The following is a 70152-nucleotide window of genomic DNA, read 5'->3' as shown; positions in this document are numbered from 1 at the left end:
ATTTTGGCTAAAAAGTCAAAATATCCTTCTCTCTCTTCAAGTTATTATTTCTTTTTTTATCAACCTAACTAACATAACTGCCTTTATTTCTATTTTTCCTTTTAAAAATTAAATTTGCAATATAAATGTCAAAGTACACCCAATAAAGTATTATTCTATAATACATCATATTATCACTTTTCCTAGAAAAGTTCGTTACTCTTAATTTATGATCTCATGCTTTTAATTACAAAAGCTATATAAAATTTTAGAAATTTCTAATTATAACGACTCATGAACACACAATTAACTGTCTATTTTTTATAAAATGTTCGAGAGAAACTTTATTGCAAGGTTGAAATTTAAAATCCAATATAATTGTCAAGCAGATTTTGATCTTGTGGTAATTTTTAAATATACTTGTAGGTTTCTCAAGTCACAAATCGTTTATTTCTGCTTTTTGTTTTTAGCTTTTCACATTTTAATATGAATTGCAAAATGAGATTGAAAATTTGTTTACACATTCTACACTTTTAAACTCTCGTAAGTTGATCCACTTGCTATGAGATTGAATTTACAATCGATATTAATTCATTTCTTTATATTAAGTATTGCACAGCACGAAATTTCATGTTTTTTCCTTCATGTGTTTATCCTTTGTTAATACATATCTAAATGCATATATGTTCGACATTTTATTATGCTTTTAAAACATTAATCTTTTTCATTTTGTGATCAATTTTACTTTTAATAAAGATAGATTTGTGGATTAGAATGATGAAAAAAAAAATTTAATTGAAGAAAGAGGACGGTATTTTAGTAAGTTAACTAGCAAAAAGGAGTGTCTTAGTCAAAATGAGAGTGGAGATAGCGCTGCCCTTAATAACTACCTCCCAAAATCGATTCTTGCCTTCCCAAAATAATCTAGACGTTTCAATTTTTTTTTTCAATATTATGAATTTCCATTTTTTATTTGGATTATTAAAATCTACCACTCAATAGAATTTTATCTTTGAAATTTGCTAGACCCGAACCTTTGAATTACTGCGGATTCTTTGTTTCGTATCTTTCTCAAGTCCCAAATCACTTCTCTTCCGATGTGATCTTGTCATTGCACCCTTCACATAAGGAGTGATGAGATGATCACTGCTTGTCTCTTCACTCAACATCAATAATAAGATGCTTGTCGTAAGTTGTATTTGGATTGAATTGTAGCAGCCTAAAATGACCTGATTAGCACTTGGAACATATTTTCGCGCCATAGATGATGACGCGTGAAAAACACCGAAAATCGTAGCAAAACTCAAGTTGGAATGGCGTAACTTCACAAAGAATTGTGGATATCTATAAGAACAAAGTCACTTAAGGCTATACTTTACTGGTATTAGCTTTTGGCCCAGACCCCTAAGTTTTTGGTATAGTTGGTATGTGGTCAGATTGGTTTGAGGCTTTGTCCTTCTCTTGAAAGACTAGCCGTGGCAAATCCCTTTTTCTCGTGGGGAAGGTTTTTTTTTTTGGGTCGAAATCTCGTGGGGAAGTTAGAATGCGACAATTGTGGTGTGGAATAAGCGAGGACAAACATGAAGGATGACACTGACGGTCATGATTTAGTCTTGAAATACCCAAAACAAAATTTATCAAGATCATATATTCTTCGGTTGTTGAAGCGCATCTATTGATCTTCACAATTTTTGTATCATCATACTAGAGTCGGCTAAAAGAAAGCCCGACAATTAAGAAGTCAAAATTTTGATTATTAATTTCTAGATTTTCAAAGGAAAACAAAACAAATGAAAGAATAAAGCGATGACTAATAGTTAAACAAGGTCATGGCCCAGTTAACGACCGTGGGACCCAATCTCATCATGCTCGTCCTATTTACTTTGCACACGTTGTCCAATATTGCTTCGCCACGTGCCGAAGGAATCTCCACCCCACACGGCAAAGTGTAAACGCGGCCCCACTCAAAGATGCTTTTGCTCTCATCTGTGATTTTACCCCGCCAAACACGATATCTTCTTACCCCTTCCGTGGTTGCCTTTGGAAAAAGGACAAGTAAAGATAAAAGGGAAAATGAAATTTGAACCGAAGGATATTCCAAATGATTGCAATAGGAAATTAAAATAGTAAAAGATTATGTACATACCGTGTCCGCTACGGGATCGTTTAATGGGCAAATGGTCACTACCAGTGCCCATGACAACAATTTCATTTTCCCTTTTTTTTTTTTTTTTATTTTATGGAACAGATTTGAAAATTGAAATTCTTTTGATAAAATAATTTCATTTTTCTTATTTTTAAAATAAAATTTTGGCTCAGAAATGAGAAATAAAAATTTTCTACCTTTCTTTTTGTTGACCACAAATATAAATAAGAATTTTTCTCACCGCTCACTCCCTTTCTCTCGCATCCTTAAGCCGATCGCCTCTCTCGAGTCCCCAGCAGCTGGTCCCCCATCGGCAATCCCCAATTGTCGTCCCCCGGTTCTTGCTCACCGATCACCATTCGACGGTTGCCAATCGCCGATCCATTGTTTGACGTTCGCCCATACGCCATTCCACCATTCGACTTCACCCGTCCATCGGTCGCCTCTCTTGCGTTCCCACTTGCCAGTTATCACCCATTACCAATTGGCAGTCATAGACCGTCATTCGCCATTCGCCTATCGTTGTTCGTGCTGGTCCATCGATCGCCATTCACCATTCGCCAATTGCCGTTCACCAGCAATCATTCGCCGATCTTCAACCCGCGAGTCACCAATCGAGGCACAATGATCAAGAATTGTAGAATTTTATATCGTCATCAAACAAATTTATGTTATGGGAACATAAATATTGTATCATTTTAGAACACGTCTCTGCTCGAAAACTCATTCAAGAAATAAAAATAGAGTCCATAGAGAGGATGATTGTCATTCACACCCTAAATATTAGTTATCCAGCAACCATCTAGGGTTGGACAACAAGCCATGAGGTGTTATTTGGCTATTTCAAGAGTTCGGGACGGCCCCAGGGTTGTCCCATAATATTATTGCCTTTATCCCTAAGTCGGTCTTGCATGTTTATGTCATATCGTTGGTAAATTTGCACTATCTTTGTTAGTTTATTATTCCTTTGGCATGTTTAACATAACACAAGTGTTAGGCTTGAAAAATCCAACGTATGATTTACACCGTATTGACGAATTTCTTATATAAATGTGCCACATGTATATTGATTTAGGATTTTTAGTGATGGAAGAATCAATTTGTGATAAATTTATCACAAGTATTAATTTGAGGTTTTTATGTGATTATAGTTAAATATTCTAAAAATTTAAGTTATTATATAAATACATAATTCAATGTTTAATTACTCTTATAACTATCTTGGTAAGATAGCGTGATAATGCTGCCTCGAGATAAATGTTAAAGTTCCATACGTCATCTATTGTGAAAAATTAGGGCTTTGCTTCGCCACGCCAACACGTTTTCTGGTCTCCTTTTGCAAAAACGTAAAAAGTAAGGAATGCAAGAAAAGGGAAAAGATGGCATGGGAAACGAAAACACGATAATATGGTCACCCGTGTGTAGTGGATTTCATGCTCTATGCTTTTGCAGGCATGGGAATAGCTAAGTGCTTGTCCTGACAAATTGTTAAACTTTCTTTTTTTCTTTTTGTTTAGTCTAAGCAGACCGTGCACTCATCTTTACATTTTCTGGCTTGTAACACGTGAAATGTTGGGCATTCACCGGAAAAAGAAGAAGAAGGAAACTTTGTTCTTTAGCCGCCAATTGGAGAAATTATTAAGTAAGTACTTGAAGCGAATCTTGTTTTAAAGAAGAATTTGACAAAAGACATTTTTATCATTTGATTTTTTATTTTAAAATTTTTCCTTTTTTATTTTCTTACACATATATATGTGTGTGTGTTTTCCCATTTCTTTTTTTCTTGCCGGCAGCATGTGAGGCAACCCTTGCCCAGGCCCTCGGCAACTGCGGTGAGGTGACCATTGCCTGTGGCCAGAGAGGGAAGCCACACAGGCGAGGATGGCCTCGCATGGGCAAGGCAACCCTCACCTAGACTGCCACCTGTTGGCCCTCGTTGGCCGCAAAAAGGTGTCTTGTGAAGCAAAGATGTGTCAAAATCATAGTCAATCATAGCCGCGAAGAAGAAAAAAAAGATGATGACATAATGATCTGGTAGGCAAGGCGATCCTCGCTTGGGCAGGGTGAGGCCACCCTAGCCATTAGTCAACCATAGCCTAAGACCAGTCATCTATGAAAAAGAAGGAGATAAAACAAAGGAAAAGAGAAAGACAAAATACAAAAAGAAAATAAATGAAAAAAAAATAAAAAATGACGAAAATACCTTTAGTTGAGCCTATTTTGAAAAAAAAAAGTCACTTTAATGCGAACTGGCTTATTTGAAATTTTTTCAAACTTTAATTGGCACTTTCTAAACCATGGGGACGGACTGGCTATTGCTTGCCACTACCTAACATCAACAGGGTTGCGAGTAATTTCATTTTTAATGCGAACGTTTAATAAACCCATGAATGAGTTACTAATCTCATAGTAAATTCTTGGTCTTTTATATTAAAACTTGCTATTACATTGTAGAAATAATTTGTCATTTTCAATTTTTTTAGTTTATGGGACGATAAGAATCAACATAGAAAAGTTATTGTTTTTCATACGAAACATTACTAGAAATGTGAAAAAAAAATTAGTAATTATTTGGAAATTGAAAGTAAAATTTCTTATAGAAAGTTATTGATCCCATGTAAAATTACTAGTTACATACATACTTGCTTACAAGTCACATATAGGAAGCGGGTTAGCAAGAAATGGAATCGCATGTAATAAAATTGGCATCCATAGAAATGTTGAACTTGCAACTTATGTGGAAGGGGCAGTTATCGGATCCAGTAGCTAATCGTGGTCTAAACACCAAACATTGTGCAGCCCTTGGGGAATTCCTATGATGCTGCCGTTGTCTAAGCTGCAACGAGATGGTTGTATCAGCCCGGTGAGGTCATCGACATAGTTGTTATTTTATTAGACTTTACAATTTTGGTTTGTTTTTCCCTTCAATCTAATAAAATATATCTAGAACAATATAGGTGTACTATTTTGGAATTTTTCACCTATTTATTTTTACCATGCACTTATATTTGTCTTTAAAATTTATGAAATGAGTGAGGTGACTTGATGAAGACAATTAATAAGTCAGCATTTCTAGATTTTCAAAAGCGCGTGATCTCTCTTTAGACCACAGAGGATGAGGGATAAGACAGATGTGACACAAAAGGAAAAATTTAATTAAATTTTTTTTACAATATTAAACCTATTTATTATTACCACGCCTGTCTTTAAATTTTATGAAATGAATGAGGTGACTGGCCATTGATGAGGACAATTAATAAGTCAGCATTTCTAGATTTTCAAAAGCGCGTGATCTCTCTTTAGACCGAGGAGGACGAGGAATAAGACAGACGTGACACAAAAGAAAAAAAAGGGACAGAAAAAGAAACAAAAGAATGACATGATGTTTAATAAGTAATCATGATATGAATATATTAATTTGGAATTTTTTATGATATTAAATTTATTTATTATTCCCATGCACTTATATTTGTCTTTAAATTTTATAAAATGAATGAGGTGACTGGCCATTGACGAGGATAATTAATAAGTCAGTATTTCTAGATCTACAAAAGAGCGAGATCTCTCTCTAGATCGCGGAGGAGGAGGAATAAGACAAACATGACACAAAAAAAAAAGACAAAAAAAAGAAACAAAAGAGTGCCATGATGTTTAATAATTAATTATGATATAGATGTATAAATTTGAAATTTTTTGTGATATTAAATCTATCTATTATTACCACGCACATATATTTGTCAAAATGAATGAAGTGATTAGCCATTGATGAGAACGATTAATGAGTCAGCAATTTTAGATTTTCAAAAGCAAGTGATCACTCTCTAGACTACGGAGGAGAGAGAAGACAGACGTGATACAAACGGGAAAAGAAAGAGGACAAGAAACAGAAACAAAAGAACCACGTGATGGTTAATAATTAACTATGATCGAGTTAAGTTGCTTTCTTTTTTTTTTAATCTTTTTTGTCAGAAGTGTTGCTTTCTGGCCACGTCTTCTCTTTTGCCAACCTCAGTGCAAATTTGAATAGCCGTGGGACCCAACTCCAGCGTTGTCCAATAGAGACTGGCCACGTACCAACGGAGTCTCCACGTTCCACCCCACAGTGCGATCGCGGCCCCACCTGAAAGATGCTTTTCACTCGGTTTTTTTTTTTGCTTTGCTTCACCGAACGCGTTATCTCGCCTTTGGGAAAAAGAGGAAAAAAAAAGAAAAGGACAAAGGGAAAATAATAATAATATCCTAGGACAATGATATGATACTGCCTGTAGTGAATTTCGAGCTTTGTGTTCTCACAAAACTCAACAAAAAAAAATATATATATATATATATATATATAAAATCTATGAACAAGTTTTTACATTTATTTTTCATAAATCATATGAAATTTTCAAAACACTTGGATATCAATATTTAATTTATGCATAACTTTCAAAATCCTTTAATATTTGTATAACGTTTTAAAATTTAGTTTTTGCATTATAAAAAGCATAAATAAACAAGTTCTAAGAAAATTAAGCTAAGTCCAATGATTATGATTACGTCCTTTCGTTCAATAAGTGCCGGACTTGATAGATGAGATAGATGACTTGTCTTATAGTAATCATTCAAAAGAACTAAGAATTTGAATTAGAGGGTATTCCAAACTAATCGATATGATTATAATAGGAAACTGAAATAGTAAAGATTTTGTACTAATTATATATGCTAGAAAAACCATGAGTATGTCGGTATCTTTTGAGATTTATAAAAAAGGAGTTACATGCGTTAAATGCCTAAATATATTGCTTTGCATTACATAAAAGTGCAAGTTTTGGTATTGCCTATTATTGGAAGAGAGATCCTTAAGGCAGTTTTCTTTATTTATCTAGAGAAAACGAATAAAAAGAACAAAGGAAGAAAGAAATAATGCAAAAGCATTTCATTCATACGAAGCAAATAGTTATGAGAGATCGCCGAGAGGAGCGAACTTCCTTAATTGAAAACTGTAGAGATAAAATCAATCGCCAAAATAAATGTCTCTGTCTCTTTAACACAAGCATTTTCACCGCCCCGACAAGCGTGCTAGATCATTAAGCACTAGAAGTGTGAAAAGTCTTTATACAAACCAATCGTGGTTATCTGATCCAATCTCGAGAGGTCCCATGTGCATTGTCGACTTAGGGTTCAGCTTCCATTATGCGTGGCCGAGAAGAATTCCAATCTTGTGTGTGTATATATATACATGTGCTGTACATTATATTCTATGTTTTCATATTTCTTTTTCTCCTTATGATGCGATGCGCAGTTGACATTTCGGTTTGGTTAATCATCAAGAAAATAGTTTAGAAAAAAAACAATTTTAAGTCATCAAGAAAGTAGTATAATTGATTTGGCATCGCCCATATTAAGATGAAATGCGATATTGATGCATGAGATATATTACCGTGACTAGGGACACATCGCTTAATACGTATAGTGGACCATTTATTTGCTTTGCCTGATTAAATTATCTCAAGGCCGACGAGCCAATGGTTGGTAAAGCTTGGAACATTGCTATATAATGTCATTTATGCCCCCCCAAAAAGAAGGGATAGTAACATTGACCATTTGAATTAGATTAGAGTATATCTGTTGATACACATTGGAGAGTATAGTGGTTGATACACAGCATCAAACTCCTGAGTTTTAGTTGTACTTAAAAAAAAAAACTTCAGTAATGATTATTTGATAAGAGCTTGGTATCAAATAAGGGCATTTTCGTCATTTATTATTATATTTTTCTTTTTTTTTATTTTCTTTTTATCTTGAAGCAAAAACCTCTTTTTCAAGTGAAATGAAAATATTACTTCCAACAAAAAAGCAAGTAACTTTACAAAAAAAAATTAGAGAGAAATAAAACGGATAATCCTCAAAGGAAAAAGTAGTTTAGGCAACACAAGTCCAAGATAGACAATTTGCTTTACCAAAAAAATTTCTTGTTATCAGAAAGTTCAAGATATGGGTTGGACGTATTAGATAAGAAGATGCGTGGGGAAAAAGAAGTCATTTGGAACAATCATGAAAATCCAACTAAATGACATGCCCACCATAGCGCATTCAGTGGGTACTGTTCATCCAGGTTGCTCTCGACTCCTTGCTGCACGGGTGCTGTTTACCCGTCGGGCAAAAGCAGATCCCGGCCATTTGCGACGGCGGTTGGGCCCGATACTTGGTGTCCGACTTCGCCCTCCCCCCTTCTACCACTCATCCGGTGGCTGGTGGCTCAAGACATTGTAATGGATCCGTGAAAACGTAAGATGGATGTTGGTGCTGTCCAAGGGATGGAGTCGATCAGGTTAAAGCCTCCCAAAGATAAAAAGAGAGGTAAACATGCTGCGGTAATCCAACAGCAAGAACATTGTGCTGGGTCTTCCGAAGTTAGTCTTCACCCGGCCATTGAAGCCACACCGAATAGCCGCACGCCGTGTGTTCGATCCAGGGCACCTGCCCTATCTTTACCCGTGGGTACTTGTGAGCTGAAGGATGGACATGTCGAGGCACCTTTACCTCGATATCCTCCTACTGGAAATGATCCATTGGATGCTGGAGGTGGATCCTCGATCAATAGGGGTGATGATGTGACAGGTTGTTCCTCGGAACTAATTGGTATGGTCCCTCAACAACGTCATGTGCAAGGTCGGGGAAGAAGTAGAAGCAGGGGAAGATAGCAACCTATTGCAGCTATTCCCTCTTCCGCTAAGAATACTGGGAATTCTCATGGTGACCGAAGTCGCAGCAGGATTAGGCCCGGCTCCAAAGTTCAATCGGTCAACAATGTAGGGCAGCAAGCTCCTACCCGAACCCGGGCAGCGGTGGCAAGGTCGGCTGAAAAAGGTTATAACCTTTCCTATGTTCCACCTATGATATTTAACGGTAGGCCTCTTGTAGAGATTTCGGATGCAATCACCGAAGATGCAAATCCTTGGTGGAATGATTGTGTGGTTGGCTATTTTGTCGGGAGAAAACCGCCTTTTAAACCGACCGAGGAGGCTGTCAAAAAAGCATGGGGGATCCAACTTGCTGAGGTGAGAGCTAATGAGGATGGATTTTTCTTCTTCCGTATACCCGATGACGGCTTTCGACGCAAGGTGGTTGATGGAGGACCAATTACGGTTCTTAGGGTTCCCATGATACTTCAACAATGGCACCCGGACTTAGAACTTAAGAAAGGGCAACATGATGTCTTGCCGATTTGGGTCAAACTTAGATCGATTCCATATGTAATGTGGTCGGCTTCGGGGATCAGCTCTATAGCTAGTGCACTTGGCGGACCGTTATTTGTAGACATGCGGACCGAGCAACTGCAGAGAATCTCATATGCTCGGGTATGTATTGAACACTCGGCTACCCAGCCACTATTTGACTCAATCGACTTTCGTTGGAAAGGTGTTATTCGCACTATTGATGTGGAATATGAATGGAAACCAATATCCTGTGAAGGGTGCAACCTTTATGGCCATAAGAGAGGAGCCACCGGATACCCATGTGCCACGCTCTCTATCACACCCGCGACCGATATGTCGGTCCCCGTTAATGGATCGGTAGCTGCCCCTATCCAAGCCGAAGGAGATTGGGAACAGGTTAGGAGACGACATGGTCGTCCTAAAGATAAGACACAAGTTGTAATTCCTCCTTCTGATGGACTCTCCCCTGCTCCAAATATAAACCGCCCATCATCTCATAATGAGCAACTTCCCGGCGACTCTGATAGCTCCGCCCGGGCCTCCGCGGTAAGATCCTCCTCGGAATGTGACGTTGCTGAATCTGCTAGTGACATTGGCGGTGACTTGGAGGATGATCCCCACTCTCCAGTCCCCCCGGGTGTTGATATTCGACCGACGGTGATGGCCCTTCCAACGACACCGCCGGTACCAACCTTGCACGATCCTCCCGTGGCTGCGGTCTTGCCCGATATTGTTGCGGACAGCAGCCCCTCTTCCTCTAAGACAACTACTACTTAGTCTAAGAAGAGGCGGGGCAAGAAAAAATGGTGGTAATCTCCCTGCCCATCTTTTGTAAATATGTTTTTTGGAGTATGGAATATTAGGGGCCTAGTTAACCCCATTAAACAAGCCGAGATTAGATCGCTGGTTCGGATTAGAAAGCTTTCATGTGTTGGCATTTTGGAAACAAAAGTCATGGAGTCTATCTTTTTGGATGTTTCGGCTACCTTACTCCCGGGTTGGCAATGGATTTCCAATTATGAATTCTCCCCTAGGGGTAGAATATGGATTGGTCGGGATCCTCGGGCTGTGGAATTAGAGCCTTGTTCTATAGCTGCTCGGGTTATTCATACTCGATTGCGGTTGCTTGGTATTAATAAAACTTGTATGTTCTCGGTAGTGTATGGCGAACATACTTTTGTTGCTCGACGTTCCTTATGGGCTGACCTTGTTCAAAGGAGTATTGATTTTGGTGAGGAACCGTGGTTAGTGGCTGGAGACTTTAATGCTATACGGGATATTTCGGATAGAATTGGTAGCTCCAACAATTGGATCCCGGCATTTGATGAATTCGGTGAATGTCTCGGACAGGCGGGACTTGAGGATCTTCGTTATGTAGGGCACAGATTCTCTTGGTCTACTTCCTCCGGGGCTACACGCAAACAACGGAAAATTGATCGGGTCCTAACTAATGAATGTTGGACTCGGATTTTCTCCTATTCGGAAGCTACTTTCTTGGCGCCCGGTGTCTCGGATCACACGCCAATGGTGATTAGAATTCAGCCACCGCCGATGTCTAGGAAACCATTCAAGTTCTTTAACTTCCGGATGGAACACCCCTCCTACGCCGACATTGTCTCCCGTGTATGGAATACCCCGATATCCGGCTCACATATGTTTGTTCTTTGTCGCAAGCTCGGACTCTTGAAGGAGCGCCTTAAGCAGCTTAATTATGAAGCTTTCTCCGACATCTCGGCTCGCACAAATCAAGCCGGGCGAGATCTCACCTCTACACATGATGCTCTTGCTCTTGACCCCTTCAACCCGACGCCGGCGACTTCCGAGAAGGATCAGCTCCAAAGCTTTACCACTCTCGGGATTCGGGAGGAATTATTCTACAAACAAAAGTCCAGGATCCAATGGCTCAAAGAAGGTGACCTTAATACTAGGTACTTTCACCATCATGTCAACAAACGACACTTATGCAATCGCATCCTCTCGGTCACGGATTCTGCGGGGACTTTCTTGGATGACCCGGCACTAGTCCAGCAACATATTGTTGGCTACTTCCGGTCTCTTCTATCGGCCAACCCGACTCCAGCTCGACCCAGTATCACTCAAATACGGGAATTGTTACCTTCGGTCCTAGCCGAAGATCAAATTCAAATTTATCTCGGCCGGTGCTTGATGCAGAGATCCGTAGCACTCTATTCTCCCTAGCCCGAGGTAAGGCCCCCGGCCCCGATGGCTTCAATGTGGATTTTTTTATATCTTCTTGGGATATAGTTGGACCTTTGGTGATTTCGGCAATCAAAGACTTCTTTGCCACCGGGAATTTGCTCAAGGAACTCAATACTACCATCCTCACCCTGGTTCCAAAGATCCCCAATGCATCGTCTATGGGGGATTTCCGTCCCATTGCGTGTTGCAACACCATCTATAAATGCATCACTAAACTATTGGCCAATCGGATAGCTAGTGTTTTGCCGACTATCACTAGCTTGAATCAAAATGCTTTTGTTAAGGGGCGCAGGATCGGTGACAACATCCTCCTTGCCCAAGAGCTCTTTGCTGGCTTTCACATTGAGCCATACCTTCCGAAATGCTCTATCAAGGTGGATTTTCGGAAGGCATATGATACTATCGATTGGGGGTTCATTGAATATACACTACGAGCCTTTGGCTTCCCGCAGTCTTTTACTAAGCTCGTTATGGCCCGTGTGTCCTCCCCCATGTTCTCGGTGGCCATTAATGGAAGTCTTCATGGGTTCTTTGCAAGCAATAGAGGGATTCGCCAAGGGGATCCCATCTCACCGTATCTATTTACCTTGGTTATGGAAGTCTTCACCGGTATTCTATCCTTCCAAACTGCTCAACCCGGGTTCAAATTTTTCCGGCGGTGCAAGCATCTCCGATTGTCCCACCTATTTTATGCGGATGACGTGCTGTTGTTTGCTGAGGCGAACATCCCATCCGTTACCTTGTTGAAGGAGGGACTTGACAGGTTCTCCAAGTGGTCCGGCCTTGCCCCGAACGTCAATAAAAGCGAAATTTATTTCTCTGGGGGTTCCATGGAGCCGCGAACACAAGTTCGACATATACTGGGCTTCTCCGAAGGTATGCTTCCTTTCCGCTACCTTGGAGTTCCGGTGATTGCATCTAGACTTAGCAAAGCTGATTGTACACTTCTCATAAACTTGATCATTGCCCGTGCTCGATCTTGGTCCCATCGATTCTTATCTTTTGCGGGCCGTCTTCAACTTGTTAAATCTGTCCTACATGCCATTCATGTGTATTGGGCTGCTGTCTTCACCTTACCGAAGTCGGTGCTTGCTAGCATAGAAAAGATTCTACGACAATTCCTTTGGAAAGGTCCGGACTTGGGCTATGGGGGTGCCAAGGTGGCTTGGGACAAAGTTTGTCTTCCTAAGAAAGAGGGCGGGCTTGGTATAAGAAGACTTCTGGATTGTAATAGGGCTGCCATGTTGAAACACATATGGCTATTATTCACCGACAAGGAATCTTTGTGGTGTAAATGGATTCATTCCACCTTCTTAAGGCACAAAAATTTCTGGATTGCTCCGAAACCTACTGTTTGCTCCTGGACTTGGAAGAAGATCCTAGATTTGAGAATGGAACACTTCCAAAATTTCAGGTGGCGTATTGGGGATGGAATCTCTATCTCCTTTTGGTTCGACTTTTGGCATGAAAAAGGACCATTATATCAAATCTTCTCAAACAGGGAGATCTATGAATCTGGCATTCCTAGGAATGCATCGGTTAAGGACTTCCTCTCTCAAGCCTGGCAAGACTACGGAATGCTACACACGTTTAACTCATGGCATAATGTAGTCCCATTACTTGATCCGACTAAGCCCGATCGGTGCTTGTGGCGGGGCCACTCTTCGGGTAGATTTTCGGTGGCCTGCGCTTGGGAGTTGATCAGAAGAAAAGGCCGGATGGTACATTGGCACACCTTTGTCTGGGACCGACACATAGCACCGAGACATGCGTTTCTCTTGTGGCTCTCTACGCTTAACCGTCTACCTACTCGGACTCTGCTGCTACATTATCACGGAATTGCTGCTGGAACATGTGCATTTTGTCATGATAGACCTGACTACGTTGACCATCTATTCTTCGGGTGCCCTATCACGGGATCACTTGCATTATACTGGGCCTCCAAATGTAATCTTTCTTGGCAGAATTGCTCGTGGCGGGAGACAATTCGGTGGGCTATGCAGAACATTGGAGGCACTTCTTTTGTTCACCAAATGGCCAGGTTTTCTCTTGGGGCCCTTTGCCATATTATCCGGACGGAGAGAAATCATATTTGTTTCGGGAATAAGCCATTGTTCGTGCCGGCCATCCTTAAGCACTTGACAAAGGTCGTTAGAGACAAAGGACTTACCTTTGCTCGGGTTGAAGACATTCCCCGGAATAGACGAATACAGAGGAATTGGGATATCTCGCCCACGATTTTTGAAGACTCTACCTTGCCCTAACTAATGTTCCTTCGGTTTTATTGCCGTTTGATGCAAGCTTAGCCAACCGGGTTCCTTTATTGGGTTGGCGTCTTTTACATTCTGCCCGCTCAGATTTAGCGACACTTTGGCCGCTGTTTTGGCGTTTTAGCCTATGTATGCTTGCTGTTTCTGTATTTTGTTCAGCCGGTACACCTTTGCACCCGCTATGACACTTCCTTGTGTCATTTGGGGTACGAGGTTTTTGTGTGCGGCATTCTCTTTGTAATTAGCGCTGTGGATAGTTATATACATATTTACCTTTACCAAAAAAAAAAAAAAAAAAAAGACATGCCCACCATCAAATTCCTTTTTTTTTTTTTGTGGAGAACTGGTTCCTTTTAAAAAAAACAAAGGTTATTTCAATGCCAATGTCACTTTGCGGGTACGCTTTTATCTTCTTTGTCCCAAGGACAACGCCTACATTAACCAGAAAACTTTCCTAGATGAGTAGTTTATAAATAATGTGAGCGAACATAACCAATCAGGGGATATAAAAAAACATAAACTCATTGGGTCAGTACCAAATCGGTCATAAGATTTTTAATAGAACGAATTCAGTTTTAAACGTTTTTACGTTTTGTCAATTTAGTCAAGTTTTGTCAATTCAGTCCATCGGACCAATTTAGATCGAAAATTATTGACATGGATGGCTCTGGCGTTGACATTATCTTACAAATTAGTAATAATAAGTTTTATTTTTTTATAATTTTTCTTTCTTTTTTCTTTTTCTTTTTTTTTTTTTTGCTTGGTGGCCAATCGCCGACCACTAGCAATACTCCATGGATGGCGAGGGTCGGCCCGACCGACCCTGGATGAGGATGAGGATGAGTTATTTTTCTAGAGACCAACATTTTGTAAATCGGATTTGTAATTTCCTATTCCGTCCATTATCTCACTCTATGATATCGGGATTTAAACAAAGAGGAGTAACATTTATGTGCTCAATAACTAATTGAATTATATTATATACGTTTAAATCGATATAGCAAAAGGATTCTATTGGTATTTAAACCGGCCCTTTAACTTAAAAACCCATTTGTTAGAGTACTCATCTAGCAGACTTTAGTACTAATCATACTTTTGTCCCTCGTCATATTAGTCGTGTAAATCAAAGCTTTATGCATCAAAATAACGTACACGAAGCTCTATACTTACAATATTAATGAAATCGCTTCAATTTTCCATCCCTCTTGAGCTGCCTTGGCGCTCGCGCGCAAGTATACTTTTGTCCCTCGTCATATTAGTTGTGTAATTAATACTCCATAAAGAAATAATGTTAAGCGACAATATATAAGAGAGTTCTGAATTGAGAGATGTAGTGCTGAAATAAATATGTTTGTCACTGTACTCCTTTTCCTTCGAAATAATTATCTCCGTCACTTCAATACCAGCATTTTCATTGCCCTTGCAAGCATGCTAGACTATTAAACACTAGAAGCATAATGGGTTACTTAACAACTTAAGTGAATCATAAAAAAGTTTTTTGATTTTTTAACTTTTATGATTTTTAATTTTCCTTTTTTCCCTCTTTTTCTTTTTTATGAAATCCGACGCCTGTCATTGGGCCTCGCTTGTGGTCAAGGAGGGTTGCCGAACCTCGCTTGTGGATGGCAAGAGTCAACCGGCTACCCTTGCCAGTCTTAGACAAAAACAAAGGAAAAATTAAAATCAAAATGGAGGGTCTACTGAAGAGATCATTGCTAAGTTAGGGTCCGTAGTGATTTTGATAAAAATGACTTTTTTTTTATTCTGTTTCCTGGATGAATTTTAGAGAATCAAAATGCGTTTAGTAATCGCATAATATTTCTGTTCGTGGAACAGAAACGCGTTTGGTAATCGCACATAATTTATGTTCTTGAGAACAATTGCTCTTTCTAATTTTTGTCATTTAAGTTAAATAATTACGTAGTTACTTTGTGAAATTTCATCATACATTTCGAATTAATCGAAGATTAATTTATATTGATTCTCTTATATAACAATTGCATATTGAAATAAAAAAATAAATATCAAGAATATCATGAGTCTTTTTTGCCATTTGTTGTGGGGTTGCATCCAACTCTTTTGAGCGAGTTGACAACCGATACGAGCGAAACCTTAATTTCTACAAGGAAAATGTACTGTACTACCCTGCCCTGCATTGGTGTGCGTTTTTTATTCTCAAAATCAATCTTAGTCTTAATTCATCCAAAACTTAATAACGAGAGCTTGCTAACTGTTTTTTTTTTGTAACAGAGGATCCGCACGGCTTACGCCCGCGACTATATCTCGGGGGAGCTGGCCCAGCAACCCATCGCCAGGGCCCCCCACTTAAATCACGAAACGTGGTTAGGAGTTTCGAACCCTCGACGTGGACGAAGAAGGCACGCTCTCAACCAACCACGCCATGCGCGGGTGGGTGAGCTTGCTAATTGTTTACGCTGGTTATTTTTGTTTTTTTTCAAAATTTTCTAAAACTAGATTACATCTAAAGTATATAAACTTAGGAAAATCACAACCAATAAAATCAAGTGCACAATCAAGAAATCATGGCATTGATAAATCGCATCTTAAAACCTTAACGAAGCCCTAAAGGCTTAAAGAAATATGGTTCGAGTTTAATTTCAAAGGTGTTTATGATTTTCCTAAAAACGAACAACGTCAATGAAATCTAGGCCCAAATTTATGAAAATGAAGTCAATCTAGTCTAATCTAAGCTTCTTTTATTTTTTAGGGATTTTTTGAATTTTTTTATTTTTTGATTTTTTCAAATTTTTTTCAATTTTTTATTTTAATTTTATTATCTTGTATAGTTTTCTTTGAAAATGAGACCTCGTTCTGTTTTAGGTCAAGGGAAAAATGACGAGAGAACCGAAAGAAAAAAAGTGAGAGATGTGAGACTTCATTCTGTTTTGTGATTCTCAAAAGCGATTTTTTTTTTCCAAAACACGCTTTTTTTTTATTCTTGTTTTTACTCCAAAACTGCTTTTGAGAACGGAATCAAAATCAAAATCAGTTATGTTACCAAATAGCATACTCGTCTTTTTTTTGTTCTGGAAAATAAAATCAGAAAACCGGAATAGCTACCATACAGGCTCTTAATGTATTGTATGAAAATGAGAAAGTTAGATTTTAGGTTAATGGCCGAACTATATCATTATAAGCTTCATTCCTTTCGATATATAAGTAGGTTTTGCAATTGGTATTTGTCATAATACTTTTCATTATCTATTGTTATTGAGAACTTTGACAATTGACAGATTAATATTTGATCTTTATCCAGAGTTCCACAAGCACCCAAATAAAAAAAGACGAGGAAGGAGACAGAAGTGCAGCATCCCAAAAAAATAAAAATAAAAAAAGAGAAATGTGATGGTTAATAGAGGTGACCATGGTCGAGTTAAGTTGCTTTCTTCGCTGTGTCAATTACGTAGCAGTATATGGCCTCATACACGTGAACCCCAAATTGTGATCTAGCGCCTCGGCTCCATCTGAAAGTTACTTTTGCCAAGGACTTTTGTACACTACTGCAACTTCTCCGGTAGAACTGTTCAAAACCAATCTTGAATCTTTTCTATTTAAACTCAATACTTCCTTTCATAGTTCTCACACTCAAATCTGCTCTCTCTCTCTCTCTCTCTCTCTCTCTCTCTCTCAAACACTCTAGTCTCTCAACTTTCTCCAGTGGCGCCCCGATCGTCTCGTCTCTCTCGGTCCCAGCGACGCCCTCTCGTCTCCTCTTCTCTCGATCTCTTGGGTTGTGGGCCTCGCCGTTGTTGGTCGACCATCAATCAGCCGACTGTTAGATTTCCCCCCCTTCTCTCTCTCTCTCTCTCTCTCTCAGTCTCTCTCTAGCCTCTCGACTTTCTGCAGTGGCACACTCAGTCTTTCTCTCTCTTCTGTCTTGCCAACGCCGTCTCATTTCTTCTGGGTCTCTGTCTCGGTCTCGCCAATCCCGTTTCATCTCCTTCTCTCGCCATCTCGTGGGTTGTGTGCGCTCGCTTTTGTCGGTCCACCGTCAGTGAGCCCACCGTTAGCCAGGTTCGTTCTTTCTTAATAGCAACTAATCTCGGAGCTTTTCTGAAGATGAATATAAGCCTGAGCATTTAATCTTCTTATCCACAGAGAGACAAAGAAAGGGAACAAAAATGGCGGAAGCTGTCATTGGTATCATTGCCAAAAAGATCATTGAGATTTTGGGTTCTCAGGTAATAGAAACAGTTGGAAAGTTATGGGGCGTCAACCATGAACTCAAGGCGCTCGAGGACGCTGTCTCCATGCTTCAGCCTTTTCTGGACCATGCAGAAGAGCAATACCACCAGACTGACCACGTCCGAGTTTGGGTTGAGAAACTGAAAGACGCTTTCTATGAGGCGCAGGATGTGCTTGAAGAATTTGGCATTGCAGCTATGCGACGAGAACTGAGGGGCAACAATGAAATGATGAAGGAGGTAAGCACTTTTTTCTCAAGCTCAAACCAGCTTGCTTTTAAATTGAAGATGAGTGACAAAGTAAGAGAAGTAAGGGAGAGAATACAAGCCATTAAGGATGAAAACAAATTCCACTTGGACGAGCGCGTTGTGAATTCACGAGGGGAGAGAGAGCGGAGAAAGAGAGAAGAGACGCATTCGTTTATATGTAACGAAGATATTATAGGGAGAGATGATGATATCAAGACGGTCAGGAAATTTTTACTGGATTCTAACATGGAAGAGAATGTTTCCATCCTTCCAATAGTTGGTATTGGTGGGCTTGGAAAAACGGCTCTTGCTAAATGTGTGTATGAAGATAGTAAATTTGACTTGAAAATGTGGGTTTGTGTCTCTACTGACTTTGACGTGAAAAAAATAGTGAAAAAGATGTTAGCTTGTGCAAAGAAGGAAGAACCGACTGAGGATACGATGGAACTGTTGCAAAGTAAGCTTAGGGCAGAAATTAGTGGAAAGAGATACCTCTTAGTTTTAGATGATGTGTGGAATAAAGAACGAGAAACATGGCTGAGCTTGGAAACTTTATTGAGGGGAGGTGCTAGAGGAAGCAAGATCCTTGTAACAACACGTGATACTATGGTTGCGGACATCATGGGCCCTACTCAGCCTCATTCTCTCGGGGGCTTATCTGAAAATGCGTCTCTTAAATTATTAATGCAAATGGTTCCTCGAAAAATGGAGGAGATGCAAGATTCTGACATGCTAGCCTTTGGCAAAGAGATAGTGAAAAAGTGTGCTGGTGTTCCATTAGTTGTTCGAATTGTTGGGAGTTTGTTATTCTCGAAGAAAACTAAATCTGAATGGTTACTTTTCAAAGATCGCGAGCTCCCGAATGTGTGTCAAACGAATGCCAGCATAAAATTAGTTCTTGAACTTAGTTATGACCATCTTCCTTCACACTTGAAACAATGTTTCGCATTTTGTTCATTGTTTCCAAAAGATTATGAGATAAAGAAGCAGATAGTGGTCGATCTTTGGCTAGCAGAAGGATTTATCCAACCATCAGATGGAAGTCAGCATTTAGAAGACATTGCTCATGGGTATTTCATGGATCTACTATCGAGCAACTTCTTCCAAGATTTTAAGAAAGATCCAGACACGAATGAGGAGACCTGCAAGATGCATGATTTGATGCATGATCTGGCATGTTCGGTTGCGGGGACCGAGTGTAGGGTGGCATGGGATGACACAAAGCCCATACTTGAAAGAACTCGTCATATATCTTATGATTTAACTTCCAATTTGATGGGTAAACTTCCAATCTCACGTTTGAAAACGGGTGCATTGCGAACATTTCTGTCTACCTGTCCATATTGGGAAATACAACAATCAATGAGTGAAGCAGATCTATGCCAACTCATTCAAAGTTTTAAGAGGTTACGCATTTTGGATCTGCATGTCATACGTTTCGAGAAAGTGCCAAGGTCTATTAGTAAGTTGAAGCATCTCACATATCTCGATCTCTCTCACAATAAAGCACTCAAAAGGCTTCCTAACTCCATTAAGAGATTGCATAATTTGCAAACGCTTAATCTCTCCGGTTGTGAGTCCCTTGAAGAATTGCCAAAGGGCATAAGGAAGTTAGTGAGCCTTCGGAATCTAGACATAGATGGTTGTCGGAAACTTAGTTATGTGCCCCGCGGACTAGGGCAATTGAGTTCTCTGCATAGGCTAACACGCTTCATTTTGCCTAAAGATAAAGCTCTTGCTAAGAATTATTGCGGACTCGGGGAGCTAAATGGGCTTAATAACATCCGGGGAAGCCTTTGCATTGAAAATTTGGGAAGCGTGATAGATGTAGCAGCGGAATCCAGAGCTGCGAACTTGATAGAGAAGCATTCTCCGGAATCTTTGGCACTTGAGTGGGGCAATTTCGATGCTGGTGATGCGATAATCAAGGATAGAGATGAGACTCTCTTAGATGGACTCGCAACCGGCCTCAAATCGAAGAAGTTGGCGATCATTAGTTATAAAGGTGAGAGGTTTCCAAGGTGGACGATGAATAGCCTTTTGTTGTCCTTGCCAAATTTAGTTGAGTTACGCTTACGCGGATGCACGAGATTTAGACGGCTCCCTCAATTAGGCCAACTACCTCACCTCCGGACTTTAGAGATTTGGTGGCCGAGTGAATTGGAGTGCATCGAGTCGGACCATTCATTCACTTCAACAACGACATCATTTCCTAGTCTATTGAAATTAGACATCGATGGCCGTAAGAAATTGGAAGCCATGCCACCAACTCCACATCTTGAGAAGTTAAAGTTGAGTGGGGCCAACCCGGCGTTGATAAATCGGATAGTTGGCCCTAACAAGTTGAAGACTCTAGAAATCGATACGATGGAATTTCCAGAATGTTTGCTTGAGGAGTGTTTGAAAGGTCTCACCTCACTTGAAAGGCTTAGCATCCGGGATTGTCCTCGGTTGACTTCCCTCACAGCACTCGGAATGAGACATCTATCCAGTCTCGTGGATCTCGAGATTGGCTTTTGTGAGGAGCTGGATTTATCGAAAGAAGAAAGCGGCGACAAGATCATCTTGGATGGAGGCCTTCTTCACAGTCTCCACTCCGTGGTCATCTCGGGGCTTCCAAAACTGGAATCTCTCCCGCAGTGGCTTCTACAGGCCAGCAATCTCGAGCTTCTCCATATTTGGCATTGCGACAATTTGAAGGAATTACCGGAGCAGATCGGGGACCTTCAATCACTTCAACCGCTTCACATCAGATCGTGCCCCTCGCCGACGTCATTACCCAAAGGGATGCGAAGGCTTGAATCCCTTACTCACCTATGGATCGTCGGTTGCCGCCCTGAATTGACGGAGATGTGCAAAAGAGATGGAGATGGAGGCGACGACCGGTACAAGATTGCCCGAGAGAGAGAGACATGTCTCTCGCGAGGCCTAATTTTGATTATTACACGCATTTTTGTTGTTCCTCCCTCCCCAAATGCCTTTTTGACTGGTGATTCGATTGGGGGACACATCGCTTATAATTCCTTCCCTACTTCTTCTCATGTAGACTCGATTTCTCTTGTAATTCACTCTCGTCTCAGCTTCTTCTTCTTCTTCTTCTTCTCTGCCGTGTTCGTGAGCGAAGAAACCGCTTCAATGTGATATAATCAGGTGGCACTGTCAATCAAGATTCACGAAGTTGATCATCCCCCACATATCTCTTGGGTAACGAAGGTATGTGGGACCTTGTTTCCCTAGATTTTCACATGAATAATTCTCGATTTGTGATTCGATTTGGGGGACATGATTTTTTACGATTTTGCGGGCGCCCTTCTCTTCTTCTTCTTCGGAGAATCTTGTCGTAGCCATTGCTTGAGAGTTCTCTCTCGCGAGGCCTAATTCCCATTATTACACGAGTACATGCTTCCTCCCCAAATGCCTTTTTGACTGGTGCGTCCTCTCTCTCTCTCTCTCTCTCTCTCTCTCTCTCTCCTCCGGAGTTCTACATTTTCTGCTTCCTTCTCGCTTGGTAATGGAGAGAGGACGATGTACGCCGAGTTCAGCATGGTTAATGCTTTTGAGGTTCTTGATTTTGAACTGTTCCTGCTTCTGGAGAATTTCTCAATTTGTCCCGGCTCCCGAGCCAAGTTCACTGCTTCTGTTTGCCGTCATATGAATTTTTGTTTTGTATATTTGATTGGGTTCATTGCTTGACTCGCGTGTTAGGTGGCTGCTATTTCCATAGCGTCTTTGGTTTGGATCATCATGAGTGGTAGTTTGTCATGTATAAGCAATCATTTCCATCTCTACCTATTCCTTCCCCCGTCAACACCTGTCCACCCCACTCGAAACTAGTCTTCAAAAAGCGGTTTCTCGAGATTTAGCTTAGGGCAAAGGTGCTGGCACTTGCTAAAGAAACCCTTTCTTAGAAGTACCCAGTCCCATTCTTTTTTCTATTCAAAACTAAACTCTCATGCACACCCGAAGGCCAAGTCTACAAATAGTGCTTGTCGTTTCAAATATCTTCCATGAGACTAAGCTCTTAGGTACCTTGTTTCGGTTTGATATGTCTATTACTCACACTGCTTTAATTTTCAGACTAGGCGAAAATGGCGTAGATTTTGGCACCAACGACGTAATGCCGGATGAGGATCACAAAGAACTCATCGACCGCCAATCCCATGATAGCAAACACATGGGGCTTCTCTCTTGCTAAAACAGGAGAGGAGTGGAAACACCAAGAGCTTTTCCGAGTTTCGGGGTATATGGTTTGAAGTCCGAGAACGGTACTATTACAAGTGTGTAGAATCGATTTCTCCGGTCCTATGACTTCAATTTGGTCGTGCTGATTATTGCTGAGTTTTGTAGTCTTGTTCTACCAGGGCGATATCTCATGGATATTTTTTTGCAATTATTCTCCTTTTGATTGCGAGAGGAACGAATTAGGTGCACTGTCAAGATTCACGAGTTGATCATCCCTTGTAAGAAATATCGAAATAACATGGTTGCTGAATGAAATGGTTCTAAAAGGAGAAGTGTAGTTATGCCACTGCTTTTAGTTTACTTTTCAAGGAGAATGTGGTAGCGTCCTTAGGGAAACTCCCTATTTGTGCTTCAAATATGTTAGTTTTTCCTACTTGAAAATGCAGCTTCATACTTTCATGGCTGGCACTTGCTAAAGAGCAGCTTTCTTTGAAGTACCCAGTCCATTGTTTTGTTTCAGTAGGTAAGTCTGTTTCTCACACCGCTTCAATTTTCAGACTAGGCGAAAATGGCGCAGATTTTGTGGCCGATGACACAATGCCGGATGAGGATCACAAAGAACTCACCGACCGCCTTCCCGCGGCAAAGAACAGTTGGGACTTCTGTCTTGCTAAAACAGAAGAAGAGTGTAAACCCCAAGAGCTTTTCTAAGTTCAGGGTGTATGCTCTGAAGTCCGAGAACAATACTATTGCAGGCTCGAGAGTCTTCTCAACATGGACGTCACGCCCTACACCGATAAGATAATTGCAGAATATGTTCGGTATGTTTTGATGCCTAAAAACTTTGAGGGTAGTGCACGTAAAGATGAACAACACCAGAACTATTATGTACCGAGATTATAAGTTTCCTTTTTTTCTTCAATCTACCATCATGATAAGTACGTCACATGTTTTATGCACATTCAACTAGTGACACCTTTTTTCCTTTTTCAATTTCTGCATTAGGATATCTTGTTTCACACTTTGATGTTAGTTTGTCTATGAGACAGGATTGGAAGTTCTGGCATAGATCTATGCAGCAAATCAAGGGTATGAATGGCGACAATAAAATATGTTGTGTTTTTCCATCGGATAATCACTAGACCTGTTGAACACCTGTTTGAACTTCCCGGGGGGAACTATGATGGATCAAGTACTGGTCAAGGTTGTGAAGTGATGTCATAGTAAGATGACATAAACCCAAAACTGTCTTGCTATAGTTACTCGCACAACATTCCATCAAGTTCTCGATGTTTTAAGCGCCCTCGAGCAATTTCCAAGGATCCTTTCCAAGGTGGCAACAATATCCTGGTAAATCATATATGAAAGAAATGTTGTGTTGTAAAAAATTGTTCATCCATCAGATCATCTGAACAAGTTAATCGAAAGAGATGTTTCAATTAATTTACGGATATTTATTGTTTGTCTGCGGGTTATTTGCCATTCATATGCACCGGCCGGCTAGCCGATCACAAGGAACAAACGTGCCGGGTTGCTGAAATTTTCAGTAACTCCAAAGGTCGTCAATGAAGTGTCAATGAAGTTTCATGGTAGTAGATCCAAAAAGATTTGAGTTTTTATCATGAATTAGAGATTTTTGAAATGGACAAGTTCATGACCTGGCTAAATGTTCACATTAGACATGGGATTGAGCAAGAGCACACCCCGCCGCAGACAAATGTTCAATGGCCATTGGGTTGTCCTGTTGGAGGATATCCAGGTCCCCAGGTGAGATCTTGTGAATGAATTTCCCTATATATAGTTGGATTATAGGCTTAAGTTAATGAGAATATTTGTATTGTGATATGCGGCTTTATGTCAACATAGGGGCCTTATTGCTGTGTGTGGTGTAGGGGCTGATAAGTCATTTGGCCGAGACATATCTGATGCCGACTACAAAGCTTTGCTTATATGCCGGTATCAACATCGGTTCTTTCAATGCCTCGAAAACTTTTTGGAATGCTTCATTATTTCTAAATATTGATAAAACATAGAAAGTTCACCTTCCTTGCTCGGTTAATCAATGGCTTTAAATGATTTACAGGTTACTTTGAAGACAGGCGTCCCGCCTCAAACATGGACCCATACATCGGGACCTCATTACTTGCTGAAACTACAATTTTATGGGAGCCCACCCTAGAGGCTGAAGTTCTTGCTGCTCAGAAGCTAGCATTGAAGGTCTAAAATTTGAGCTGCTGGTTAAGAAAGACCAAATGCATTTATCAAATCGGTGAGGACCTACAAGCCGAGAGAGCGTGAACTCTTTTTCCTCCAGATTTAGGTCATTGAGAGGAGAACCTCGTGTTAATAAAGCATCCCAGAGGAAGAGAAAATTAGGTGTCCAAGCTTAGACTTGGTCTCTCTTACATTGGTTTCATCCTGCATTCGCAAGGAGTCTCGGTGTTTCGGGCATTTGAGTTCACCATTACCCTTTAGCGTCATGAGCATCTTTATGTGTTTGAACCGTCAGTTACTTCGACATTTCAAAACAATTCAGGCATATTTTTATTGTCCTCATATGTTGAACTCATTCAATTTGGCATTTTCGGACTTGGAATTACGGACGGTTTGACTTCTGATTCAAGAAACTTGAGATGCCCCAGTTATTTTCTTCTCTTCCGATGTTTTTCTTAAGAGAACTTTGGGAAGTATAAACGGATTGCTGCAATCCCGAGTTTGTCCGTGCGACTCGGCAGTTTTGCTTTCTTTGTGGGGCAAAGAAATGTTCTTTTTAACATGCAAGGTGTTGTACATACACAAAAACTGCGAGTTGGCAATACCGTTTCCTACCATTTTGCTTGTATAGAACTGAAAGTTACTCCGATCTTTTTTTTATTTTCATCTCCTCACGCCAATTCAACCGTCTTATTTAATAATTTAACAAATAATTAACAATGATAGTGACGCTAGCTAATCTATCATGCCGTATCTAGCAAATTGAAAAATTTGAGAAGGATTTGTGTTTCTCTTGAAATATGGATTAGAAGACACACTGATTGGACTTCTTAGACGATTCTAGGGTCCTGTTAAGGAGAAATCTAATAATGTTGGTAGTAATATACTAGCACTATAAAGCATTTACTAACAGTTAATACCTTAGTAAATTATCAACTTATTAAAAATTTACACAAGTAAAAACCTTATAAGGAATTTGCAAATATCATATGTGATTAATTGTCTGCCAATTTCTTTAAATTTTTTAACAAGATTGATTAGTAAACTTCCAACGCTAAAGAGAATTTATCAAAATTCTGATGAATTGGTAAAATTACCAACTTCTCTTAAGTTTTACAAGTGCGGTTAGCAAAATAACAACTCTTTAACAAAATTACCAAACATCTCATTAAGTTGGTAAGTTAGCAACTTTTTTCACATTCTACAAGTGCCACTAGTGTACTACCAACGTATATGGGACTCACTAACATCGGGAAAATTACCGAAGAAGTCCTAGACCTATTGTAATTATGTTAATTCAATCGTAAACCTTTAGCATTTGTGTCAATTCGGACCTTCCAGCCAACTTTAACCGACCAATGCTGATGTTGACAATTTTTAATAATCTTTATGTGCTTATTTATGTATTTATTTATTTACTTACTTATTTATTTATTTATTTATTTTTCTTTTGTTTCTTTTTCTTCTTTTTTTTCTTCTTCCTCCGGCCGATTGCCGAATGAGTGATCGGCTAGAGGCAAGGGCTAGCGAGGCGAATCTCATCAAGCGACGGTGAGGCTCGACCTCACCCGGCGATGACACCTGGAGGAAGGAGGAAAAAAAAACAAGAAAAAGAAAAAGAAAGAAAGGATAAAAAGAATAAATAAATAAAATTTATGAAAAATATTAAAATATCATTAAAATTGCCGTGTTAGCCCCACAAATGCCACGTCAATGCCATTTGGCCAAACTTGGCCGGATGGAATGAATCCGTTCAAATGAAAAATATTTAGGACTGAATTGGAAGAAAAAGTTTATGATTGAATTGACACAATTGCAATGAGTTATAATTTTTTTATATAATTTTTCCTACTTACATTCCATTAAATTACTAATGTCTTATTAGTGCACTACCCATCAATAAAGAGCCGCAAAGTTAAATTCCATCAACCATCTTGATCTAAAAATAGCTCTCTATATTGGGGGATTGCCCCGGTGACCACTCTTCCTATTTGGGAAGAGGAGGGTGGGGGGTTCGAATCTCCGCCTACGGACGAAGTGAGGTGAGAACGCATGAGAAGAGAGCAGAGTTTCGCAACCTGCACAACACATAAAACTGTTAATACCAATGTATGTGTTGTTCAGTCTTTATTTCATGCTGTCATGTTTCAACGATTTATATAATTTTCCTTCCTGATGGTTTCGTCTGAAAATTTCAGTCTTCTAAAAAAATAGTTTCACTCCTTCCTCATAGTGAAAAAATAATCCTATATTTAGTATTCGTTACTTTCTTGCACCCACTTACAAAACGGCCAAGTTACTAATACGGTTAACAAATTGTTACCAGGTTAATATCTATTGTTTATGGCGCATTTATTCTAATATTATCAAAATGCAGGACTTGTAATAGGTCAAAATCTGAAAGAAAATGTTTGTGGCCAAAGGGCATTTCCATCGCTATTGTCGTTTTTGAAGTATTGCACTTGCGATAGGTCGTAAGCTTAGAGGGAATGCCTTGTAATCATAATCAAGGCGATTTCCGTCGTAACTTACTGATTTTCGGCTTATTGCACTTGTAGTAACGGGTCGTAAACTTAGGAACAAAAAAACTGAGCAACAAAAAAATATTAAAAGGGTTTAAAACTTGTTACGATAGATAGATATATATATATATAGCTACTGTTACAACGCATCTATTTTTCTCATCTGGAATGTGATCATCTCTAACCAGATAGTCATCAATTGACAAAAGAAATGCAAATGAGTAGAACGATCATAACGCGCACGTAGGATTGAATTAAACTGAAGCATGACCCAACATAACCAGATTTATAACCTGCTACGATTCATGCCTCCAAAGATCTATTATTGAGCTATGTCCTATTGGTATTAGCTTTGGCCTAGTCATGTATGGTGTTAGTGTAGTTGGCATGTGGCGAGATTGATTTGAGACTTCGCCCTTCTCTCGGAAGATGGCCGTGTCACTCCTTTTTCATTGTGTGGAAATTAGAATGACAATTAGGCTATGTGATAAGGGGATAAGGGGGAAGGACCAACATGAAAAATGAGATTAATGGCCATGATTTAGTATTGGAGCACCCAAAAATCTTTACTAAGATCATATTTTTTTCATTAGCTGAAGCCCATCTATTGATCTTTAAAATTTTTGTATCGTCATATTGGAATCAACTAAAAGAATTCTTTCATGTGTAGGATGTGGCAACGAACAGAACAAAGGTTCTAGAATCTGCCTAAGAGGATCGGTGAATTGGCAATGCGTTTTTTCATGTCATAGATTAAGCAGTACGTCCATATAAATTTGTAGGTATCGTATCTTGTGTCGAAGTTATGAGCCCATGGAAAAAGAAACTTCTTGCTTATTTTCCTTAATTTTTTGGGCAATTTTTTTCTTGTAAAACTTACTTCCGTTCATCCATTCAACAAGCATGAATTCGGCGAGGAATGTACAATCATACCTGACGCATGAGGGCGTGTAAATCCTTCTCCACGTATTAAATTTGAGCCTGCAATCTCCATTAATAAAGTTTTCTGTCATGTAATGCCCACAAGCTTGACCAACTCTTTCAAAAGCTCATTCACTCTACAATATTGTCATGTTCAAATAGGAAAAGACTTCACCTTTTCCTCTTTTGCTACTCCCGGAGTTTGAGACCAGGTCTCATCACTACGGCCAGCCCGCCCCCACGCAGCACTAGTTTCTTAACTCCAAAATGTCTCGATTCTTTACCGTGTTCGTTCACTATGCACCGCAGTTTCTCATCAGACTCGACCATCTCAATCATTCTTGTATCGTCGAAATTTAGTCCAAATCCTATCAAGCAGGAAAATCTCACTTTGATAGCACAATCCAGGAATACGGTGGCTAAACCAAGACAAATTATTAATGCCATTGGCCGATCTTAGTAATGAAGCTTGAGATGAATCATATGCTTCACAGGATTTTATAGTTAAAAAAAAATTTGCGACATATGTTTCTTGCCGATTCTCTATAGTGATCTGTAATTTGGTGTTAGCCATGTGAGTGCACCAGAACCAATCAATTTCCATTGTAAGAGGTGATTGACAACCCTAAGATCATATCTTGCCTACTCAATTACTCCAAGAAGGCCACGGCCGATAACTACTACAAATTCCTTTAGAAGTATATAAAATTAGAACTGAACCCATTGTATTGCTAAAAACAAAGAGAAAATGAAGCATACACAGATCACTGCGAAGTGTTAAACTATCCTAACCCAGACTAAATTTGGACAAGCAGGCAATACCTTTCTGAGAAACTGACGATGCAAGCTGCAGAGCCAACTCCAGGAAAAAAGCTTCACCAGAACATTCTTCAATGCCCATTCAAGTTCTTATTCTTTCCGCTCGAAAATTTTCCCAGTTTTTAACTTTACAGCCACATAAAACTCTAGCTACAGTTGTTCTGTTCTCTTTTTCATGTTTCTGTAATCATTCAGGATTTTGGATCGATAACCATACCCTATACACTCTCCCGAGCAGAGTGGTTCAAGGACTTAGTTTTCTTCTCAGAATAGCATTGGTCACCTGCCTTAAAAGGATGCTCTTAAAGAGATGCATGGACAGTGACCCAACAATCAAAACATACTTTGACATTGGCTTGAAAGAAAAATTCACGAAAATAATGAGAAATCCGTTCTCTCTGTACGATGTCAGCAAGTTTCAGTTGAAGTGTATTAAGGCTAGTTCAGAGTATACAACTGAATAACAAAATGTAACTAGAGGAGAGCATGATTTATTCTTGATCTATGATTTTCACAGAGCACTAGGCATGTTCAGATCTCAAATCATATTCAAGCTCAAGGCTTCAAGTGGAGGCATCAGGAGATGATGTTAACATATCGTGACAGTTACCATAGTGTTCCTAAAATTTGTCTAGGTTGTCCTACATGATATGAACATGGACTCTATGAAGCACTCGATCAGGAAAATCTCAATTCATGCATTTCTGAATCTTGTCTCATTACAGGTGTTGTACATCAGCTTCAGCCTCAGTAATCTAAGCTACATATCAATGGCACTCCTGAGCTACTTATTATCTGCCCACAAGCAAGTTCAACTCTAAGCTAGCTACATATGCCACTTGGTTCCCTCTGCCAAATATTCTCTCATGATTTCTCCTGGTGAGAGTAGCCTAACTTGCTATAACAAGAAGAAGCTCATTTCTGTTGCCATAAGGACAAACCTATCTGCCGCACAGTTGTGATTGCCCTAGTTTTCTCATTTATTTAAGTGCTAATAGATAGATATCCACTAAAGAGCTACTCGGGCATCTTAAAGAACAAATTATGCTGCTTCCTGAGCCAGTATCACACATACGACTGAGAGTTTCTACTGTGCATCTGTGAGATATTTCATTTTGCATTGTCTTCATCACTATTGCAATTCGTACTCAAATCTGTACTATGAGAGTTATTCAGCACACTCCAATATAGTGGAACATTTCAACATCGCTGAATAACAGAAGTTTGTCGGCTATGATATGTCCTATTAAAGCCGCATAGGGAAAGAACATGTGTGGCCATATGATACAAGAGATCAGCCACATCATGGAACGTCATATGGCATTTCCAAATATTGCTGGAAAAATGATTACCAAATAGACTCACATCCACTGAGTAACTTTCTGAACTACAACTAAGGTGCTGGAGCGCGACTGATTATTGAATCAGACATTTCTATTAGATGAACTTTACTTTTCCTTTATGTTCATGTCAGATTTTCAGGGTGAGAAAAAATTGAAATGCAAATCGCCACAACTCATGCATATCATTAACTTCACTATGATTACCTCATTAAAAGGCCAGACCAGCAGGTGTCTCTTGCTAACTTATGCTGCTCTGCACCAAAATTAAGAGTCATCCATGTCTCCATTTTCTTTTGCCACAGTTACACGAGAGAGAGAGAGAGAGAGAGAGAGAGAGAGAGAGAGAGAGAGAGTCCCGGTAAAGCCCCAGGACGGCATATTGTTTTGAAACGAGGCCCTCCGTAATGCGACATAAAGACTCCTTTATTTTTGAAATTTCATAAACCTAAAATAAAACTGAACTAAATTAAATGATAAATGAATAAAAAGAAAAAGCAAAAAAAAAAAGTGACCTTTGAAAAAAGGGGAAAAAAGCCGGCTATGAGAGAGAGAGAGAGAGAGAGAGAGAGAGAGAGAGAGAGAGAGAGAGAGAGAGAGAGAAGAGAGATTGGATAACTTGGAGGAAATTACACCAGAGCACGGTCTACAGGTTCTTCAAACATCAGGTCAACTTTCCAAAGACAATCAGGGGGCTTGTGGTGGTTTCCCCCCACTAGAAGTTTGTCAAAGTTTGCCTCTTGAAACTGAAGGTACAATTTCATTGCAAGAAAATTTTAAGCATAGTTCTTCATTCGCTCTCGTCAATTTATCCCCTCCCTTACCCCTAGCCTCTGAGGTGAGATAAACAGAGTAAACCAACAAAAAGAACTAGCAGAATGCATAATTTCATAGCCACATAATTTCACATCTGATTGAGAAAGCTTTTATACCGTATAAAACAAGTTCATGCCTTCTTCTTACAAAAGTCAGGCTTGCTAGAAAAGAAACTGTAGACGCACTCTAAAATACAAAATTATCTTAAACTTACCTCTGCCAGCAAAGTTTCCTCCCACCCTCATGCATAATTTCATATGCAAGTTTGTATTTCTCAAAAGATGTGGCACCAAACTCTACATATTTGGCTGCAATTTCACGAAGACTCCAGATCATCTTAGCTTTAATTTCGTGGGAGCTACCTCCTGAATCAAAATCACGTATAGTGCCATACTCAGCACTCCTCGTCCACCTATGTAGGATGTAGCGAGATGGAAGCTCCCTAATATCTAGAATCTGGAACAATCTCAAAGCATGTCTACACAATACACCCTCTGATTCAAACATTTGACAGCCACAACTCACATCGAGATTGGATGTACAAAAGGTAACGATATGCTTCTCATTCTCATTGCCGCACTTACGGATCAGATATCTGCTGATGGCCCCTTGTTCATGAATCTTGGCACCCAGATAACTGTAGCTTTGTAAAAGTTCCCTCTGGAAAACTTTGAAAACAGAAAGGGTATAAAGCCTCCTACATTGCTCTTCCATCGGTTCATTTGTCTGCAAAAATGCCTGCAGGTTGAATGAGTTATAATCTTCTTTCCTTTCACTGCCACGACGTTGCTCCAAACCTTGCTCATATCTCACAACAAATTCTTCAAGTGACGTTTGAGAATTTAAATATGGATAAAAAAAGGCATCTAGACCTCCATCGATGGGAATTCCAGCAAAAAATGTTCCACGCAAGTACAGTGGAACCCAGTTTTCACGCTTTTCATACATTTCCTTCAGCCAAGCATTTTCCCTCAAGCCATATTTGCTGAGAAGAGCATCCCATGCAGCATCAAATTCACCAACTGTATGACTTTGATAAACACACTTCTCATATTCATATTTACATTCACTACTCAATGGACTCAAATGCTCACATTCTTTTGCCTTAATTTGCCACATTGAAAATCGATGATGACTCGAAGGAAAGACCTGTGCAATCGCTTGCAGAATGGAATCATCCTGATCAGCTATTATGGACTTGGGATGACACCCAGACATTGCCCTGAGCCATGTCTCAAACAACCATATGAAGGACTCCGTTGATTCATCAGCAACTAGAGCACATCCAAGAAGAACTGCCTGCTTGTGGTGATTAACACCAACAAAAGTAGCAAATGGCACCACATAATTGTTTTGCTTATAGGAGGTATCAAATATGATGGCATCACCAAACTGACTGCAGGAAAACCTGGATCTGCCATCAGCCCAGAAAAGACTCCTACAACAACCCATCTGTACATCAACAGCACAAAAGAATCCGATGTCCTCAGCTTGTCGGTTCTGAAAGTAATTATGAAGCACGGTATACCAATCACTTCCTATGTTGTTCATATGATGTTTCTTGAGGAGGCTCCCATTGTGCTTTTTAGCAATGTCTAGTTTTTCCGATGTTTCATTAATCTCATCTAAAAATTTCCTAGAAGCTGAACCTCTGTTGGCTTTCATTTGCACCTCAAGCTCATGGTTATGCTCTAGTTGATAACGATCAACAATCCATCTTCCATTATCATGCCTCTTAATCCTCATAAATGCACCACACCCAACCCTAGAAGGATGCTGAAATCCTTCCTTCGAGCAGACAAATCTCCGAGAAGTAATCGAACCATCATTCTTTGATCGAAACAACTGACCGATACGAACTCTAAATCCCACATTCCCAGCATATGTATCATAATGCTGGTATGCTTTGTTAGCTGAATCAAACTTTAGACCCACAAAAGGCTCAAGTTTCACTTGTCCTTCATTTGCCCCCGGTTTAACGCGTTTGGCACTGGCAATACTTGAAGAAGATGAGCATCCATTATTGACAACATCAAGCTGTTTTATCCGAGGCTTACGGCACAAATCAACTACTTTAGCAGTTGTTGCTGAACTTTTGCACTGGGAATTGGCAGGGTGATTCTCCTCACAAGCATCGAGATCATGATTATGATCTTTCGCAAATTGGTCAAGGACCCACTTGCCAGAATCAGATTTTTTCACCCTTATGAACGCAGGGCATCCTGTCCTTGAATTAATCTGAAACCCTTCTTTCCAGCACACAAATCTCCTATTACAAACCGATCCATCCACTCGCGATCGATACAATTGACCAGACCGTATTTTAAAACCCACTCGTGATGCATAATTGCCATAGAAAATACGAGCATCATCTGCGGTATTAAACTCCAACCCCACATATGGCTCTTGTTCAAACTCTTCTTCCCCCACCCCCATTGAAATGCCTCTCACATACAGCACCAAGCATTACTCAGTCTGTAAAGCTGTACCTGAAATAAGAAAATAAAGTAAGCAAGAAAATGTAGAAACCTCAATAAATCAGCTCATTGTAACTATAGCTAAATGTCAGGAGAATCAAAGACTTGACACATAAAGGACATTACTTTAAAAAATGCTAGCATTGTGGGTATAGAAAGAGTCATGCTAGATTTACTCAAACTAGTCGACAAAATTCGAATAAAAGTGATACGGCCAACCGCGAGTGGTTCTTTAAACAAATGGATCATAGTGAACACTCTATAGGAGTCTGCCATAGTATACCAATTTTCGTAAACCACATCTGTACAGCTAGCATTATTCTTATGCAACCCAAAAACTCAACTTAGACATTCTAATCTATCACTGACTATCTCCTGATTTAGTTCAGCCACCAGGCCCAACAGAAAGCAGCATCAGGAATATCAGTAGTCGTTTTTGCATTGTCACATATACTACACTAAAACCAGTAATTTCCTAATACCAATAGAACAGACAGAATACTAGATTGTTTGTCTACGCTGAATAAGAGTCGAACCAAATCCAATCGAATCAATTCTAAGCAAAGCGACCACAGTCGTGGTAATCAATGGTTGGGTGTATCCCTGACGAGATTTCGCAAGAGGCCTCGGGTTCGAACCAATCTGGGAAATTTATCCACAAAGCCACATGAATGCACCCGCTCCGGTAGTTGGAATGGCAGTAGTAGTTGCCCGGGCCAACCCCTAGTAGTTGGTCAGTCCCTTTAGTGCACATGAGCAATAGCTACGACTGAAAAGTAAACACTCCTAGCGGGTATGAACCTCCCGCTTCGTTGGTCACTCCTTCACACCCTTTTGGTTGGTGAAAAGAAATTCTAAGCAAATGTCGATCAAGCACGTCACATTGTATCGCGAACGCTCGCTTCGGATACCGCAGACAATCATCCTCGCATACCGACCGAGGATCTTGAAACCCTTTAGGCTCTAGTGAAGCAGACAAATCAAGAACGGTTCTAACATTCGACAACCCCTCGCAAAGAAATTTCACCTTATGACATCGACGGAGAGGGACGGTGCTTGGTTCTCTCCCTAGTGTCATGTCTCTGCAGATTAGAGGAGGAACAACACAGCGGGCTTGTGTAAGCTCCGGCTGTACCGGCAGAGAACCGCCACCTCCTCCTCCTACTATTCCTCCTTCTTCTTCTTCGTGGGATTTATGGCCTCACTCTTGACTCTTCGCTCGCGGGAAATGGAACTGACGATGATGGCAAATGAGTTCGGAGCTTGAGCGTTGGGAGTGGATTGGGGGCTTTTGCGATGGCAAGGACGGAATGGCAAAAAACCAAAAAAAGGGGGCTTTAAGGTTTTCTTCTTTATCAATTTTTGCCCCCAACAAGATAAATTTTATTCAAGAGAGGCCCAAACTATAGGCATCACATCATTTTAAGCTCCCTTAGTTGGTTCCTATTTTGGTAATAATAGTCCTAGGTTAGCTCCCAAATAGCATCATGAGATGGACCTTGTCGACAGGTGGCCCCGTTACACTAGTTAAATTTACTAACAAAAAAAAAAAACTCGAAACTGTTGCATATATGACAAATTTACTCCGACATCAAAATTGATATACCCGTGATAAATTTACCCTCCGTTAGTTTTCGTCAAATTGTATTGTCAAATTACTGACTTAAATGACATAGTTAATGAGTACACCGATTTGAGGGTTTTTTTCCCTCCATTTATTACATGCGTGTACCTGTTCGAGGTTTTGTGTGGTAATAATTTAATTTATCGAAAACTAATTTAGGGTAAATTTGTTACACGTTTATCGGTTTGAGATTTTTTCCGCTCAAAAAATTAATCTGAGGTAAACTTGTCATAAAGTGTATAAGTTTGAAATTTTTTTGCAGTCGAAAGATTAATTTAAGATAAATGAAAAATAAAACACGCGTCTTGATAAGATTGTTTTTTGACCCAAAATATATATATATATATATATATATATATATATATATATATATATATATATATATAACATTGTTTGTTTCGAATGGGGCTTATCAATTTTAGGACCGATAGTGAGATTATGCCTCGACGGCACCGATCAAATTAACTGAAACTAAATTCTCGTACTTTAGTTGAACTCTTGGAAAATGAAAAACTCGCGTGTCCTAATGAAATTACCTACTTCAAATAGTTACATTTACAAAGCATAATTAATACCAAATTACAAGTGATCCGAGGGGACACTTTTCAAGATTTTTTCCCCACGAAACATATGTTTCCCAAATTAAAATATCATAAGTCAGTATTTATCTTCCTTAAACCGTATGAATAAAGACACAGCCCGTACACGGCAAAAAAACAAAAACCAGAAAATCACGAGCATATTTGAAATCCATAGCACCTTAAGTAAGATCAATACCACGAAACTTCAAACTGGTACTCGACAAATTTACTCAAATCCTAAATTGATATATTTACGACAAATTTACTCTCCGTTAGTTTCTATCAAATTTGACCGTCAAATTATTAAGTTGACATCAATTTGGGGTTTTACCTTTCGTTCGTTTGTGACATGCGTACTAATTTGAGATTTTTTATGCTATTAACTTGATTTAACGGAGACTAACGGATGACAAATTTGTCACAGATGTACCAGTTTGGAGTTTTTATGGTATTAATCCAAATAATTAAGCTTGTATTATTTTCACAAAAAATGAATGATTCTGAAAAATATTTTCTCAAGGCAAATGTCTTTTTTTTTAAAAAAAAAAATTACGATCAATCTTTAAAATTTGTCACAAGGCTATTTTAATCGCCTTTTCTTAACAAGCCCACACACAACGGACGTGCCTTTGATTTTGTTGTGCAGGGGCTTTCCCTCTAATGTTTTCGTTCTTAAAACAAAACCCTTTGATTTAAAAATCAATATTTGACTCATCTTTTATCGGACGGGCGATAATGCCCAATATGATAGCGGCAATTACGTGGCGACCGTCCCCACCATTTTATCCTTAAAAGGTACGAAGTTAGCATATAATCATCGGCGCTTTTTTTTTTTTTTGGTCGGAATATAATCATCGGTTTTTGAACATCAAGAAGAGTCACTAAGTGGCACATTTATAAATATTGTGGAACTAAACTCACTACCGAGTGGGTTATTAAGTGGCCACAATACTTCTTTAGCGGGTCTAAATGACAAACGTTAAAACATGAAAAAAGCGTTAAAGTGTTACGTGATTACGTACTATTGATCACTTCATATTACATGCATGAAAGTAATTTAATAGACAAATGTAACACTTGCAGCAATGTTTAAAGTGACTTTTATGTCTCGTTTAAATGATACGCCGCTCCGATCATCTTGCATGTCACCACATGCATTAATCGTGCGTTTCTCATGCACGAAATTATTTTATACTCTGTTTGGATAAAGTGGTTGGGAAGGTCAAGAAGGGATTCAGAATATTATGAGGGGAAAGAAGAAAAAGGATTTGCAAAATTTAAATTACATCGTTTCCATGGACGCTCGCAAGAGAAATATTATAAAGTAAATATACGTGAACAAGAGTATAAGTACAAAGAAAAACAATAAATGTGTTTAGGTGATACACAAATATCTCCAATTCCCTCTTTGTCCGTCCATACTTGGAGAGATTTATGGGGATTCAAAATGTACATGAAATTAACCGGAACCATCCCTCCTCATCCTATCGAATCCTTTCCTCTTAGTCCTTCCATTTTTGGAAAAGCCTTTGTAGCCCTCGAAATTTAAGCTAAAAAAATCCGCACCTAAGAACTAATTCTCCTTGCCGCTCACAAGGACGTTGAGAGACGACGCGGGGAGGAAGGACCATCCCAGATTGCGGCTCACAGGTGAACAATCTTATAACCTTTGGGCCCCGCATCACGGTCCGGGTAGAACCTCAACCGAGGATGGACCGTGATGCCGACAACATCATTTGATTGCCGCACCAATTCTAGCCCGCCAACATCTTTCGTTTCAATCAAATGAGGCTATAATCAGAAAAGACAGGTGGTTTGTGAAGTGGCAGAATCTTGGGCTGTTTTGGCTGGCGACAGTGTCGACATCTATTGATGTCTTTGCTTCTTTGAAGTTCTTGTTGTGCGACGGTCATTTACTCTTGGGGCCTTTGCTCTCGTGTGATTTGTTCATGTGCCTGGGTTTAGATCATGTTTGTGTTTCTGAACTGCAGAAACAGTACGAGGGCTTTCCAATTTTGGGAATAAATATACTACAAGTGCCATAACTTTTGTACGACGCTCATTTGAGTGCCGTAACTTTTAAAAATTGATCACTTGAGTGCCATCGGCGATTTGGCTGATTAGAAATTTTACGTGGACACCATACAAGAGTTATGACACTCGTGGTGTACTTATCCCTCGATTTTGTGTCAAAGGCAATTATAAGAGTGATATATGTCCTGTCACGTGCATGCGTCCATAATGTAGGTGTCTGTTAAATGTGTTCTTGTTGGAAATATTAGGATTGATCTACAAAATTATATGCAAATGGTGTCTGCATTAGGTGTATTGGGAGCAATTAATTAAATATTCTAAGTTGTAAATAGCCTTTTAAAATAAATGGATCGGACACTTAATTCATCGCAAGCTGTCATATCGCTTAATATTTACCCAATCATTTGTCACCGTAATGAACTTGTCATTGGCGCGCAATCATGTTACTGTTTTTTTGTTTTTTTGGGCATTTCCTACCAAAACCACCTTTGATGTCGACATTTTCCCTTTTAGTCCTTAATTCCTATCCAAATTAACCACGTTAAGAATAGAGGACTTAAAAAGTGAAGGCAAATTACACATGAAACCCTCGAAAATAACCGAGTTGAAAAGGTTTATTTACGGGTGATTTGGAGCTCTTTTGGTCGTAAAGTTGAATTCCTTAGTCGATCATCCATCTCCGGAAAATGTCGGTCCGCTTGTGACGTATGCGCGTCTTGTAGACCGTACATAAGACCGGTTCGAATTTAATACGATTTGTACTTGGCAAGGCGGTGATAACATTAATTATGACTTGGAGCGAACATTTCGACTGCAAGCGCGGAATTTCTATAATAGAACATAAAAGGTTATCGATATATATATTTTTCGGAAAAAGGTTATGTCCACAGTCCACGTGAATCATTCCTCCCTGCCCAATTTACCCATGAAGAATAACTTTGTATGTTAGAGCACCAACAAATATTGAGAAAATCAATTTCACAAAATGGAAAAAAAGAATGGGTAAAAATGTAAAATTGAAGCGGACCGTTTGGCAACATGTCATCCATGAACCGCCCAAAGCCGAGGAGTATATATAAACCCCCGCCTCCTCCGCGTCCTCCGCCTGACACCGCCCACTGCACAGCTCGCTCCCGCCTGAGACACACCCACAGGCAACCGACCCACCTTCCATTTCTCTATCGTCCTCGTCGATTCGGTGGGAATCGACTGATCAACCGGCCATGCGAGGCCACGACAGGATCAACAACTGCCTCCCGGACGAGCTGATGGTCGAGATCTTCAAGCGGCTGGACTCGAAGTCGACCCGCGACGCCTGCTCCCTCGTCTGCAAGCGGTGGCTCGGCCTCGAGCGGCTCACCCGCACCACCCTCCGCGTCGGCGCGTCCGGCGCCTCCGAACTCTTCTTCAAGCTCCTCTCCCGCCGCTTCACCAACGTGAAGAACGTACACGTCGACGAGCGCCTCTCCATTTCCGTACCGGTTCGACTCGTAAGCTATCGAATTCACCATTGCTGTGTTGCAATTTTCATTTTTGTAATTTATGTCTGCGCGATTTTGGTCGCGTGTCGTCGATTATAGAATTCGGTAGTGGGTCTCGAGAACTAGGACTGGTCGAAGAAGTGACGGTTTGAAGGCCTATTGATCTTGATCTCTCTGTGGCCTTGTTCTACCGAAGTAATCTCGTTTTCTGTGATTATGTGAGTTCAAGCCTCTATATTGTGAGAAATGATGGTGTCCCTACCTATCCCCAAAGGAAAAAAAAATGGTGTTTCCCGTACTACCTGCACTGTAGATCATTCCTGTGCATGGAATGGTGGAAGAAAATTGGGGGAACATTGCATGTCTAAAAGCGGGTATGATGGGGGTCAACTTCGATAAAATTTTACTTAGAAATGGTATGTAGATGGTTAAGTTCTTCATGCTAAACTAGAAACTGTCACTTGGTATACATTCTGAGATTAATTGTTAACATCCTACACAAGATCATATGTAAGATTTATCTTTTGAGAAGCAACTGTTAATTTTTGGCAAATATTATTGTGAAGGATTATCCATATTACAAGCCATTTGATGACGTCAACACGAGCTATCCTCTGTTATCAATATCGTCCTAAACATCAAGGTTTAGTTCATGGAACAACTGTTAAAAATTGGGGGAACATTGCTTGTCTAAAAGCGGGTATGATGGGGTTCAATTTTGATAAAATTTTACTTAGAAATGGTTTATAGATGGTTAAGTTCTTCATGCTAAACTAGAAACTGTCACTTGGTATACATTCCGAGATTAATTGTTAACATCCTACACAAGATCATCTGTAAGATTTATCTTTTTAGAAGCAACTGTTAATTTTTGGCAAATATTTATTGTGGAGGATTATCCCGATTACAAGCCATTTGATGACGTCAACACGAGCTATCCTCTGTTATCAATATCGTCCTAAACATCAAGGTTTAGTTCATGGAACAACTGTTAAAAATTGGGGGAACATTGCGTGTCTAAAAGCGGGTATGATGGGGGTCAATTTCGATAAAATTTACTTAGAAATGGTTTGTAGATGGTTAAGTTCTTCATGCTAAACTAGAAACTGTCACTTGGTATACATTCCGAGATTAATTGTTAACATCCTATAAAAGATCATATGTAAGATTTATCTTTTGAGAAGCAACTGTTAATTTTTGGCAAATATTTATTGTGGAGGATTATCCCGATTACAAGCCATTTGATGACGTCAACACGAGCTATCCTCTGTTATCAATATCGTCCTAAACATCAAGGTTTAGTTCATGGAACAACTGTTAAAAATTGGGGGAACATTGCGTGTCTAAAAGCGGGTATGATGGGGGTCAATTTCGATAAAATTTTACTTAGAAATGGTTTATAGATGGTTAAGTTCTTCATGCTAAACTAGAAACTGTCACTTGGTATACATTCCGAGATTAATTGTTAACATCCTACGCAAGATCATATGTAAGATTTATCTTTTGAGAAGCAACTGTTAATTTTTGGCAAATATTTATTGTGGAGGATTATCCCGATTACAAGCCATTTGATGACGTCAACACGAGCTATCCTCTGTTATCAATATCGTCCTAAACATCAAGGTTTAGTTCATGGAACAATGAGAGAACAACTTAAGTCGTTCGAGGATGTAGCTGGTGTGAAAGATTCCCTTTATTGAACATTGAAATTGTTGATAGTAGCGTTCCGATCATCAATGTACCATAAATGAAGCATCTTTTAAATCATGATTGCCGGGTGAATAATATATGCTGATGGGCTGCAATAAATTTTGTTGAAAGGAGTCTTTTGCATTTGAATTGCATGACTTCATGATCAGATCATTTTTTAGTTTCAATGTCTTTGGCTCTGGAAGTGCACTAGGTGGTATCAATTGGGGCATTTGCATCCAAGTGTGAATCCCCACAAAATCAAATACTTGATTCGCGATTAATGCCTGAAGAACAGACACTTGCTCTTCAAAGACTCTTGTCTTCCCGTCTTTCCAAACCAATCAAACTATAGAAAGAGAAATTAAGGATACCCGTTTGGTCTTATATGCGGTATCTGAATATCCTGCCATACCCATAATTCTTACTTAACCGACCAACTATAACCTAGCATCATTGGCTTAGCTCTATAGAGGCAATGGAATTCTTCAAGTACCAATGAAAATCCTTCAACCATTGTTTTTAGTTAAACATTGCTCTTACTCTTGAGCTATTGACCTGTTGTTTGTTGTTGTATTATCATTCAAGTCTGTATTTCCAAAGGGAACGATAATTTGCGCATATATAAATGCACCCTTTGCCTTTACTGGTAAAGGTAAACACAAATAATTTGGCTAGGGTTCTTCGTCTATACTTTCTGGAAGAGGTCAAAATAGTTGCATGAATGATTTATTTTGGATAAGTACTAAGAAATTCGTTATGAGAAATCTAGGGAGTGCCACCCATTTACAAAATGAACTTGCAGGCACAAAGAGCTCAAAGACATGCATGGATGATGTTAGTTGTTATCTTTATCATTTGTGGCACTTTCGGATCAGTAATTGGCTTTTTCTCTAGTTTCTCAGAACATCGAGTGTGAATCAAACCCACTTTTTAATTGAAATTGAGATATGGATACAAGTTTTTCCTTTACGAATCAAATAGATTCATATTTGAAAGAGGTTGACAATAAGTTCTTTCATAATTGACTATTTGTCTCTCTATTAGTGGTGTTCTAAAAATGTGAGTGTTTTGGTAAATAGCTTTCTAAACTTATGGACTGAGTGAAATTGCAAAATGGAAAGATATGTACAAGTTAGACCTTTCTTTTACCACTTGGTGGAAAGTCGTCAGGTGTGAATTCATTAGGTACCTATGACTCGATTGATAAAATAGTATCTCTCTCCAAAAAGCGTACTTTTTTCACCGCAGCATTTTGTTCCAAATGAACAAGATATTGAGGAATTGTCCTTAGGGAAAGTCATAAATGTGACCAAGTTCCCCATTCAGTCCAAACCTGTTGCGATTTGGATTTAGTGGTTCGTACTAAACTTTTGAAGGTTCAGATTGTATGCTGTCATCAATTGCCGTTGCCACGCTTTAACATCATTTGTCATTTCATTTTCATTTGTGATTGCGAAGTTCTAATTTGATGGACATATATGAACGGTCGGAGTGAATGTCTAAAGAAGATTAGGGTGATTGATTTTATTGAATGAGAAGTGCTAGGATAAAGAGGAAAAGAATAACTATGAATTTTTTGAATTGTGAGGAGACAAATCAATGGTTTGTACCCACCGATTGGTGGCCGAGTTGGTTTGAGTTTAGTTCCTTTCACGAGAGGTCCTGGGTTCAAAACTCCTCGACGCCGGTGTCTTAAGTGAGGGGTCGTGGTGGTGGGCTCCTGCGCTAGCCCCTCCCGAGGACTAGTCGTGCTCCACCGCCGTGTTGAGCGAAGCTCGCCGGCCGCGCGGAACCTCGCTCATAAAAAAAAAAAAAATCGATGGTTTGTATTAAAGAGAGACAAAAAAGTACCCCTAGAGGTACTGCAAGCAAATCAAAGGGAGTTAGGTGCATTGAGAAGATTGAAGAAGGTTTATGAAAATGGGAAAGAAGAAAGCGACGAAAACAACTTGAAATGAAGAGACATAAGGGGGAAATGTTTTGGTATAGAAGAGTCCTCATCGCACCTGATGGTTAGTGACTAATTGAGAAGTAAAGAAATAGGTTATGAAGCAGCTAGACTAAAATGCACAAGTGCATCAGGGGGGCAAAACCAACCTCTTCAGCATGGGTTTAAAGTGGCTACAATATCTGTTCCATGCAGGCTTATTGTCATTTGCATGGTTTGTGAGAAATTTTATTTACTCTTCAGGGAAGAAGACATCTCAATGATCAGTTTGCAGATGCAGCACTTCTATTTCTTAGGTCGCATGATGAAACTGAGAGAAGCAATGTTGCAGACGTAGTTGAGTCTTATTCACTGTCAGATGGTGGATTGGCTGTTCTTGGTGAAGGTTTTCCGAATCTGGAGAAGTTAAGCTTAATCTGGTGCTCCCACATCTCAAATGCGGGGTTAAGATCCCTTGCTGAGAGTTGTATGTCCTTGAAATCTTTGGACTTGCAGGTAGGTACTTTACTTTAGTAATTTTTATAATTTTCAGGACTCTCATCTCTTTATCCGTAGATTTTGTTTCCCAATCTCATCAACCTTCTAGCTAGTGTCTAGATTCCTATATAATCGGAGCTTTCTAAAGGAGACATTAGTTTTCGTACAAGCTAGTAATAGTACATTTACACTTTTTCGCCTTTCTAGGGTTGCTATGTTGGAGATCAAGGCTTAGCTGCTGTTGGAGAGTGTTGCAAGCAACTTGAAGAGTTGAATTTGCGGTTTTGTGAGGGCTTGACTGACAAGGGGTTGGTTGAATTAACTGCTCGGTGTGGGAGATCACTAAAATCTCTCGGTATTGCTGCCTGTGCAAAAATAACAGATGCTTCCCTAGAAGCAGTGAGCTCTCACTGTCAATATCTTGAGACATTGTCATTGGATTCTGAGTTCATGCACGATAGTGGGCTTCTTGCTGTGGCCAGAGGATGCCATTTTTTGAAGGTCTTGAAGCTTCATTGTGTAAATGTTACAGATGAAACCCTGAGGACTGTAGGCAGGTGCTGTTTGTCATTGGAGGAGCTAGCTCTAAACAGTTTCCGGAGATTCACTGATATGTCAGTAACTCTTCAATATTCTTATTTAAAGTTTACACATTTCCTCTGGCTAGTTCTTCTCCGTATGTTTGATGAAGCTTTGCAAGAGTCCTTCCACTTTTTTGTCATTTTTGGTTGATGATGCATGAAAAGGTTTTAAAGCTGAGAAGTAGCACTGTAGCAGATACTGTTCTTCCCCTCATGTTATTTTTTGTTATTCTGTTATTGAAATTGTTGATAGGTCACTTCCACAGTGCCTAGGATATGCCTGTATTCTGTTTGGGCTTTTCTGGCAGGAGTATTATATTAATAACCTTTCTATCTTACACTGTATCAAGTAAAAGCTCACTCGTCCAGCCTTTCAAAATTTTTCTTTATGCTTTCATTTGACTTTTGTCGCATCTTGTTTCAGGGGTTTACACTCGGTTGGGAATGGGTGTAAAAGTTTGAAGAGTCTAACTCTGACCGACTGCAATTTCCTCACGGACAGTGGTTTGGGAATAGTTGCAACTGGTTGCAAACAGCTTACTCATCTTGAAGTGAATGGTTGCCATGGCATTGGGACTGTTGGACTGGAGTCAGTTGGGAAGTCTTGCTCGTATGTTTCTATAGGTTTTCCATATAAAATTAGTATAGCTTCTTTGGGTTTTCTTTTTTTTTTGGCCCTCATTTGGATGGTAGCTTCTATTGGTTGTTCTATCAGCCCTTGGTTGCAGGCTCATAACTTCGAGGAATTTTACTGGTCAGAAGCCATAACATGTAGAATTTATGCTTTTTCTGCAAGTAGCTTGTTAATTTCTTTTAATTTGGTTGCTTTCTTGCTCTCATTAGTATTCTCTACTGAAGGTCATGTATATTACAAGGTTCTCATCCTTGTTCCAAATGATGTTTTCTCCCATCATGAGAAATATTCCCTAGTTTTTTCACTGGCACCGCATTTTTACTTGACCGCTTAGCTTGCCAACAGAGTGATTAAGACCTGTACCGAAATATGCCCTTTGATTTGGTGTCATGTCTTCATGTCTGATTCGTAGACTGGATGATCAAAAGAATTGTCAACTTAGATAATCAATTTAGCTGTGCAATTTGCGATAGTTTTTAACGTTCAATAGGGTGTCCGTTGTTTTTCGACCAGACAGGTAGAGTTATCCTTTACTCTGGTCATTTTACTGGTAGACATGGTTTTCAAGGAAATATATCTTGGCTATTTCTCTGTGTTCTCCCTTACCTTCCGGAATGGACATACTAGGTTTTATTTATCTTTGACCAAGATGAACTCTTACAGCTTGCATTTGACAGAGAAAGAGCAAGATGTATCCCAATTCTAGATCTTCACATTTAGCTGAGCTATAAAGTTGTGGTTTTTTTGTTTGTTTTGGCTTAAAGCTCTCAATCTGATGCAGGAATCTCACTGAGTTGGCTTTGCTATACTGCCAAAGAATTGGCGCCCGTGCACTTCTTGAAATTGGTAGGGGCTGTAAATTTTTGCAAGCTCTTCACTTGGTCGATTGCTCCAACATAGGAGACGAAGCAATTATCAGTATAGCCAAAGGCTGCATCAATTTGAGGAGACTTCATATTCGCCGATGCTATCAGGTTGACTCTCTCTCTGCCTTTTATTGCCGACTTTTTGGTGCTACTAAATGATACCGCTGTAATTTTCATTTAATACAAGTAGGTGTGGTGGCCATGGGTTGTATTCTTGAGCTTAGGTTTTTTGGGAGGAAGGAAGCAATTGAGGCCATGATTAAAGGATGGTTGGTGAAAAAGAAGGTGTAGTTGTAGAAACCATAGATGAATGACAATTTAAGCTAAAAGTAGGGTAGAGAAGAAGGGCAAGAGGGAAGAGAAAAATTATTTTAGAGTCATCTGCGATCTGCACATCAAGATTTTGCTGCTGTTGGGTCTGTTTCTTAAACCATGACACTAGTCCTTTTAGGACTTCTGGTTTACCTTTCCCAATGAAAACCATGTTGCTGTTCTACACAGCATAGTGGTCGTCAGAGGTAAGGAGTAATCCATGGTGGTTATTTTGTTCTTCATGTGACATGAATTATTGTTTAAATCATTTTCTTCTCTCAAATAGATTGGTGACAAGGCAATTGTTGCGGTTGGTCGGCATTGCAAGGCTCTGACAGATCTAAGCCTTCGTTTTTGTGATAGGTAATGGTCTTCTAGATATCTTCCACTATTGTTCTGCAACTTCTCTCTCTCTCTCTCTCTCTCATGTGTATATTAAATGACTATCTATCATTTGTTATAGTCAGCTGTCAAGCTTGTTTATCATCTGTTTTCTCTACCCCACTTATCCGCACACCTCATTAGTGGAATAGTGTTTAGTTTGTTGTGGTGGTTGTACTATTTTTGGTCACTCCTTTGTAACTTTGTGAACCTTTTGGATTCTCGACACCTTCGATATTTTGCTGACCCTATGATTATCTTGATATAGAGTTGGCGATAGGGGCCTAATTGCTATTGGGAAGGGTTGCAACTTAACTGATTTAAATGTCAGTGGCTGTCATCAGATTGGTGATTCTGGAATTATAGCCATTGCAAGAGGTTGTCCTCAGCTCCGCTCCCTTGATGTTAGTGTCCTTCAGGTCTCTCTCTCTCTCTGAGACTTTCCCTCCTATCTCTTCCCTTGGAATATTTCTTTTTCTTATAAAGTAGTGATTTTTTCTTCCACTCAATGGACCTTGCTTTTATTTTATTTATTTTTGGGTTCATCGACCGCCGACCTCAACTAGTTTGGGATAAAGGTGTTGTTGATGTTGATGTTGATAAAGTAGTGATTTGTTAACAGGGAAAAATGTTTGAGTACATGAGGAATATAAAAGAACAGTGGAAGAAATAGTAACAAGACAGCTAGTTCGAAAAAAATTGGCACATGAAGCCCATAAACGCTTTCTTCCCTTGAAATCTTTCTGTCTGAATGTTGCACTGCTTGTGTTTATTCTTTTCTATTGTGGAATCTTTTGCATTCTGTTTGCCCATAATCCTGTTACTGCTTATTCTCTTTGACAATAGAACATCTGTTGTTGCGTAGCTTTTCTGTCCAAATTTCGCTACAAAAGGAAATATTTGGTTCATTTTTTTTTTCTCTAGTAGGAGTCCTTTAATTTCGTCTTGTGAATTTGCTCACTACTGGGTGTGCCCAGGGGCCACTGGCAATCTTTTTCAACTTGATGGATCCGTTACTGCAGTTATATAGGAGTCTTGAATGGGTTGGTGCGGTGTTTGCTTCTGTTGATCTGTCTTAATATATAGTTAGCTCTCGATCTTGTTTCCTTCTGGATCACCACAAGCCCGATCTTTTATTCCTTTTGGCTTTTAGACGCAAGAAACCATTTTCCCTCGTAACCTACTAGACACGAATTTATTTGCAAGATCGAAATATTCTCCGCAGAAATTGGGGGACATGGTGATGGCGAAGCTAGGAGAAGGGTGTCCCTTGCTCAGAGAGATAATCATTTCTCACTGCCGCCACATAACGGATGCTGGTCTGTCCCATCTGGTCAAAAACTGCAGCATGCTTGAAACGTGCCACATGGTTTATTGCCATGGCATAACCTCGGCAGGGGTTGCGACTGTGATTTCCAGCTGCCCCAACATCAAGAAGGTCCTGGTGGAGAAGTCCAAGGTCAGCGAGAGAACCAGACGCAGGGCTGGGTCGGTGATCTCCTACCTGTGTGTGGACCTTTAGAAAGAGAAGGGGCTCTCTATGGAAAGTTCAGATCTTTCTTTAATTTAATCTTTTTTCCAGAGTTCCTGGGGACATGCATTTTCTGGGTTGTGAACTCTGTTGATATTTTTCTTTCAGGCGCCATAGCTTTCTAATTAGGTTTTAATTAGCCGAAGTGGAAAGAAACGTAAGGTTATTTTGGTGTTTTCAAATGTCTGCATGCATGTAAGACTAAATAGATTTGTTGCATGCTGTTCTTAATAAGGTGGAGTCTTCTGAATTTCAATGACAGAGAAAAGCAAGACGAGAAGTCGCATTGGACGGTTTTTCTTTCTGTTGTGTGCCTTAAGATTTGCAGCTGGAAAATTTTTTATGGTATTCAATTGCTTCTGATCTTTCTACTCCTGGTTTTCACCGTGACACCATGGGAAATGGACTTTATGCTCCTTCGTGTTCCTTCCGGTTTTTGAGTGGGATCGGATCGAGAATCGATCACTCTTGATTTCGTTGTAGTCCCCCTCTCGCCCCCCCTCCCCCCCTCTCTCTCTCTCTCTCTATATATATATATATGATTTTGCATGGATCACTCTTGATTTCGTTGTAGTCCCCCCCCCCCTCTCTCTCTCTCTCTCTCTCTCTCTATATATATATATATATATATATATATATGATTTTGCATGGTTTCGGTATATGGGCGTCATGAGCACATCTGAATTGCCGGGGAATTCCTGGCTTTCGGGGGACATTAGTGTCGGTCTCACAGATTCTTGGAAAGTAGTGAGCTTGATTGGTCAAGTTGACTTTGCCTATTACTTGGATTCAGACCAGCTATCAGTTGGGAAGTATGTACGCTTTTCTGACGTCCACGTCGGTGATGTGTGTCGGACACATGCTTCGCCATGTAGTCGATACGTGGTTAACAGGCATGAGATATTTGACACGTGATCAGCGCTTTGAAGTAAGGAATAATATTAATAATTGATGGATTAATATTTATAGTGTAAATTTATTTTAAGTTCTTTTTTTTATTTATCTATTTGTGGATTTGAATTAAATTATTTTAATTGAAATAATCATAAAAATGGCAGTTTATCATGTATATAACGTATCTTAATATGGTAAGATTTTTTCTATATTTTGAGTCGGCATATCGTGTTGCATATTGATGTTATTTTTAGGCTATGGGATGGTGGACTGATGGATGAAAAGGTATCATGTTTGTTGTGCACTGGTGGGTCTCCTACACTGCTCGGTCCACGGGTTACGTCAATTATGAAGTGTGGAGGGCCAAGTGAGTAACACATCGATCCAAATGACGAGGGCGATACTTTATAGGGAAAACAAATTACGACACACGACCCTGGAATATACATGAAATTTCATTGTGACACCAAATGTGTTTATTTTGTAAAAGATAAATAATTTAAAAAATATTTTTTTTTGAAAATGATCGCCTGTATCTCTCATATAAATAAATGAAATAACAAGTGCTTTCATCATTTATGAAAATGTTTAAACATAATTTGTTATTTCAAGCGATATAAATAATCGTTTTTAGGAAAATATTCTCTGAACAATTCATTTTCCATCAAATAAATGGAGCCCAAAAAACTGGGGTCATCGATCGTCAGTGATCAAGGCAACGATACAAGATTCTCGTATGAGACGAGAGTGAACGTTGTGAAGTGTCGCGAAATTGAAGGCCTCGCCTGAAAGATTGCATCGTATTGTAACGATCCGTGCGGCAAATCCATTCAAAGCAATGGAAAAATCCATAGAACTCGGAAGACCTACCTTAGCCTAATTTTTGCAAAGAAAGACGCACAATGTACTGATCAATCCATATGACAGAAATTCAAATGAGGCTTGTCAAGATGGAGTGCTGCAGAGCTCACAGACAGGCCGCGCGTGCCTGGAACTCGCGTTATTACATTTGTTAAAAGGAATTGATCATACCATGGACATCTTAGAAGGATATATTATTTTAACTATTAAGAATTTATCTGTCATTGAGACGACCGAAAAAAAACAGAGGAGAATATAGCCAACTCTACTCTTCATAGAGCAACTTGAGCTGCAGCAAGCCTTGCAATAGGAACCCTGTTTCAAGAGTGTCAATGCATCACCAATTTATCAGGTAAAATTACAGAAAATAACACAACTTGGGTAAACACAATATTAAAGACAACTACAGCAATAGTAGGGACAATGCCATTACTTAACTGACTCGGTTCACTAAATCATGTGACAAACTCTAATTTTCGCGAAACGAATTTAGTCCGTAGATTTGTAGCGTCTCTAGGGATGTCCAGAAGCTAAATCAAACTGAAACTTGAGGATGAAGAAAATCGCTCTTACCTAAATGGCGAACAGGAGACGTAGTCGAGCCCAACCTCCGCGAAGACTGCGACGGAAGAAGGTTTCTCCACTGTGCTCCCCGGATATTCTGACCTGTTTTAGAAACAGCAAGCTGGCTAACCTCCTATATATGATAGGAAACTATAGAGTCTGATTCCTCCTAAAAATGACACCAGAAATGACCGACTTGCTCGTTTCGGCGTTGACAAAAACGAATTAAGCATGAACTTCTGATGGCGAGTCATGAGACTGAAAATTCAAGACTATGATACCGCGAATTCTTTGAACCTACTCTCGAAATGTTCACTAGTCCTTCGCTGACATGTGTTAGGCAGGATTTGTTCATTACCTTTAAGGCAGGCCTAGCTTTCGGTCCCTTCTCTATCGCAATCTTCATCAGTTCCCCCACGCCGTTCTGATCAAGTACCGGCAAGTTACTTTCGACACGGTTGTAGTTACAGCTTAGAAGGATGATGAATGATCAGGTCGAATGGATCAGTTTGCAAAATGCCCTCTCAGATATAAGTAGGCAAGAACTTCCCGACATTGTCCCTACTGTACCCAAGAGCCATCCGCGTGAGATCGTTCGTCCCGAAGGAGAAGAACTCCGCGTTCTTCGCTGTCTACCATTATCGAATCAGAGGAGAAGAAAAAGATTGAATCAAGACAAACTTGCAACTTGGAAATGGATGGAGAAGAAAATGCAGGGATGATTCGTTCTTTCATACCTCATCCGCAACAAAGCATGCCCTTGGGACCTCAATCATGGTCCCGACATCACAGCTTATGAAAGAACGCTACCTTCGCCACACTTTGCATCAGAGTGACCTGATGCTCCAGCTCCTCCTGCACGTTTAACATTTAGAGCATGCCTTCACCTCAGAATGGAAATACTGCATACTGTCTACCGTCCACATGCTATGATGTCGTTCAATGTTGAAATGATTGCTCTCCGCTTCTGATGCATAATTGTCACGCCCCGACTCTCGAGCTCGCGACATCCCTACCTTACTCGCCTCAGGTCATGAATGATAGCATCCCAGGTAGACTATCGACCTACGAAAAATTTCGGCGCATGCGGAACGTGCAACTCCCAAACAAACAAAATCAGCAGGGATAGTTCAGTAGGAAAACACCACAGTCAATTCACAAAAGACAATTTCATTAAACAGTCAAAGCAGACGAATCTTAACCCTACCGAGCTACGGTAAATATGTACAACCCCATTCTTCGGGGCGGCTCACTAAGACCTCAAAAAGACACAAGGTCGGCTAAGGTTAATCCTTCGTCTACTCCCAAAAATCCTACCACAATCCTCTCGGTTTAACGTCCACGGCCTTCAAGATCGCCTGAAAATTGTTAACCACGACGGGGTGAGAAATTAATCTCGGTGAGCCAACGCCTAAGCTCGGTTAGGACGTTGATTCGCTCAGACACCCTAATAAGCAGCCACATCAACACGTAACAGATATTTCAACCACATGCAAGCTTACCCTCCAGGCCACACATAATGCAATGCGGACTTGACTTAACAATCAACCAACCAAACCGATTCAACACACTGCAAAGCATTACAAGACTTACATGCACAGGACACCACACGTAGTCCATTTATTAATCGGTGACCCACGCGACGGGCGTGGTTGGCGCACACGACCGGTGTGGCCCCAACACTACGACCGGCGGTGTCTACCGGCGGGACCAGGCATCGTCCCTTACTTCCGGCGACGGCGATCGAAAGATATGTATCTTGTGCAACTAGCACGGCATAGCAGACAGGCATTCCAAAAAGGAGCGTCGGTCCGTCACAAGTCGCGACCGGCATCCGACAATTCGTGTGATCCGTACGACTGGCACGGGCACGAATTGACGTGCTTCCGACAAGTCGTGTGGTTCCGTACGACCGGCACGGTACGAACTTGTCGGGATCCCATACGATTGGCACGGTTTACACCCATCATATAACCACTCAAGCACATCCGACAACCAGCCGGTTCATTTCTTGGATTTAGGTCGAATGCTCATACTCGCATGTTCAAATACTTGGCCCAAGGCCGTTTTCGTGCAAAAACATGCAATTTTATCTCATACGTGGTCACATGAATGCGCAATTTAAATCGACCGACACACCAGGCAATTTGGGGCGATTAACTTCTAATCGGACCCCCACGGCAATCAACAGCCAAACCGGCACTCACGGCCAATAATTCAATAATTAAATTAATCAATTGCGGCCGATCGATTATTAATCCCAATTTCAATTCCAATTGCGCACTCGTCTCTGACCTATCGCTCGCTCGCGATCAATCAATGCAAACAATCAGATCAATCAATCAATCTAATATAATTAGACATAGAATCCGAACTAATTAGACCAACTTAACCAATTAGGGCCATTGAACCTAAACCAATTTTCTAACCTAAACCGGCCCTAATTGAGCTACCTAAACACCTAATAATCTAATTAAACTAATCCGAACGCAATTAGCGTCCTACCCAAGAGTTAGGGGGTAACTCACAATTTTAATTGCTCGGGTGGTCTCAACTCGAGCGGCGGCGACGCGAACTCGGCCCGGCCCGACGACGATTAAAGGCGGTCCGCGACTTAACTTGAACTTCGACTTCAACCCGGTCTGGGACGGCCCGAATGACTTGGCGACACTTCGGGAAGGTGGCACGGGACTCGGGGGTGGCGGCCGGAGCTTGCCGGAACAATGGCCGGCCGGCGGTGAACAGTACCCGGGCAGAATAAAACAGAGCAGAACAGTGACTGTGGGGACTGTTTTGGGTGGTTCCGGGCGGCCAAAGGCTGGGGGAAAGATTGGGCCTCGGTCAGGGGTCTCCGGGGAAGCTGTGGGTGGCGTCGGAAGCGGCGGCGGACGGCCGGAGGCGGCCGAACCACGGCTGAGCAGAACCGGCGCAAAACAGGGGTAATCGGGTTTGAAAACAGGGGAGGCTGCCGGGGCTGATTCGGGGCTCTATGGGCGTCGATCGGATTCCGGCGACTTCTTGGGACAACTAGAGAGGGAGGGCGACGAGTTGGGGTGGCCGGAGGCCGGTGGGTGCGGCTGAAACGCGGCGGAGGGCGGCGGACAGCAGCTCGGCGCGAAACAGAGCAGGAGGGGCTGTTCCGGCTTCCTCGAGCTGCTGTGGACGGCAGTGGCGTGGCGCGGCGGTGGCGACGGCTAGAGGGGGCGGAGGGGCGACGGCGCGACACTTGGGGACGGTCGGAAGGGGCTCGGGGTGGCTGAAACAGAGCTGCGACTCCCTGCAGCGAAAACAGAGCAGAAATCCGCCGGGCTTCTGTGGGCTGCTCGCGGCGGCGAACGGCGGCCGGAGGAGGTGGCGACGAGGTGGCAGCAAGGCGGCGGTGCGGTGGTGGTGTCACTCGGGGCTGGTGGTCAGACGAAGAAGGCTGGAGGAGGACAGGTTTGCACGGTGGGGGTGGTGGTCGCACAGTGAACAGGGGAGGAAGACCAGCGTGGGAGAGAGAGAGAAGAGAGAAAGAAGAGTCACGTGGGTTTGACTTGGGGGGCTGGTTTGACTGGAAATGGGGCCCACACATCTCTTCAATTTTAATGATTTTTTGTCTCATATGAATAATATCCAAGGGCGGTTTCGTAATTCGACAAATCGGGATTGATCGGATTTTTGGCTCAATCGATTAGGACTGAAATTTGGATTTTCACGGGCTAGGTTCGGTCCGGAAAATTTTAGGCGCGAGGATTAAAAATCCTAAGTCGCGGCGACCACGGTTTCGAGATCCAATCGAAACCGAACGACATTTCGGGACTCGTCCAAATTTGTCGTTTACGTCCTTGCGATCCAAAAATTTGCACCGACTAAAATTCAATTCTCTCCCTTTTTATTGAATTCGGGCAAATTTACATAGGCCAAATTTCCCGGGCGTCACAATAATGGACTGTAATTTCTTTTGGTTGGAATGTAGTGGAAAAATTAGGTAGCAGGTAATCGAAGAACTGATACCTCAGGCATTCGAAAGAGCGGAACCATTACCTCGGGAAGGACCGTGATGCCTCAGTTGATAAGGTGCAGATTGGATGCCTTAGTTGATAATCTGTCAATTGTGATCAACATACATAAAAAAGGAAGACAGAAGTGTTTCTGATTCTGTCTTGGGGATTTCCATCGAAAGATGCCACTTCAGTACAGCAGGTACAAATCAGATTGAAAATTGAAGGAACATTTAGTGAGTCAGCTAAAATTAATAATAGAAACTGAATCTTTAGAACGTCATAGATCGTCGCATGAATGTACTCTAGGTGTACCACAAACCTGCAGCCTCTAAGACCAAGCATCGGGTTAACTTCGGACAATTTCTCGATCTTTGACAGGATTTCTTCCTGACTAATACCAGTCTCTGTTGTCAATTCATTGACGATATCCTCAATGTTGCCTTCAGGGAGGAACTCATGAAGTGGCGGGTCTAATAGACAAATAGTCACAGGAAGACCTGAAGTAGAGAAAATTACGGTGCAATGCTAAAAAGGAGGAGGTCATGAGAGACTGGCCAATGAAGAGTAGCTTTGAGAGAACTTGCATCAAATTGCTTAATTGTTGATGAGCGAAAGAATGGTACCATCCATTGCACGGAAAATTCCCGCAAAATCCGATAGCTGAAAGGAAGCAACCTCTTCAGCGCCGCTTTCCTCTGTTCCGGCGTCACAGCCATGATCATCTTTCTCATATACTTTATCCTCTCTTCAAGAAGCGAAAAACTGATCACACAGCAAATAAACTGTCAATTAGAACAACTGATACAGCTTTGTAGCAAGACAATGTTGCAGAAAATCAAGCAATTACATGAATTACAGTACAACAGCAAACTGAATACCATGTGCCTGGTTCTGCAAGGTCCAACGCCCTGAGCACCGTTTTTTCTTGGTGTTGCAGCATCTTCAGGTGTGTCAGCATTAGCCATGACTTTGCGAGCATTGTACTGACGTACATGTTAGAACTTATTTCATGTTGACAGCACAAAATCAACAGAATGCTCTGATATCTGTTTATCAATTAAGGAAGCACCTTGAGAAGCCTTCTTTTGTCAGCCCATGACATAAAGGTGTCGAAATCCATGCTCAAAGCTGGAGGAGAGAGACATTGTCTTCGCAGTATCACTTCGCCTGTTGACCCGTTGAGCGAAATCCGTTCTCCTTCCTTGATTACCAGGTCACCTATCACAAGTACCTGCAAAAAGTATAATCTTTACACCACGAATTCCTACTTTTCAATATTCCCCAAAGGTTTCTGCGTTGTACCTTCCCAGTGTCATCGACCTGCATATTGGAGCATCCACAGACACAACACTTTCCCCACCCAAGCGCCACAACTGCGGCATGCGATGTCATGCCGCCTCTAGCTATCAAAATACCGGCAGCGGCATGCATTCCTCCAACATCCTCTGCGCTAGCCTCTGTTCTTACCTTTTGCAAAGAATAGAGCAAAATGGCAAAATGAAATTACAATGAAGGGACAACCGACGATTGGGGATGCATATTTTTGTCAGTTCATACGGATTCAGAGGATCCTAACTTTGTGTACTCACGCGACCCACATAATTGCAACAGTCACTGAGAGAATCCTAACTTTGTATTGACACCATATACCAGCAACATAACTTAGTTTTTCGTCAACTTGCTCATACTTCACTTCTCGACCGAAGAGCTCATAAAATCGTGGTTTTGCTTTATTCACTTTTATCTATCAATAGAATGGTAGGGACTACTGTTTGCATATGTATCTGTATACAGAGAGCAAGTGAGAGGGTATTACCAAGATGACTTGTTTTCCTTCAGCATGCCACACTTCAGCATCCTCTCCACAGAAAACGACCTGGCCAACTGCAGCCCCAGGAGATGCAGGCAAACCCGTGGCGAACACTTTGCCCTTGTAAGCATATGGGTTATCAAACTACAGAGCAAAAAGTTGACTCTGCTATTTTCATCGATACTCCTGACCCAGTTACGGTAAATGGACTTGGATCAATGCAATTACCTGTGGATGAAGAAGTTGGTTGAGATCCTGCGGTTCCATCATCTTGATTGCAGAGCGCTTATCAATTAGCCCTTCCGTAACCATGTCTACCGCGATCTTCACAGTGCCTGCGCCAGTGCTCTTTCGGGTCCGGCACTGCAACATCCATAGCTTATTTTCTTGCACAGTGAACTCTATGTCCTGCCAAAGTCAATATTGTACCAGCTTAATATTAGCATTTTGCTAATTATGCTGATTCTGCGATAGTCGCACAGAGAATCCAATGAATCAGGCTAACAGAACTTTATTGGCAACTTTGACTTGTCACTCTAGATCACATCGGAAAGCCGGGAAAGAAATGCAAGCAAGAACATAATGTACTGGATCATAGGATTGATCCTGCAATTTTGAGGAAGGTCTTTTACCATCATATCCTTGTAATGTGCTTCTAAAATTTCGCAATCCTCCACCACCTCATTGTAAGCTTCGGGCATGCAATTTTTCAGCGAATCCAAGTCCTGACGGGTTCTAATTCCCGCGACCACATCCTCTTCCTAGAACATATTTAGGCAGCAAACCATGAGCGAGTAAAGCTCATTAATGCAGAAATTCAAGCAAGAATTGCATTAAAAACCAGCATTTTGACCTGAGCATTGATGAGAAACTCCCCATAGAGTTTCTTGTCAACTGTGCTTGGATTCCTGGTGAAAAGAACACCAGTTCCCGAGGAGTTCCCCATATTACCAAAAACCATGCATTGGATGTTCACAGCAGCTCCCTTTAAGCCTGTCATCTGATTGATGCTTCGATACTTGATAGTCCTCGTGTTGTCCCACGATTCGAAAACGGCCTTTATAGCCAATTCTAGCTGTGTCTTTGGTTCTGTGAATTGGTTAGAGTAGCAGAAATGATCGATTTGACTTCTTTTTTAAGTTAATCATGTGTTGCTGGGTCGTCGTTCAGTACCTGAAGGAAACTCTATGCCAACTCTGACATAAATCTTCTTGTACTCTTCCACCAGTTCTTTGAGATCTGCGGCTGATAAATCAGTATCATGGTCCACGCCTTTTGCGTTCTTCAATATTTCTAACTTCCCCTCGAATGAGGAGTGAGAAATTCCCAGTACCTTCGGATTGCAGGAAAAACTATTAAATAAGTCAAAGTTCATAGAAAGGAAGACGGTGACCAGAACTGTATAACATAATTCAACAGATTGTTCTCTAGTTCTTTTGTGTACAGAGTTGAAGGAGAATAGTCCACTTAAAACATTTCCGGACATGTCTAAGAATCGCCTGTACGAGTCATAAGCAAAGCGCTCCCCACTTTTCAGACCGCTTCATCGTTCAATCCCAGGTTGAGGATAGTGTCCATCATGCCAGGCGTGGAGATCTAGTACACATTTCAATGCGAAACAATCAGTAAACAATGCCTCGGGCATCAAGACAAATGATAACGAAAGATCCCTTTAACTACATACCATTACTTCAAGAGCAAAAGCTAAGCCATCCAATGCTTGGCGATTCCAATCTCGTTTTCCGGTTAGTTCAACCGATTAAGGACATAAAAGTTGTGACAGAGTTCTTACAGCAGCACCAGAGCGAACAGAGAGGAGAAGCGACTTCGAAGGGTCGTCGAGAAAGCCCCCATTTCCTTCCCAACGCGTTCCAAAGCTGTCAAAACCTCATCCCAGAATCCATCTGGCAACTTCTTCCCATTCAGCAAGTATTCGAGGCATGCCTCGGTTGATAGTCAGTCCAGGTGGCATGGACAAGCCGATGCTCGCCATCTCGGCCAAGTTGGCTCATTTTCTTCCCGACTATTAATCCATTGGCATGTTAAAGTTGACGAAACATTCCGTGATTAATGCATATTTAGACTTCTGATACGAAAATGCATTTCAGTGATTACAATCTTGAAAAAGTGAGAAGTAAAATTGCATATCATGGCAGACTAAACACAAAGCGTAACGCATACTTGAAAATATATATTACGACAATTGGTACAGACAATCGTTTGTGCTTGACTTGCATCCATATAAAGCTCAAGAATGCTCACCAGGGACTTCATCCCTTTATTTCCCTCGCACCATCCTTTGCCGAAGACATACACTCTCGGGCCATTAAGACATAGGAAAAGCAACAACGATATTACAGACGTCGATAAATTTTCACTGCCTTCACAGAGCAAACAGGGGTCATCTACTGAAGCACGCAATAACATAAACCCAAACTACCAATGAACAATATGGGCTAAAACTATAAAATCCCTTTGGAGTCCAGGGGGCGCCACCCCCTTAAGACGCCAATCGGGGCAGCTCTCCCGAACCCCTGTCGACAGATAGTATGAACCACACCCCAACAGCCTCGGCAAAATCATTTATTGAATGATAGACATTAAATTTATTAGGAAACGGATGATCGATTATAAGATATTCCAATAATTCTCCTCATGTGTAAGCTAATCCCTTACATGCGTTGAGAATCTATGCTTAACTGCGAAATGCGAAGCGTTAACACATATTCCAATAATTCTCCTCATCTATTTGCTCCCCTTTTGTGTGAGTGAGCCGTAAACACAGTACGAGTAATGAAGTTTAGGACGAACACTGAGAGTTAGCCTCTTACTCTATTCTTTAATATCATGTTAGACAAATCGTTTTTTTTTTTCAAAAGTTTTAAGTTATTAGAAAACGGGTCGACAATGTACTTGTATCATATTTGTCGATTGTCGATTGTCGAGACTCCTAGACTGTGTTGCCCTAGATCAGATTGTTGACATTAAATTTGATATCCCACGTATTTCTGTTCCCCAAGAGACATAAGGACACTCGATTTTCTAGAGTCAGTCAATGAAGCCCAATTTGAGAAATTAATTATACAAGTTAATAATTATCACAATATCTGAGAAAGATTATTAAATTTGTTATCGAAATGCATAAAGAGTAGGCCAGTATGTGTTTAGCTGTCTTCGTGAATAAGAACCTAACTATTGACCCTTTTTTGAATTATCCAAGAATAAGAACACCAAAGACCACAAGGAATCGCACCATTAATTGCTGGCAAATCTGCTATATAAGGCCATGATACTCTCTCATTTCAATGTCCTATCAGGTTTTCGAATTCATCACAGAAGAATTTCTTCTATCGCCGCGGGCAATGGCTCTTTCTTGGCTCTCTTTGATCATCCTTTTCATTTCATCCGCATCTCCCGTTTGTGCACAGAAATTCGATTTTCCGAGGCTGAGTCTGCACCACGAGAAAGTCTTCCAAGATCCCGACCGTAGGGTTCAAGTATCGTTAATCAGCCATTTCAAAACTTTCTTTTTCCACCAAACGCTCGATCACTTCAACTATCGGCCCGAGAGCTACACCACCTTCAAACAAAGGTACTTGATCAGCTCCAAGTATTGGGGTGGTGCCAATTCCAGCGCTCCGATCTTCGTTTACCTCGGCGGCGAAGAGCCAATCGACAACGACGTGAACGTGGTTGGGTTTCTGAATGAGAACGCTGCTCAATTCAAAGCTTTAGTAATTTATATCGAGGTATCATATTTGGATTACGTCATCTTCTTTTGGTCCACGCGTGAACAATTTGATCTATTTAGGAGTCTAATACGTAATTAAATTCGTTTTAATTTTGGTGAAGTGCAGCATCGGTACTATGGTAAGTCAATTCCACTTGGGATGAGCTTTGAAGAAGCCCTCAAAGACCCAAATGCTCGTGGATACTTTAGCTCGTCCCAAGCTTTGGCCGACTACGCAGCGATTATCAGACACGTGAAGGAGAAACGAAAGGCCAAAGATTGTCCGGTGATCGTCGTGGGAGGATCATATGCGGGAAGTAAGTAGAACGAGTGTGTGTATATATAGCCTACGAATGTCAGTATATACATATTCAAAACATGTATATACATTTGAAACTTCTCATGTATAGAGGAGAAATTAGACACTCATTTGTCCATTCAATCTATCAAACTGTTAATGGCTAGCTTTCGCGGATTTCAGTGCTTGCTTCGTGGTTCCGGCTAAAGTATCCGCATTTGGCCCTTGGAGCTCTGGCCTCATCGGCTCCGATACTGTACTTTGACGGCATTACCCCACAGGGCGGATTCTTTTCGGTAGTCACCAAGGACTTCAAGGTAGTCGCACTCCTCCTGATTATCTCTTCTTTTCTTCTTGTTCTAACGACGGCTTGCCCAATATTTTTCAAGCACCCAATTTGCATATTCACTAAGTGAGAAAGACGGATGCACATATGACTCGAGCAATCCTTGGGACCTTGATGTTTATTTCATGACTCGTGCTGTGCTTTTGGTTGGTTTGCACAGGAAGCTAGCAAGACTTGCTACCAAACCATAAGAGACTCGTGGGCGGAGATCGATAGAGTTGCTTCTCAACCTGATGGCCTCTCACGATTAAGCAAAATCTTCAAAACTTGTAGGTATGTCTTTTGATATGCCATCATACGATATGCATTGCCATATGATATGCGCGTCACAATCTCACGATTAAGCGATATCTTCATTCGCTGAGAGCGGCGATCATGACGTTTCACTTACGTACGCAACTTTAACCACTTTTTTTTTTGTCGCTAGAGTGGATAACGCTAAGTTGAAATTCAATTGGTACTTGTTTGGAATGTTCTTTGGGTGAGTTAGGCCTTTGGAGAGTGGGGATGAACTGAAGAACTATCTGATAGATGAGTACGTGAGAGCAGCTCAGTACGATGTACCACCGACATATCCAGTGGAAGTAATTTGTGGAGGCATTGATGGAGCAAATGCTTCCAAAAACGGGATTCTTGAAAAAATATTTGCAGGCGTCGTTGCCATTTCTGGAAACTCCTCATGCTACATCGTTTCGCCCAATGGCACTACCCCTTCTCAAACACAGTTGGGTTGGAGGTGGCAGGTATATTACTCTTAACATTTTTATTTGGTTTATTGAGCGAAGTGATAAAATTATTAGTTCTTGATTATGGTCCTTCGACCCAAAAAAAAAAAAAAAGAATATGGTCCGTTTGTTTCAATTAATTAATAAACTAACTTTTGAAAATCAGTCTCTAGAGGTCAAACATAGGTCAAACGTTGGTGTTTTGACCATTAAAGACGATTAAGGTTTTGTCTAGGCTATACAATTTTAGGAAAAGGCACTTCACAAAAAAGTGTTTTGTGCGGACTGTTTCATCACCTGTCATAAGTATGCATTGCTTGCAATTTGCATATCCTTGGGTTACACTTGAGGGTTGTCCTAATGTAGTATGCAGTTAAATTACCTCGTTTATCTTGGACTGAAAGAGAGAGGTGTTTGTAGAGATGCAGCGAGATGGTAATGGGCGATGAAGGCATTACAAACAATTCTATGTTTCAACCAGATCCTTTCAACATGAGCAACTTCATTGATCACTGCAACCGATCTTACGGCGTTGTGCCTCGGCCACATTGGATCACCACTTATTATGGCGGTCATGTATGATTTTCGGTGACTTTTATAAAGCTATGGCCCTGATATTTCACCAGTAGATGAAATTGATATCATTGCATCTAAAGATCATTGCAAACTCTAAAATCTTTGCTTTGCACTTCTTTCTCTTCTTAAAAAATTGCAGGACACAAAACAAGTTCTCCGTAGGTTCGGTAGCAACATTATTTTTTCAAATGGACTTCGAGATCCTTATAGTAGTGGCGGGTATCGAAATTTCCGAATTTTCATGCAAAAGATTCAAAATATCCATTTAGTTTGGTTTAACAGTTTCTCTATTTTACTCTCAGGGTCCTCAAGAACATTTCAGACACTATCGTGGCTTTCCCTACACGAAAAGGTATGCATACTTTCACAATCTGGATTTAGTGGATAAATGAAGAGGTTATTTCATAACCAAGCATGTACTTCTTGTCGCGTGACTCATCTCGAACGCACAAGGATCATACCAAAGCATCTAGTCCTGTCAAAGGAATTTTCAGTTGATTTTGAATTTTTTAAAGTGAGTTTCCGCTAATAGGCCAAGAACTTCAATGTCATTCAAACTTCAAAAGAAACTGCAAAAAATTTATACCAGACACTATTTGCATTGCTTTGAATTTCGGCTATTTCAGATTTTTTTCTCAGTCAAAATAAATGCATCGTAAGATCTCTATTAAGCGAAAAGTAAAAGGTGAAATTCATTTCAAAGGCTCCCCTAATATTATTCTGCATATTCTGCAGGGTCCCATTGTTTGGACATACTTTCAGCATCGCAAGATGATCCAAGCTGGTTGGTCAGACAACGAAAAAAGGAGATTGAGGTTATAAAAGGGTGGATCACCAAATATTATGCCGATCTACTTGCTCTTAAACAATGATCAAAAGCCTTGATGCCAAAAAATAGCCAATTCAAAAAGAGGTACAATGTTCGACCAAACAAAAGAAAAAAGAGCTACAATGCAGATCATCTTGTATGCTTTTTTCGGTGAAAGCCCTTGTCCTAGTCATCAGTGAATCAAGGAAAAGTGGTTCATGATTTTACATCACGCTTTTGAATCTTAATGGGCATGGTCTTGAATTTTTCAATGCTCGCTGGGAATTAAGAAAAAGCATGGCGCAAAAACGATGTCACAGCGATAAAATGCGCACTTCTGTAGCTTCTTCCTCTCAAAATTCTTGCAAAAAGACAAATAATACTAGGCATGCTCAAACACTTGATTCTCGGATAATGACACCTAAGTGCCATAACGTTGGACGATCAATTGAGTGCTATAAGTTATGTACGGTACACACTTGAGTGCTAGAACCCTTTGTCCGATCACCTAGATGCTATATAACTTTTTAATCGATTGCTTGAAAGGTTCACCACAAGTGCTATGCCACGTCAGATTTTCGACAATCGGGTAAACATTTTAAAAAATGTTTGGGAACTTGGGTGATCAAATGTAAGTTATGGCATTCAAGTGAATATTTTTTAAAATTTATGGCATTCAAGTGGACTAAAAAAAATTTACGATACTCAAGTGAGCCCCGAACGAAAGTTATGAAAACTTGTGGTGCCTTTACCCCGCTTGATTCCTCCTGTTTTCTATCAACTTGGTTTTTTCCCATGAGATTGATCTTGAAAATTTATCGTCCAAGAAAGATGCCAAAGCAACGAGATACAAATTCTCAAACTTTTGCCCTTTGAAAATTCTTGCATCAGGATAAGAAATTAGCGAAAATGCTCTAATAAGTCGATTCATCCTCTTTTTCACTAACATGTATTGTTTTTTTTAATATTATCATCTAGAGGGGATAAATAGGTTATTATAATCAAACTTGATAAAATAATACGAAAATAAAAACTTCAAGTTTGATAGGAGTGAATGTAGTGAACGTAACCGTATAGTGCTTCTATCATATAGTAAAAGATGCGAGTAGGAGAATAGAAGACAATGCACAATAGCTTATAGTGGTTCGGCTTTGGTAAAGCCTATACCCATTCTCCTATACTAACAGTCTACTGGCCGGATTCCACTAACTAATCAAATGGGAGATTACGTAAAGATGTGATAACTTTGAACGCAAGCACTTCAATAGAAGTGAGTGCTACCTCTACCAAGTGTAACTCACTCTCTACCAAGTGTAACTCACTCCACACACTTGAACTTTGTATTAGACATCTCACAAGATCTCATTTATAAACTTGAGTAGACAATTTAAAATATATATATAGCTCTCTTGAAATATGGATGATGATCTCGATCAATCTTACTTCTCTTCAAACCTTGTACTCCTTATATACCCCTCGTCACAAGCTTCCCGCTGGATAGAACCACATTGAGGATTAATCTCCAAAAGTAGCCACCGGTTGATTGATGCAAAGGATCACTTAGTCGTTGAGTTTGAAAACATCAGAGATTTGAGAAGATTTGTTCGCCCATTCAATAAAATCATAGAATTCTTACATTAAGCTCTAATAAAAGAAATTATCCACGAGGTGATTGCCAATCAATCAAGATTCCTCGTATTGAAAGTCACTAGAACATCTTTTAGATTGTTGGTCAATCAATATAACTTAAGAACGAAATCCTAACCAGATCATTAACCTTTCTAGCTGTCCATGGTCTCTTCTCGCCAGACCAACCATGATGGCAATTTCCACTAGAAACAAGCGTTGATCATGAGATTTCTTCTTTGAGATATTCACGAAACACCAAAACAAATTGGAGGCCCATCAATCAACTATCGGCTCGGATACTATTTGTTAGAAAGTGCAACAACATTGAAATATTTAGTGAAATTCTAGTATCATAAACACTGCGCTATGTAAAACTCCCTATCATACTACTCAAGAGTGTGATTACCTTCCTCAAAGTAGAATTTTTCTAATTTCATTTGACGCCAGCAATTTGATATATACAAACAGGAACCAAGCAATAAATTTTTGCAAGGAAATTTTATTTTTGAGACACATGCGAGGGATAGACAAATTGTTGTTTCCTAACATTTTAATTAATCAGGAAACGGATGATTGATATACCTATAACATAAATTTCAATAATCCTCCTCGTGTGTAAGCTAATCCCTTGCACGCGTCAAGAATCTACACTTAATCGAGAAATGCGAATGGCTTCCATTTCGTGTGAGCGAGCCGTAAACATAGTATAAGTACCGAAGTTTAAGACAGAGTACCGGGATTTGACCTCTTAATCTATGATTTTAGGTCATGTTAGAAAAATCTCTTTTTTTTTTCCAAAAGTTTAAGTTATTAGGAAATGGGTCGATGACAACGTACTCACATCATATTTGTCAATTGTTGAGGCTCCCAGATCGTGTTGCACCGCATCAGATTGTGTTTATATATAATCCGGGAAAAGTACATTAGAAGTGCCATAACTTTTGTACGGCGTTCACTTGAGTGCCATAACTTTCAAAAATCGTTCACTTGAGTGCCATGTTGATGTGGACGCCGGAAAAGCTGGCGTGACACGCCGGAAAAGTTACTGTAGCATGTTAGAAAGGCGACGTGGCACGCCAAAAAATTTACTGTAGCATTGAAGTGAACGATTTTACTCCGACGTAGCACTCAAGTGAACGATTTTTGAAAGTTATGGCACTAAAGTAAACGCCGTACACAAGTTATGATACTTCCAGTGTACTTTTCCTTATATAATCCCGTGTATTATTTTTCCTAAGAGACTTTAGAAGGGCACTCGATATTATTGTTTCAGTCAATGAAGCTCAATTCAGAAATTAACTAAACAAGTTGGTAATGCTTGCTGTAATGTCCTCAGTGGGAAACTTGATAAAGAAGATTATTAACAAACTTAGCTGGAAACAACTCAGTGAAAGAGCCTTCACATAATTATTACCATATCTGAGGGAGAGTCCTCGTTAAATTTCTAATCCAAATGCATAATCTAGATGTGGAATAGGGACGCATGAAGAATATGCCAGTATGTGTTTCGCTGTCTTTGTGATTAAGAACCTAACTATTGACCCTTTTTTTGAATTATCCAAGAATAAGAACACCAAAGACCACAAGGAAGTGCACAACTAGTTGCTGGCAAATTGCTATATAAGGCCATTGTACCGTTTCATTTCATTGTCCTATCAAGTTTTCAAATTCATCACGAAAAAAAGAAAAAGAAAATTCTTCTATCGCCGCAAGCAATGGCTCTTTCTTGGCTCTCTTTGATCATCCTTCTCATTTCATCCACATCTCCCGTTTGTGCACAGAAATTCGATTTTCCGAGGCTGAGTCTGCACTGCGAGAAAGTCTTCCAAGATCCCGAACGTAGGGTTCAAGTATCGGTAATCAATGATTTCAAAACTTTCTTCTTCAACCAAACGCTCGATCACTTCAACTATCGACCCGAGAGCTACACCACCTTCAAACAAAGGTACTTGATAAACTCCAAGTACTGGGGTGGTGCCAATTCTAGTGCTCCGATCTTCATTTACTTTGGCGGCGAAGAGCCGATTGACGACGACCTGAAGGTGATCGGGTTTCTTACCGAGAACGCTGCTCAATTCAAAGCTTTGCTAATTTATATCGAGGTATCACATTTGGATTACAACATCTTCTTTTAGTCCTTGCGTGAACAATTTGATCTATTTAGGAGTCTCATACATAATTAAATTCGTTTTGATTTTGGTGAAATACTTTTTCTTGTTCAGCATCGGTACTATGGTAAGTCAATTCCACTTGGGAAGAGCTTTGAGGAAGCCCTCAAAGACCCAAATGCTCGTGGATACTTTAGTTCGTCCCAAGCTTTGGCCGACTACGCAGCTATTATCAGACACGTGAAGGAGAAACTAAAGGCGAAAGATTGTCCAGTGATCGTCGTGGGATGTTCATATGCGGGAAGTAAGTAGAACGAGAGCGCATATATTTATGGCCTACGAATGTCAGTAGGGTCCACAATTGGAATGCTCAATTGCTTTTCAAGAATCCCTGCAACTTTACATTCGTATTTGAAGGAAAAAAAAAGGGTTGAATGCAATCTGATTGCATAAATAACATAGAACATTTATCAATACATTTTCAAAACATGTATATACATTTGAAACTTCTCATGTATATAGGAGAAATTAAACACTCAACAGTCCCTATATATAAGAGAAAAATGGGGTTTTGTCTCACCTATTTGGCTGCATTAGAATATTGAAAAGACAAAAGATGACCTAATCAACAACATCTCCATCCAATTGCGGCCCGCGTAGCTGAACACCATTTTTAATCATGTTGGAACTATGAGCTGTTACTACCTTCGTTGTCATGGACTAAAGGAAAATAGGAATATCTCAAGAAAGACATACTATTCCATTTAATCTATCAAATTGTTAATGGCTAGCTTTCGCGGATTTCAGTGCTTGCTTCGTGGTTTCGGCTAAAGTATCCGCATTTGGCCTTTGGAGCTCTGGCCTCGTCGGCTCCAATACTGTACTTTGACGGCATTACCCCAGAAGATGGATACTTTTCGGTAGTCACCAAGGACTTCAAGGTAGTCGCACTCCTCCTAATTATCTCTTCTTTTCTTTTTGTTCTAGCGACGGATTGCCCAAGATTTTTCAAGCACCCAATTCGCCTATTCATTATATGCGGCGGTCTCCCCGCCAGAAGGTTGGCACTAAGAGAATGTGCCGGTACGGTAATTCCAAAAAAAAAAGGACTTAAGTGAGAAAGACGGATGCACATATGACTCGAGCAATCTTTGGGACCTTGATGTTTATTTCATGACTCGTGCTGCGCTTTGATTGGTTCACACAGGAAGCTAGCGAGACTTGCTACCAAACCATAAGAGACTCGTGGGCGGAGATCGATAGAGTTGCTTCTGAACCTGATGGCCTCTCACGATTAAGCAAAATCTTCAAAACTTGTAGGTACGTCTTTTCATACATTGTCATACAATATTCATCGTTATATAATATGCACGTCACAAACTCACGATTAAGCGAGATCTTCATTCGCTAACGGCGTCAATCATGACGTATCACTTACATACGCAGCTTAACCACTTTTTTTGTTGCTTGAGTCGATTAAGTGTCATCAATGTTTGACGCTAAGTTGAAATTTGATTAGTAGTTGTTTGGAATGTTCTTTGGGTGAGTTAGGGCTTTGGAGAGTGGGGATGAGTTGAAGAGCTATCTGATAGAAGAGTACGCGGGGGCAGCTCAGTATGATGAACCACCAACATATCCAGTGGAAGTAATGTGTAGAGGCATTGATGGAGCAAATGCTTCTGAAAACGGGATTCTTGTAAAAATATTTGCAGGCGTCGTTGCCATTTCTGGAAACTCCTCATGCTACATTGTTCCTCCCAGTGGCACTACCCCTTCTCAAGGACAGTTGGGTTGGAAGTGGCAGGTATATTAATTACTCTTAACATTTTTATTTGGTTTATTGAGTGAAGTGATAAATTACTAGTTCTCGAATGTGGTCCATTTGTTTCAATCGGTGTTCAGTCTGATACATCAATTAATAATTAATAAACTAACTTTTGAAAAGTAGTCTCTGTAGGTCAAACACAGGTCAAACGTTGCCCATTTTAACCATTTAAGATGATTAAGGTTTTGTCTAGGCTATACAATTTTAGGAAAAAGCACTTCACAAAAAAGTATTTTGTGCAGGCTGTTTCATCATCTGTCATAAGTATGCATTGCTTGCAATTTACATATCCTTAGGTTACGAAGAAACTTTTACGCTTAGGTGATGTCCTAATGTAACATGCAGTTAAATTGCCTCGTTTCTCTTGGGCTGAAAGAGAGAGCTGTTTGCAGAGATGCAGTGAGATGATAATGGGTGTAGGCATTACAAACAATTCTATGTTTCAACCAGATCCTTTCAACATAAGCAACTTCATTGATCGATGCAACCGATCGTATGGCGTTATGCCTCGGCCACATTGGATCACCACTTACTATGGCGGTCATGTATGATTTTCAGTTACTTTCCTTAAAGCTATGGCCTGGATATTTTGTCAGTAGATGAAAACTGATATCTATGCATCCAAAGATCATTTCAAACCCTAAAATATTTGCTTTCCACTTGTTTCTCTTGTTAAAAAATTGCAGGATACAGAACAAGTTCTCCGTAGGTTTGGTAGCAACATTATTTTCTCAAATGGACTTCGGGATCCTTACAGTAGTGGCGGGTATCGAAACTTAACGAATTTATATGCAAAAGATTCGAAATATCCATTTAGTTTGGTTTAACAGTTTCTCTATTTTACTCTCAGGATCCTCAAGAACATTTCAGACACTATCGTGGCTTTTCCTACACAAAAAGGTGTGCATGCTTTCACAATCTGGATTTAGTGGACAAATGAAGAGATTATTTCATAACCAAGCATGTACTTCTTGTCGCGTGACTCATCTCGAATGCACAAGGATCATACCAAAGCATCTAGTCCTGTCAAACGCATTTTCAGTTGATTTTGAATTTTTTAAAGTGAGTTTGCGCTAATGGGCCAAGAACTTCAATGTCATTCAAACTTCAAAAGAAAACTGCAAAAAATTTATACCTGACACTATTTGCATTGTTTTGAATTTCAGTTATTTAAGATTTTTTTCTCAGTCAAAATAAATGCATCGTAAGATCTCTATTAAGCGAAAAGTAAAAGGTGAAATTCATTTCAAAGGCTCCCCTAATATCATTCTGCATATTCTGCAGGGTCCCATTGTTTGGACATACTTTCAGCATTGCAAGATGATCCAAGCTGGTTGGTCAGACAACGAAAAAAGGAGATTGAGATTATAAAAGGGTGGATCACCAAATATTATGCCGATCTACTTGCTCTTAGGCAATGATTAAAAGCCTTGATGCCAAAAAATAGCCAATTCAATAAGAGATTAGAATGCAGATCGTCTTGTATGTTTTCTTCGGTAAAAGCCCTTGTCCTAGTCATCAATGAATCAAGGAAACGTGGTCCATGATTTCACATTACGATTTTGAATCTTAATGGGCATGCCTTGAATTTTCAATGTGCACTAGGAATTAAGAAAAAGGATCGCCCAAAAAAAGATGTGGGAGCGATAAAATGCGCACTTCCGTAGATTCTTCTTCTCAAATTTCTTGCAACAAGACAAATAGTATTAGGCATGCTCCAATAGCTTGATCGGGATAAGGATACCGTAAGTGTCATAACTTACGTACAGCGTTCAATTGAGTGTCATAACCTTTTTTTTGGTCACTTGAGTGTGATAACTTGTGTATGGTGCTCGGTTGACGGACATAACTTTTTTTTCCGATCTTTCCCGATCACTTGAGTGCTATATAACTTTTTAATCGATAACTTGAGTGCCATAACCTTTTAAAAACGTTCACCATAAGTGCTACATCACGTCAACTTTTCGACACTCGGGTGAACGTTTTTTTAGAAGTTATGGTACTCAAAAGTGGTTAAAAAAAAAGGCTATGACACTCAAGTGAGCGTCGGACGAAAATTATAACACCTATGGTATCTTTATCCTGCTGAACTCCTCTTATTTTCGATTAACTTGGTTTTTTCCATGAGATTGATGCTGAAAATTTATTGCCCAATAAGCTGCCGAAGCGATAAGATACAAATCCCCGAGCTTTTGCCCTCTCAAAGTTCTTGCATTGGAAAAATAGCATAAATGTTTATTTGGCCTTCCCTGATTACCATTGCATTAGAATACTGAAAAAAAAAAACA

General features: G+C 40.3%; 7 protein-coding genes, 1 long non-coding RNA gene and 1 pseudogene across 12 annotated transcripts in view; 7 read left to right on the top strand and 2 right to left on the bottom strand.

Moving 5' to 3' along the window:
• Window positions 1-22458, top strand: part of LOC115748459 (putative disease resistance protein RGA4) — a 247340-nt gene extending 224882 nt beyond the window's left edge. Inside the window, exon 4 of the mRNA XM_048280147.1 lies at window positions 22439-22458. The gene's annotated coding sequence lies outside the window, so the exon portion shown is untranslated. The remainder of the gene's footprint in view (window positions 1-22438) is intronic.
• Window positions 1-24998, top strand: part of LOC115731253 (glutamine synthetase, chloroplastic-like) — a 117946-nt gene extending 92948 nt beyond the window's left edge. The window contains exon 7 of the mRNA XM_048280222.1: window positions 24537-24998. Coding sequence (XP_048136179.1) covers window positions 24537-24676 — 140 coding nt within the window. The 3' untranslated portion in view covers window positions 24677-24998. The remainder of the gene's footprint in view (window positions 1-24536) is intronic.
• LOC125315405 (disease resistance protein RGA2-like) lies at window positions 17654-19488 on the top strand. Of its 2 annotated transcripts, XM_048280223.1 has the most exons (4): window positions 17654-17753; window positions 17786-17852; window positions 17937-18262; window positions 19287-19488. In XM_048280223.1, the coding sequence occupies exons 3-4, from the start codon at window positions 17960-17962 to the stop codon at window positions 19323-19325; spliced, it is 342 nt and encodes a 113-aa protein (XP_048136180.1). In that variant the 5' UTR covers window positions 17654-17753; window positions 17786-17852; window positions 17937-17959; the 3' UTR covers window positions 19326-19488. The 2 variants fall into 2 exon arrangements, with proteins under 2 accessions (XP_048136180.1, XP_048136181.1); XM_048280224.1 differs by lacking the exon at window positions 17654-17753 and having other exon boundaries at window positions 17768-17852.
• Window positions 22676-23472, top strand: LOC115748463. Its single transcript, XR_007198661.1, has 2 exons — window positions 22676-22872; window positions 23011-23472. It is a non-coding gene; the product is annotated as an uncharacterized LOC115748463 (long non-coding RNA).
• Window positions 24999-28132: 3134 nt separating the features above from the next.
• On the bottom strand, window positions 28133-34838 carry LOC115748460 (protein FAR1-RELATED SEQUENCE 7-like). 4 transcript variants are annotated; one of them, XM_048280153.1, is made up of 3 exons: window positions 34590-34838; window positions 31300-33574; window positions 28133-28177 (listed from the first exon to the last, which is right to left on the bottom strand). In XM_048280153.1, exons 2-3 carry the CDS (start codon window positions 33519-33521, stop codon window positions 28159-28161), a joined length of 2241 nt encoding a protein of 746 aa, XP_048136110.1. In that variant the 5' UTR covers window positions 33522-33574; window positions 34590-34838; the 3' UTR covers window positions 28133-28158. The 4 variants fall into 4 exon arrangements, with proteins under 4 accessions (XP_048136110.1, XP_030540813.1, XP_048136109.1 ...); XM_030684953.1 differs by lacking the exon at window positions 28133-28177 and adding an exon at window positions 28776-28800; XM_048280152.1 differs by lacking the exon at window positions 28133-28177 and adding an exon at window positions 30835-31006.
• Window positions 34839-38888: 4050 nt separating this feature from the next.
• LOC115748462 (F-box/LRR-repeat protein 4) lies at window positions 38889-48000 on the top strand. Its single transcript, XM_030684956.2, has 8 exons — window positions 38889-39291; window positions 43166-43417; window positions 43607-44013; window positions 44405-44590; window positions 45396-45588; window positions 46079-46155; window positions 46442-46592; window positions 47399-48000. Exons 1-8 carry the CDS (start codon window positions 39025-39027, stop codon window positions 47693-47695), a joined length of 1830 nt encoding a protein of 609 aa, XP_030540816.1. The 5' UTR covers window positions 38889-39024; the 3' UTR covers window positions 47696-48000.
• Window positions 48001-49696: 1696 nt separating this feature from the next.
• Window positions 49697-58246, bottom strand: LOC115748484 (annotated as a pseudogene).
• Window positions 58247-59181: 935 nt separating this feature from the next.
• LOC115748504 (lysosomal Pro-X carboxypeptidase-like) lies at window positions 59182-62366 on the top strand. The gene is made up of 9 exons (XM_030685006.1): window positions 59182-59568; window positions 59677-59866; window positions 60031-60164; window positions 60354-60466; window positions 60684-60936; window positions 61339-61494; window positions 61634-61713; window positions 61797-61846; window positions 62230-62366. The coding sequence occupies exons 1-9, from the start codon at window positions 59182-59184 to the stop codon at window positions 62364-62366; spliced, it is 1500 nt and encodes a 499-aa protein (XP_030540866.1).
• A 3280-nt stretch (window positions 62367-65646) lies between these two features.
• Window positions 65647-69285, top strand: LOC115748503 (lysosomal Pro-X carboxypeptidase-like). Its single transcript, XM_030685005.1, has 9 exons — window positions 65647-66033; window positions 66154-66343; window positions 66847-66980; window positions 67247-67359; window positions 67591-67843; window positions 68257-68409; window positions 68551-68630; window positions 68715-68764; window positions 69149-69285. The coding sequence occupies exons 1-9, from the start codon at window positions 65647-65649 to the stop codon at window positions 69283-69285; spliced, it is 1497 nt and encodes a 498-aa protein (XP_030540865.1).
• The last annotated feature ends 867 nt before the right edge of the window (window positions 69286-70152 follow it).

Source organism: Rhodamnia argentea, chromosome 6, assembly GCF_020921035.1.
Source record: "Rhodamnia argentea isolate NSW1041297 chromosome 6, ASM2092103v1, whole genome shotgun sequence".
Lineage (NCBI taxonomy): Eukaryota > Viridiplantae > Streptophyta > Magnoliopsida > Myrtales > Myrtaceae > Rhodamnia > Rhodamnia argentea.
The sequence above is the reverse complement of the archived record's forward strand: the minus strand, read 5'-3'. Positions and strand labels throughout refer to the sequence as shown.

What these genes read in the sequence shown, in the direction of transcription:
- LOC125315405 (XM_048280223.1), top strand. Translation starts at nt 17,960, where the DNA reads ATGGCGGAAGCTGTCATTGGTATCATTGCCAAAAAGATCATTGAGATT. An exon ending in ACAATGAAATGATGAAGGAG is followed by an intron (nt 18,263 to 19,286) that starts GTAAGCACTTTT and finishes TTTGGCTAGCAG; the next exon opens with AAGGATTTATCCAACCATCA.
- LOC115748460 (XM_048280152.1), bottom strand. Translation starts at nt 33,521, where the DNA reads ATGGGGGTGGGGGAAGAAGAGTTTGAACAAGAGCCATATGTGGGGTTG. An exon ending in AGGAAACTTTGCTGGCAGAG is followed by an intron (nt 31,007 to 31,299) that starts GTAAGTTTAAGA and finishes CAGTTTCAAGAG; the next exon opens with GCAAACTTTGACAAACTTCT.
- LOC115748462 (XM_030684956.2), top strand. Translation starts at nt 39,025, where the DNA reads ATGCGAGGCCACGACAGGATCAACAACTGCCTCCCGGACGAGCTGATG. An exon ending in TTTCCGTACCGGTTCGACTC is followed by an intron (nt 39,292 to 43,165) that starts GTAAGCTATCGA and finishes TTTACTCTTCAG; the next exon opens with GGAAGAAGACATCTCAATGA. An exon ending in ATATTCGCCGATGCTATCAG is followed by an intron (nt 45,589 to 46,078) that starts GTTGACTCTCTC and finishes TCTCTCAAATAG; the next exon opens with ATTGGTGACAAGGCAATTGT.
- LOC115748504 (XM_030685006.1), top strand. Translation starts at nt 59,182, where the DNA reads ATGGCTCTTTCTTGGCTCTCTTTGATCATCCTTTTCATTTCATCCGCA. An exon ending in TAGTCACCAAGGACTTCAAG is followed by an intron (nt 60,165 to 60,353) that starts GTAGTCGCACTC and finishes TGGTTTGCACAG; the next exon opens with GAAGCTAGCAAGACTTGCTA. An exon ending in AGTTGGGTTGGAGGTGGCAG is followed by an intron (nt 60,937 to 61,338) that starts GTATATTACTCT and finishes AGGTGTTTGTAG; the next exon opens with AGATGCAGCGAGATGGTAAT.
- LOC115748503 (XM_030685005.1), top strand. Translation starts at nt 65,647, where the DNA reads ATGGCTCTTTCTTGGCTCTCTTTGATCATCCTTCTCATTTCATCCACA. An exon ending in TAGTCACCAAGGACTTCAAG is followed by an intron (nt 66,981 to 67,246) that starts GTAGTCGCACTC and finishes TGGTTCACACAG; the next exon opens with GAAGCTAGCGAGACTTGCTA. An exon ending in AGTTGGGTTGGAAGTGGCAG is followed by an intron (nt 67,844 to 68,256) that starts GTATATTAATTA and finishes AGCTGTTTGCAG; the next exon opens with AGATGCAGTGAGATGATAAT.